Source organism: Lepisma saccharinum, unplaced genomic scaffold, assembly GCF_977018435.1.
Source record: "Lepisma saccharinum unplaced genomic scaffold, izLepSacc3.1 HAP1_SCAFFOLD_1061, whole genome shotgun sequence".
In the NCBI taxonomy this organism is placed as follows: Eukaryota; Metazoa; Arthropoda; class Insecta; order Zygentoma; family Lepismatidae; genus Lepisma; species Lepisma saccharinum.
Genome location: NW_028143709.1, coordinates 1 through 53906, shown reverse-complemented (window position 1 = coordinate 53906; position 53906 = coordinate 1). Strand labels below are relative to the sequence as shown.

The window sequence follows — 53906 nt, the reverse complement described above, 5'->3', positions numbered from 1 at the left end:
ATCAGTGGCGTCTCCTGACCCTGAACTTAAGGCGTTGGCAAAGAAGGAATGTTAACCCCTCCCTCTCTCATTTCTGTGAACCAATATTACAAATTTTCCCCGTACCTTTTTGGTGTAAATTTATAAATATTTAGAAAAACATTAAATTACATAAATTATTTTAAATGAAGTAAATACTTCATTTAAAGTATTAATATATTTGAAGGGTAAGGAGAAAATTAATATGTTCAATACTTCGCCATACAATTAATTTTTAAAGCACGAGTTTGCAACCAGAGGGGTTGGTGGAACTCCTACCTATCACCCATAAAAACACCGTGGACATAAGAATGACCCGTCCATTGAAAAATCGCTAAAATGCACATTCCCGTTTTTCCCCTTACCCTTCATTCATCCTTCCAAAAAGTAAAATTTGAAAAATCAACTGCTCATTACTTAGTTACTTGAATTCCAGTCTATTCTTCTTTCTTCAGAGAGAAATGCGCTGATCACCGCCTCATTAAATTTGGATTTATCCCCTTCTCGCAGCTTAGAAAGTAATTCCTTCTCGATTGAGATAAGACTTAAATTCGTCATCCGGTTCTGAGTTTGAGTAGATCGGCAGAATGTGTGAATCCTCTTCAGTGACGAGAACGATCTCTCGACAGATGACATCGTGGAAGGAATTGTTGCGATCAACACTGCTAATTTATATATTTCCGTAAACCCACCCACTAGATTCGTGATAATTTACAATCTCAATTGGTGTTTTCTCTGATCTTTCAGTGGAAGCATACCAAACATAAAGTTCATTCTTCTGCAGTTTGGTTAAATTAAACACACTGCCATAAATTTCCTACAATTTATGTACGAGATGGTGAGGAAAGTTTCTCTTTTATTCAAGTTTTATTCAAGTTTTGTGGGATTTAGTAAATCAAAATATTGCAATTTTTCAATTGATGCGAATCTAATTGTTATCTGGTTGCTGATATTATCAATGATTTCAAAGTAAAGCCTCCGGCAGTGGTCTTCCTGTGGTTCGTTGTTCAGTAGCCTCCTTTTCATTTCAACAATCTCTTCCTCTTCTACTGCACCAGTTATAGAATTCCATAGTGTTTCGAAATTCTCACTTTCCTTTTTCAGCTGTTGTTGAAATTCAGTTATTTTATTACTGCAATACAAAATACCAACATTTTTAGACTGCAATATACTGAATAATACGTCTGAAAAGGCAAGCAAGTTGGATAAAGCCTTTTTTTAAAATATATTTTCGAAGTCCTTCAAGAAGCTAGAAAATCCTCTGGAGTCATTGCAGTCAAATGATCGAAGTCTCCACTTTCACTAACATGTTCAAAAAACATAAGCAGTGCTTCTCTCTTGTCATTGACTGTCCACACTAGCCTAGAGGTAAAATTTCATCTGGTAGGAGCTAATGACGGGAGCTTTCTGGACATGAAAGCAGAAAGTTCGTGTAACCTCTTTGGAGAATGAGATTTAAGTGATTTAAGACCACAAAAGAACACCTTAAGCTCTTTGTTACATTCTAACGATTGTTGCAGCACCAAGTTCATTACATGAACATAACAATGCGTATAAAAAGCTTTCGGATAATTTTCCAAAACTTTACTTTAAAGGCCATTCAAATGACCACTCATTAAAGAATACCTATCGTATGTCTGGGCAATTAATTTATCCCCACACTTATATTTATCCATTATTTCAGTCACGTAACTAAAAAGAGCTCCTGCAGTTTTATCGGCGCTCATGTCATGAAATCCAATAAATATTTCAATGACTTTTTTTCTGTGAAGCCGAGAAAAAACGTAACACTGTTGACACCTGAGATTTTTTTCTAATGTCTGATATTTCATCGACCATGATAGCCACAAAGTCTGTGTTTTGAATTTCATTGTAGATTTCATCTCTCAGAACATCCGAAACTGAATTTATTAAATCATTTTTATTTCCTGCTGAAGTACCTATAACTATAACTATAGTTAACTATAAAGTAACTATAGAATTTAATAAATGTTATTTTAATGAGGGATCGAACTCGGCACTTGCAATGAGGAATTCCATGTAATTGCCCTTATTTAGAGATGATGCATTTTCATCATGGCCTCGGAATGGCAGTTCTTGCTTTGCTAAATAGTAGACGGCGTTAATCAACCTCTTTAATATTTCCCTGTTCTTTTTTACTTTTTCATTGTGTAGCTCTATTTCAGCTTTTCGTTGAGTATCCAAAAGAACGTCAATTCTAGTAGGGGTGTCAACAAAACTACTAAATTTAAAGAAACTTTATTATAAAGATGCAATTCAGACTCGCTGTGTTTTCTCACTGTATTGAGATGATTCAAATCCGCAATCAATCGTGAGATTCGAACATGGTCGACTATTGTCAATCACTTGTTTCTTCTCTGAATACGAAAGCGAAGAAAATGAATTATTTAAATACTTTTGCACAACACATTCACTGTTCTCCATCTTAAAATAATCACATCACTTCACACCACACGTTTAAAAAATAATGCACAACAATCACGAGCAAAACAACGCGGAACGCGGGGCGAATGAAAGCCAAAGCGTTGGGACCAAATACAACGCCTTGAGAAGGTAACCATGCTGGTGGGTGGCAGGGTGCGCATGCGCGGTCATCGTATGTTTTAGCAGTGGTAAGACGTTGGATTTCCTCGCAACGCCCTGACGTCACGGACCGATCTGCCTGCCCATGTGCCTGCCTGACAACCACTGCGCGCTGCTCCGCGTTCGAAAACTACCGGGCGCTCGTGACTGACAATTGAAGAAAAACGTTCAAAATCGTAATTTATAAAAGTACAGATACTTTCTTCTTTATTTCATTTTCCTTTGGCCGTTGACACACGACTTACACACCCAGAGAAATCGCCACTGCTAACCATAACTAAAAATCAATAACAAATCAATCAAATGAAACGAGCCTCCCATTTCTGTGTGAAGATATGTAGAAGTGGCAGCTAAAACTATAAAATTTTGTGCCCCCAAAAAATTCACATGACGCAGGTGCGTCATGAATCCCCCCCCCCCCCGGGCACCTCTGTTTCTATCTAGTAAGGCAAGGACGTTTCACTGTGTTTGTTTGAATTTTTAAATTTGAATTTAAAATTTTGGGAGCGTCAGCACTTTGGCTATTTTGCTCCCGTCACATTATACGGGGGCCAGCCCCTTATGATTACAAATAACAACTCTAACGTTGCATAACTAAAAATCTTAAAATCTTCTGACTTCTGTTAAAAGCTGAGGCTGTAAATGGGCACTCAACACACACAAGAACAAAGCTAACCAAAGCAGACTTTTAACAACATTACGCACGTAACGTTTCCATCCTCTAACAGGGTTTTTGTTGGAGTAAGATTCACATGGCGTAATAGGATTATCATTCACTACAAAGCAATAGCTATAAACATGAGATAAACCTGAAATGAGGGGTTAGAATTCACCATACGAGAAGTGCGGCAGGTAAAACAAAACACATATGTAAGGAAGAGGTGTGTAAGTGTAAGTTTCTATGTGAAAATTGACTGAGTGGTAGCACTAGACGATTTTACGTCAGGGATCCTAGGTTCGAATACCGGTCTGGGCATTGGTGGTGTTTCTATTTATTTTATCTTCACTCATCTTCGTCGTCGCGATTGCCCAAAAGTTGAAGAAAAGCGACGCTAAATAAAAATAAAAAATATATGTGAAAATTAGAAGGTTAATTAAGAGTTGATAGGTAAAATATACTCTATGAGCGATGTTCTATAGAAGTTCTGTTAAGATGTCAAACCTGTAAGAAGCAAATAGCGAAGTTGTGTGAAGGATTGAAGATAAGCTTCGATAACATGGTCACCTGGATTGTCTTGAGCTGAACCAGTAAATGGGCGATGTTTAATCCCCAAGGCCATTCTGCAAAACGAATGCCAAAATAGGTTCGTGTGTGGATTTGGTCAGCATGAAATTGTTGGGTGATGATAAGTGAATGGTATTTTTTCTGTTTTCGTTATTTTACGTTGCTTTTCTACCTCTGGATCTTGAATGGCGAATAAATTAATTTGTTGAACTGGTAAACACAAAAAAGCCAACCCCGTGGCTACTTGGTTAGCGCACGCGCTTCGAAGTAAGGTGAGGATGTGTCATTGTCTGCATCCCACTTCCATCTATCACATCTTCAACCTTCATCATTGCGATTATCCGAGACTGGTAGAACAGTGACGTGAAATGACAAAAAAATCACCCTCGGTGTCGATTTCAAAGTTTGAAGTATTGCTGTTTCTGCATTCAATAGCGGCTCTAGATTGTGACAGTGATGTGAAATGCTTCTGATTTTATAAGAAATAGTAAAACGAGAAGAGCGATAGATATTCCTCTATTTTCAATTTTCTCTAAAACTATTTTCCCCGACTGTGGTGATAATGAATTCTATGTAGTATGAGGAATATACTTTAAATTAATTTATACTAATTTATGCATATGCAACTGATTAAGAGAGCCTCCACGATGGCGCAAGGAAATCGTCGCCGCATTGTAATCAAGGAGTTCTCGGTTCGGTGCCTGGTGGAGGCACATAGTGATTCGGATTCTAGTTTAAACTGTAGATCTCGTCCCGGTTTGCCTATTTGTGCATAAAACTCAGACTCAGAATGATTAAGGACTTTTCGAAATATTCTGTCTGTATCGGAATGGCAACTTTCTTCAGAACGAAAATGAATTCGTAAAGCAATAATACGCACAGCACCTCTAATTACCCACTGCCATTCAACACGCTACTATTCGTAAATTCAGGATTATTATTTTAGGGTTCATATTCTGCCACCTGAAAGAGGGACACTTGGCCTCAAAAGTTTCAGGGTTGTTAACATTTAGGCTACTAGTTAAGGATATTTTTGTTAAGCTCCTGGGACCTGAGGAACAAAAATATAGATCTTTTAAAATGATTTCTCAAATTAAATGTAGAAATTATGCAGCACACTAGCCCAGGGACGCTATAGGCTTATTCATGGGATGGAAAAATTGTCATTTCCGCCCCCCCCCCCTCACCAAGCTGTATATTCGATTGACTTAGATTCGAGTGTTAATATTGGTTATGATTATTGGTAAGGTGATAAGGGGTTACATCATTCATTGAAACTTACGTAACTATGCTATTGGTTATACAGCATAAACAATAATAATGACAATTATCGTGCCTAGCACTCTGATTACTCTACTGGGAAGATAATTTACACCTGTAAGTTTTCCGAAACACATTTCACTTCGAATGACAAGAATCGGCGATGAAATTTCGTAAGTAGAAATTCAGTAGCATTAGTTTACCTTAACTTTCGCAAGATATGAAAAATTCCGTTTTTGAATTGTTGGATCGTAATGTCGTGACCATCGCTGATATTTTCCTTGCATATCAACGATATTTTTTTTGCAAATAGGGTTAGCAACCCTCAATTGAAGACCAAGTGAATGACTTGCGATGTGGTAGTCGGAAACCTGGCCAGTACGAGCAATCGTTCATTGGAGCTACGGAGTCAAGATGCCATACACGTCTGAAGCTACTCGTGGCCGTATACTTGGCATGTTCGAATGTGGCCGCACATTTTCCGATATCGCAATAGCCATGGAAGGCATGAAAATGTTGTTCGTCATTGGATAGAACGTTTTCAACATGAAGGAGAAGAGGGCCTGAAAACAAGAAGGAAAACAGGGCGCCGCAGAGTGACATCGGGAGAGTAAGATGATGCTATTGTGGAACACATTGCAAATCATCCATTTTCTCCAGCCAGTATTGTTGCCAGACATTTACAACTGCAGTGTTCAAGTGATACAATACGAAGGCGTCTACCAGCTGCGGAGATACGGCACAGAACACCAGCGAAGAAAGTGCAACTCACAGCGCAACACGTAAATTCTCGTCTTGGGTTCGCTTTATAATATCTACCCATGACAAATGACTTTTGGGAAACAGTAATTTGGACTGACGAGAAAGTGTTTTGTTCGGATGAAGATGGCCAAATTAATTTGTGGCGACCGGACAGAACTCGTTATGATCCAAGATATGTTCGTAGCAATCGAAAAGAAGTGGAAGAATTTCAGTGGCATTTTGGGCGTGGATCAGTGCAGCTGGTGCAGGAGATGTCGTAGAAATATCCTCGAGGATGGATTCCGAAGAATATATTAAAGTGCTTGAAGAACATATGCTACCGACAGTTCGCGTTATTCATCCTTGGGAGGAAACTCCCATCATCAACTTCGTTCATGATAATTGCAGTATCCATACGTCCAAAAGAACGAAGCAATGGCTTGAACATCACCCTGACATTCAGCCATTCGAATGGCCAGCAAAATCACCAGACCTCAATCCAATTGAAAACGTATGGTTCATTATGGTGAGAGAATGGGAACCTGGCTATGAAAGAACAAGAGAACAATTACGTGGCCATGTGTACGACGTACGGAGAACTATACAGAACAGGCCACGTATTTGTCGCAGACTTGTTGAATCTATGCCCAGAAGATTACGTGAAGTAATCGACAACAATGGCTGGTGGACTCATTACTGAACACACGTCAACATTATTTGAAACATTGAAAATCAAGTTTATTTTTTGTTTGTTTGAATGAGTGTGTCCTTTCTTTCTTTCCGTTTTCCCTAGAGACAATATATTTATTTTCTTTGAAACATTTGGAACTCTGATTTTTACAAGGCTGCATTAATTTAGCATGTGACACAATGGTCTCAAAATATGGCATTTAAGTTTGGAACAGGCAAACTAAAGTCGAGTTTGCAAAAACAAATACATTTTTTTCGCCCTTGTAACTCATTGTTTCTTCCAATTATCGAGTGCTTTCTTTGCTTTGCGTTGCTCTAGGTCACTCAGTCGCCATTTTTGTTTGTGAGCATTTACTAAGTTGGATTGAAGCTTATCCTCTATCCGATCGAAATTTCCATCTCGATCATTGCATATCGAATAAGTGTGGGTCTTCGTGATCTTCCCTGTAATGCAGATCCATAATTTGCTCTAGAGCATGTGAGGATAACTGAAAGCAATACTTGTATATATAATTTCAATTTTGAACTTTTTGTTCATCTATTTACTTCTTTCATTGTGGGAGGGAGACTGGCAGCCGGGAGATAGGCCAAGGCCCTTCCAGGGGTGTATAGCCAAGTTGTTGTTTTTTTATTTACTTCTTTCGGTCCGGGGTTCCATACCCGGTGGAAGCACATAGTGGTTCGGATCTCACTTTACAACGTATGTCAAGTCCCGGTTAGCTTTTCTATGCAAAACGTGGATTGAAAAAACTACTTAGTCAAAATTTGTGACAGTTAGTTACTGATCGCAAGTTGCATTGTTGCAGAATATGCGGATACTAGACGCGTTGAAAGCAGAGGTGTTAGAGATCGTAGTCGCCCCACCCTCCACCACCCTCACCCTCACAAGTCTTCCGGAGGGTGAGGGTGAGGTCTGTCCTCACGAGGGTGAACACATCTGATTAAAGAATCACGACGATGACGATGAGTCATGATATGATAAAAACACACAAAAAACAATGCCCAGGCCGGTATTTTTTTTAAAAAAAGGAATGCACCTATTCGGTAGTATCCCCCGTCATTCACACATTTCTTAAACTTTCACTGTCAATTTTTACTCTAATTGTTTCTCGGATATGAACGAGATGTGCCTCCCCAAACTCCGCGTCAAACAAAAGCGGATTCTCCCCAACGAACACATTTTGGATCTAATACCACTCATAAGTTAAGTGTCCAGAAACAGATATTAGGTATGAATATACGATGAAATACTCCTTAGCAATTACAAATAATTATAAGCTAACTCGTGGCCGAGAGTTAGAACGATGTGACTAAACTTCCCCGTTCTTGCTTCCGAGTTCAAGGCCTGGTCTCAGCATGGAGTTCTATCTCTGCAGTGTTTCCTTATCAATTTAATGTAATTATCATCCATCCTCATAGTATCGACAAATTATAAATGTGTCATGGTAAAAACAAAGCAAAATAAGAAACAAAATATTGTAACATTACTGCAATGTCAGAACTACGTTGGCAAAAAAAAGAAGTGAACACCAGATCATTTTCAAACAGGCATTTGGGGAGAACTGTGTAGAGGTAGACAGACAACATGCTCCCGAAAGTTGCCAATCGAAATGACCTTCGGTACTGAAGTTGTGCGTTGATAAAACTTTGCTTGAGGCTCCTCAAGCGTCTTATCACAAATGCCTCGGTGTTCGCAGCATTGCCAACTCATTTTTCGTCGAGAAAATATTTTTTCTCCTAATTCATTTGCTGTTGATTGTACCATGATGAATATTTACAGAAAATATTCCAAACCAACAATAGAATACGGGAATATAGTCTTTAATACAGTTTCGGAACGTGTATTTCTACCTGGTATACAGACCTTCTACCGAGTTTGAAGAAAAATTTGAAGGAAAACTGGAAGGAATGGTGCAAAGTTGAATTTCAAAATGCAGGCAGCATTTATCAGAGGATAGCTAATTTTAATAGCATCAGGCCTTGGTTTACAAAAGTTCAAGGTACGTACAAGGAATGTGATAGTATTACTAAATCGTATTAGGTCAGGACATACAACTACTAAAAGTCATTTACAAAAGATCCGGATTGTACAAAACCCAAACTGTATATGTGGGAACAAGGAAGATATACCACAGATTAATATACACCATATCATATTTGAGTGTAATAGATACACACAAGAAAGAGAGACATTCTATAAAACTCTTATAAACTGTGAAATTCCTCTTCCTCAGTGTTTGGAATCTTTGATTTGTGAACCTAACCTTACAGTAAAGAAAAAAAGTGCTCCCCTGTGCATAGCACGACGCCATGAAGGCGTATAGGGGGTGTGGGTGTAACGCCCCACACTTTCTTGATCCGGTCGTGAGTGGGGGTGATGTGATCAGCATCACGCCCCTGACCGCCTTTACCCCCCAGGGTTTCCCCCAGGTACCCATGTTATTCGACGCTGGGTGGGCGCCAGAGCCGCTTCCATCGTTAGAAAAGTTCCCGGATTTGAACTGGCCGGGGATCGAACCCGGGAACCTTACAGTTGGATATATATTGTTATATTTTTTTTAGAAAATGTGGCTTAACTATTTCGTGGAAAAAACTTTTATTGATAGTGTCTTTTAATAATAACGTACTAAAAAATGTAAGCTTATTTACAGTACATGTATATATATGGGGAAAACTGCTTAGCGGTAATCCCAAGCAAAATGTAAATAAATTAAATCTGTAATTGTTATTTCTATGAAACGTTCAAGGACATTTTGGATTCGCCCGAGTCTGAAAATTCGAAGTATAGCAAAACCTTAAATGTATACATAAGCGAATGGTATGAATCTCTAAACAAGTGATTTCTAGAACTGTTCAGATTTTTATAGTCCTGCAAGTAAATCTGCAGTCTCATAGCAGAGGACAACCACGGCACATTTCTATTAAGACGATATCGGAAATTTGTTATCGCGATATATCGTCTAGAAAAAATCGTCACAGACGATACGATATAATATTTTTTCTGTATCGTTATAATGGCGATATATTGTCTCCACGATATATATCGCCAAAATATCGTGACGATATATCGCCGACATGATATAATATCGCTAAAATATTAATATGGTGCCTATATATCGCCGACAAGATATATATCGTGACAATATATCGCCAAAATATCGTGACGATATTCGCCGACACGATATATATTGCTAAATGATAGTGACGATATATCGTCACGTTGATATCGCTTGATCGATATTTTTTCAATATCGCAATACATTGTCTAGACCAAGGTTATTAGAAGTATAGGTTGGGCCAATCCGTTGTTTACTCGTGATGACGAAACGACGGTAAGAAGTGAATTTATCCATGAAATGAATTCCAAATCTATGAACTAGTGTTGCACTATGCAGATAGGAAACCATGCCAGAAACTGAACACACGAAATGGAGTACACAAATAAATATCGATGAGTACTTATTGTTATGCGGGACAGAATATTATTGATCGGAACGGTAATTTTTTTAAATCCCGACATTCGGGACTGGAAATATTCATAATTTCTCGAATATTCGGCAAATTTTCGGGAGGGGAAATTTCCGAAATTTCCCGAGGCTCTGGAAATCTCAAAATCTACACGTCGTTTTCACCTTAAGTGATTGTCTTTGCATTTCTGGAATGAAAACTAACAATTTCCGATAAGTTCCAGACACTTTCAAATAGAAAACGTCAAGAATCAATATAGTTTTAAAATGACCATTCGGTATTTCCCGATTGCTCGGGATCCAGAAAAGTAGGGAAGTCATTTGCTGAAGTCTGGATTGGGACGGAAATTTTCTTTCCGATCCCGGTCCCGACTTTTCGAGATACCGCACACCACTTGTTATTATTTATTTTAGTTCAGCACAAGATACATCTTCCAAGTACGTTGAACATAATATATTGTGCATACCAGAAAAGAAAAGTTCAAATGAGCATTTATGTACGCTATATTTACACTAGGCTATGCACTTGTGTACAACATGCTTCCGCGAATATATCAAAGTCTGCCTAACATGAAATGTAATACTGTTCAACTTTGCTTTCACGCAAACTTGGCATGAAGAAATATTTCAAAAATAGTGTACGTAACCCCTCCCTTTCGAAAATCCTGTGCACGCCACTACAGTCTCAGGTTAACATACAAGGGCACATTTTTTCCACCTTTTGATTTGTAGTCTTTAATTTCTGCAGTAGAAACCAAGTGCGGCTTCTTTCCGATGTGTAAAATGATTAATACAACAACTTCCGTGTCGAAATTTTATAAGCACAAAATATACACAATTTTTTTGTTCAAAGCTAAGTTGCGTTACTGCGAAGCCGTAATTAGATTTTGATCAGATGTAGGAGTTTAGCTTAATGGTTTAATTTTTGCTTTGTAACTTGGCCATAAGGTAGAATTCAGTTTCAGAAGTATTGTATTTTTTAATATTGCTTAACGTTCTATGAAATAAATATTACTGTGTCTGTAATGATCTTACATAGTAGTATACATTTTTAAGAATACTTCAGTGAATTGAATACGTTGCCACAAATATTTAAAATACTATTACTAATTTGTATAATACATTTTAGTAGACCTAGTGCCCCGGTTCTAAAACCTTAATTGCGGCTCGAATCATCATTTGTGGCTCGCAGTGTTGCCAACTTCTCACTCGAAAAAATCACCAAGATTTTTTTTGTCTAACCTAACCTAAAGCAAGGAGTTGGCAACACTGCTTGAGAGTTCTGCAACCGAAAGTGGGGCTCGCAGTGTTGCTAATACCTACTCGAAAAAAAATCGCCAAGGTTTTTGTCTTGGTCTAACCTAGCCTAAAGCAAGGAGCTGGCAACACTGCTTGAGGCTTGCCTTACAGTGCATAAAGCAAGGTTGCCAACCTACTGGTACTTTTGCCATAGCCTTTTACAAAAGAGAGAGGAGAGAGAGAGAAGGGGAATTAAACAACCGACAGCTGCCAACACCTACCTACAGCTTTTTTGTCTTGGTCTAACCTAGCCTAAAGCAAGGAGCTGGCAACTTTGCTTGAGGCTTGCCTTACAGTGCATAAAGCAAGGTTGCCAACCTACTGGTACTGGTACTGTGGGCTCTTACTGTAGCTTTTTATGAGGGGGGTCTATTGCTCTCTGTTTACATCTGGCAACACTACCGTAGATTTTTTGACAGTGTTGTTAACCTACTGGGTTTTTTACTGTAAATTTTCATCAAAGGGCCTGAGGGGCCCATGTACTTTTTATGTCTGGCAATACTGTTGGGGGCCTAGTGTTGGCGACCTGTGGGCTTTTACTGTAGCTTTTATGAGGGGGACCCATTGTCCTCTTTTTATATTTGGCAATTTTATTGGATGTTTTTTTTGAGGCTTGGGTTTTGCCAACCCATCCGAAGAAAATTCCACTATATGATCTTTCACTGGCTAAGCTAACCTACAAATAGGAGTTGGCAACACTGACGAGCATTAAATAATAATTTCGAGCCTCAAATGATGATTCGAGCCTCGTCGGTGTTGCCTACCTACTCTACAAAAATTCTACTATATGATTTTTCACTGGCTAAGCTAACCTACAAATAGGAGTTGGCAGCACTGACTTATAAACCCATTGGGTCCTCTTGGCATGTTTTTTCATGATGTGTTGCTAGGCTATTGAGCATCTTGGCGTATACAATGTATATATTTTGAGAGGGGGGTTATGGCTTTTTATGCTGTACGAATACTGGAAGCTTGACAGTGACAACCAGCAGAGTAGGTAAACCTACATCCAGGAACTGGCAACACTAGTTTCTGACAGTGAATTTGAAATAAAATATTAAACAAAATACATGAGTAAGCACTGTGATTACAAATAGTACCAGTGTTATGCCCCCAACTCCAACTGGACAACTGGGGAAAATAATTGTACAACAATTTGTACCTAATTGTACAATACTTGTACCTAATTGTACAACATATACACAGACATAAAAGAAAGAGTCTTTTTGTAACTTACTTCATGTACAATTTATATGATTTTACAACTGTGAAAAGAAAGCATATGTGTTCTGTATGCACATATTCATTCTTATTTTTCGAAGTTGAATGAAAGCACATGTTTTTACGTTCTCGTAATACTAACCTTGCTCCACTGATTTTAAATTGCTTCCATCCGCTTTTTTTTTCTGTGTTATTTCCGTATGCACGCAACATTCGCTTTCAATAGTATAATGAAACACAGAAGGAGTGTTAGTATAGCAGGCTTTGAGTTTACAATTTATTAAATTAAACAATAATTTATGTAAGAATATACTTGTACTTACCGAACACAAAATAATAAAAGCACATGTGAATGTTTGCGTGTGTTCATGTTATATGACGACTGAGTAAAAAAATAATGTTGACTCCCCGAAAGATAAAAGTTCCTAGTTCGACATCAGATGCATGCAAATTTTATGTTTTGCTCTCCAAAATCTTGATTTTATGTTTGTGCTATTTGTCATACAGCAGAGGAGAAGAGGGGAGAGGGAGGGGAGGGGGTACTATTAGCGCCATCTATTAGCAAACAATAGAAATAAAAAGTAGGGTCAAACTTTTTCAACACCCAAACATTTTAAACGTCCTCGCGTAGTAATACGATCTAGCTGAAGACGTTTAAAAGAGTACTCTTAGTCGACGAAGCTAATTGCTAGGGCCCTTATATTACTAAAATATTCTTTAATTTGCATATTTCTCATACCGCCATATGTTGTTCTATTTGACTTCTTCCAAAAAAATGCTAATTAGCGAGAGTTAATTAAGCAAGGCAAGTAAAAGAAGCAAAATAGAACAACATATGGCGGCGTGAAAATATGTAAAAAAATTCGATTCAGAGGTGGATCGAATTAAAGTTGGGGGATATTTTGCATTTTTTCCCTATAATGTACAAAACATTTACCGTACATAATCTTTTCCATTTACAACAGTATAAAATAAGAGGAATGTGTGACAATATCCATATTAATTAGGAAGGTATGTTGTATGCTAGGTTAGCTAATTGTGTCTTCTACAGCTTCACTGTATAGAGGAAAGATGGAAAAAGAGAGCTCTACAAAAACTGGTGCTCTTAACAATATTGTACGTCCGTGAAAATTACATATAAATAAGACTTAAGCGTATTATCTGCTTTCATGTCAGATTTTACCAACCTGTGAGCTGTAGTGTTTAGGTGACAAACGACCTGCTCAAATATGATACTGTTGACAATATTGTACGCCCGTGAAAATTACATATAAATAAGACTTAAGCGTATTATCTGCTTTCATGTCAGATTTTACCAACCTGTGAGCTGTAGTGTTTAGGTGACAAACGACCTGCTCAAATATGATACTGTTGACAATATTGTACGCCCGTGAAAATTATATATAAATAAGACTTAAGCGTATTATCTGCTTTCATGTCAGATTTTACCAACCTGTGAGCTGTAGTGTTTAGGTGACAAGCGACCTGCTCAAATATGATACTGTTGACAATATTGTACGCCCGTGAAAATTACATATAAATAAGACTTAAGCGTATTATCTGCTTTCATGTCAGATTTTACCAACCTGTGAGCTGTAGTGTTTAGGTGACAAGCGACCTGCTCAAATATGATACTGTTGACAATATTGTACGCCCGTGAAAATTATATATATATAAGACTTAAGCGTATTATCTGCTTTCATGTCAGATTTTGCCAACCTGTAAGCTGTAGTGTTTAGGTGACAAGCGACCTGCTCAAATATGATACTGTTGACAATATTGTACGTCCGTGAAAATTACATATAAATAAGACTTAAGCGTATTATCTGCTTTCATGTCAGATTTTACCAACCTGTAAGCTGTAGTGTTTAGGTGACAAGCGACCTGCTCAAATATGATACTGTTGACAATATTGTACGCCCGTGAAAATTACATATAAATAACACTTAAGCGTATTATCTGCTTTCATGTCAGATTTTACCAACCTGTGAGCTGTAGTGTTTAGGTGACAAGCGACCTGCTCAAATATGATACTGTTGACAATATTGTACGCCCGTGAAAATTATATATAAATAAGACTTAAGCGTATTATCTGCTTTCATGTCAGATTTTACCAACCTGTGAGCTGTAGTGTTTAGGTGACAAGCGACCTGCTCAAATATGATACTGTTGACAATATTGTACGCCCGTGAAAATTACATATAAATAAGACTTAAGCGTATTATCTGCTTTCATGTCAGATTTTACCAACCTGTGAGCTGTAGTGTTTAGGTGACAAGCGACCTGCTCAAATATGATACTGTTGACAATATTGTACGCCCGTGAAAATTATATATAAATAAGACTTAAGCGTATTATCTGCTTTCATGTCAGATTTTGCCAACCTGTAAGCTGTAGTGTTTAGGTGACAAGCGACCTGCTCAAATATGATACTGTTGACAATATTGTACGTCCGTGAAAATTACATATAAATAAGACTTAAGCGTATTATCTGCTTTCATGTCAGATTTTACCAACCTGTAAGCTGTAGTGTTTAGGTGACAAGCGACCTGCTCAAATATGATACTGTTGACAATATTGTACGCCCGTGAAAATTACATATAAATAAGACTTAAGCGTATTATCTGCTTTCATGTCAGATTTTACCAACCTGTGAGCTGTAGTGTTTAGGTGACAAGCGACCTGCTCAAATATGATACTGTTGACAATATTGTACGCCCGTGAAAATTATATATAAATAAGACTTAAGCGTATTATCTGCTTTCATGTCAGATTTTACCAACCTGTGAGCTGTAGTGTTTAGGTGACAAGCGACCTGCTCAAATATGATACTGTTGACAATATTGTACGCCCGTGAAAATTACATATAAATAAGACTTAAGCGTATTATCTGCTTTCATGTCAGATTTTACCAACCTGTGAGCTGTAGTGTTTAGGTGACAAACGACCTGCTCAAATATGATACTGTTGACAATATTGTACGCCCGTGAAAATTATATATAAATAAGACTTAAGCGTATTATCTGCTTTCATGTCAGATTTTGCCAACCTGTAAGCTGTAGTGTTTAGGTGACAAGCGACCTGCTCAAATATGATACTGTTGACAATATTGTACGCCCGTGAAAATTATATATAAATAAGACTTAAGCGTATTGTCTGCTTTCATGTCAGATTTTGCCAACCTGTAAGCTGTAGTGTTTAGGTGACAAGCGACCTGCTCAAATATGATACTGTTGACAATATTGTACGCCCGTGAAAATTACATATAAATAAGACTTAAGCGTATTATCTGCTTTCATGTCAGATTTTACCAACCTGTGAGCTGTAGTGTTTAGGTGACAAACGACCTGCTCAAATATGATACTGTTGACAATATTGTACGTATATTGTATTGTATAGGAGACTAGAAGCATATAATTTGGCGAAAAAAAAAACCCCAAATAAGGTCATAGAAAATAGTTAAAAAAAAAGTGAACAATTATATTTTGCATTGCACAGCATTAGGTATTAAATAACATACCCCAAAAAACCTCTGCATTATGCGTTCTGTAAAAAATTGCCCTACGTGCCAAATTGGTGTGTCAAGTAAAACTTTTCAAAGGCACTGTCGTATTTGTGTGCCGGGAAAGCGAATATGTGCAACCAAACTGTGCTCTAAGTGTGGAAAAAATTTTTCTATTGCCAACTTCAAGCGACACCAGCTTACTTGCAAGAGCACTGGAACATCTCTACCGCAACCTTCCAAGCGAAAGGTAGAAGTAACCTCCCTCGATGCATCGCCACCTGCCAAACGCGTCAAGCTGGCGAAGAAAGCAGACCGATTTGCGTTTGAGCATTTATTAGAAGACTTTAACATAACATCAGACAGCTTCTGCGATGTGCGTAGTTTTCTGGAGAGCGAGCGAGCTAAGATAATATCCATCCTCAACGATGCATTGGCTACACACTCCACTAAATTCTATGCTGTGCTATGCTGCAAGTATAAGAAACCGTCTGATGAAATATATAAATTCTTCCATGCCACAAAAGCAAAAACACTGCATCAGGCAGATGTCACTGACCTCGACAGCATCTACGACAAGTTTGTCGAGGAGTTTGTGGCAAAGCACGAGGAGCATCAGGCTAAAGGCTCGGGCGGTTCGCTGTGTGGCGACCCCCACAAACTTCGTCTGAAACTTAGCAAGTCCCTGCCACTGGCAGGGTCTAGCTATATTGCCCTGCCACCCGAGGTTGAAGCAAGGAAAGCTGTTCTCAATATTCAAAACAAAGACACCAAATGCTTCCTCTGGTCGGTGCTGGCAGCATTGCACCCTATACCTTGGGAAAACGGTCCACGCCGTGTTGCACACTACAAGCAGTATGAGTCGGAACTGGAGGATGCAATGGCCGGGATTGCCTACCCTGTAGAAGTCTCGCATATTCGCAAGTTTGAGGTTTGTGCTCGTGACTTGTTGGGCCTGCAATTAGCCATCAATGTTTACGGTCTCACCGAGAACAAACATGAGGTCCACCCCATCCGGGTGAGCAACGTGAGCAACAACAACGAGGTACGAGAAATCAACCTCCTGCTCATCAAGGACGAGACCCATCACCATTACACCCTTATCCGTTCCCTCTCTCGGCTTGTTTCGAGCCAACGGAGCAGTGATAGTCACCACGTCGAGGTGTGTCGCAGGTGCTTGTCTACATTTCATAATCGAGAACAGCAGAATTACCGGCGCATCAGAGGACCCAACATTGCTGCTGAGAAGCTAGCTCGCCACATGCTCTACTGTGGTACCAACAAGCCTGCACGAACTATCCTGCCCGAACCTGGTGCAGTAGAGTGCTTTCGCATGCACAGTGCTATGGTGAAGCATCCTGCCTATATTGTAGCAGACTTCGAGGCCTTTCTTCAACCTCTGTCTAACTGCGAGCCCAACCCCGAAACATCCTCTACCATTCCTTTCCAAATCCACGAGGCCTCGAGTTACTCCTATGTTGTGGTGTGGCGAGACCAACATATTGCCTCCGAGCCCTATGTGTATCGCGGTCCCGACCCGGTCAAACACTTCCTGGAGAGAATGCAACAGGAAGCCATCAAGATAGGGAAGGTGCTGTTGGCCCCCAAGCCCATGCTGCCTCTGTCTCCCAAAGACAAGCATCAGCACGAAATGGCTCTAAATTGTCCTGTTTGCAACTCGGTCTTCACCGACGATAACAAAAAGGTCCACCACCATGACCATTATGGGACCGGAAGCTACATTGGCCCGTGGTGCAACAGGTGTAACTTGAGAGCCAGGGACCCGCGCTTCATACCGGTCTTTTTTCACAATGGCTCGGGATATGATTTCCATCACTTGGTCACACATCTAGGGTACGACAATGCGAGAATCAATGTCCTGGCACAGAACGAGGAGCGTTATATTAGCATCAGCAAGTGGGTGCCGATCCCCGACTCAAGCAGCAGCATCGAGCTTCGGTTCCTCGACTCTCTGAGGTTCCTCCAGGCAAGCCTCGATGCTCTTGCTGGGAAGCTCAGAGACGACCAACTAGCCATTACCACATCAAGTTTCCCGAACTTAGATGTCGCACTCATCAGACGTAAAGGTGTCTACCCCTACGAATACGTCACAGACCCTTCCAAGTTCGAAGATGAGTTGCTGCCTCCCCAGGATAAGTTCTACAGCCAGCTGAGAGGTTCAGGTATTACCGACGAGGAGTACAAGCATGCTCAGTCTATGTGGGTCGAGTTGGGTTGCCGAACTTTCGGTGATTACCACGATGCATACCTGAAGCTTGATGTGACGCTTCTTGCCGATGTGTTCCAGGCGTTTCGGGCGACTGCGATAAAAATTTACAACCTGGACCCTGTATATTTTTACAGCCTTCCTGGACTGGCATGGTCGGCCATGCTCCTGCTGACTAAAGTTAAACTTTCACTTATCTCCGATGTTGATATCATGCTTTTCATCGAGAGAGCTATCCGGGGCGGCATGGTCCAAGTGTCGCAACGCTTCGCACACGCCAACAATCACCACATGGCCACTGGTTACGACCCCTCCCAACCATCAAGCTACATCATGTACACTGACGTGAATAATCTTTACGGGCACTCCATGATGCAGTCACTCCCAACAGGACAGTTTGAGTGGGTTGATCCTTTATACCACGACATCGAAAAAGAGTGCGACGAGTTTGGGTTTTTTGCCGAGGTGGACCTCGACTTCCCCGAGAAGCTGCAGGATACATTCTGTGACCTTTCGCCTGCTCCGGAATTCAAGTGTCCACCTGGCTCGGATCAACCGAAGCTCGTCATGGACTTGGAGCCCAAAAAGCGTTATGTGCTACACTACCGGAACCTCCAGTGGTTAATGCAGCAAGGGGTCTCGGTCAAAGCAGTTTACGACGTGCTCTTGTTCAGGCAGTCTCCATGGTTGAAGCCGTACATCGAACTGAACACCAACCATCGCACTGCTGCCACTTCGGAACTTGATCGCGATTTTTTCAAATTAATGAACAATGCGGTATTTGGGAAGACCATGGAGAATGTGCGAAATCGCGTTGATGTGAGGTTGGTGACGAAGAAAACACAGTGTCGTCGACTTGTTGCAAGCCCGCTGTTCAGGTCTCGAACAATTTACAACGAACAGATGTCTCTGATTCACATGAACCGGGGCAAGGTGCTACTCAACAAGCCCATCTATGTGGGAGCTGCAGTTTTGGATCTGAGCAAGTTGTGCATGTTCGAGACATATTACGACATACTACGTGCACACTACAACCACAATATCTCGCTCCTCTACACAGACACAGATAGCTTGGTGTACCATGTTCGCACGGCCGATGCGTATGGTGATATAGCCAAAGTTCCAGCTCTTGTCAAGCTCTTCGACACATCGGGCTATCCCCAGCTAAACCGGTATGGAATTCTGCCCCGGAACAAAAAAATACCCGGCAAACTCAAGGACGAGAAAGACGGGGATGTGATTAAGGAGTTTGTTGGACTTCGTGCCAAAGCCTATGCGATCCGGGCTGAGGGTTCTGTAACAAAAAAGGCAAAGGGTGTAAGCAGGCAAGTGGTTCGGGAGCACCTCAAGTTTGAGGATTACCTCGAGTGCCTCAGAACAAAATCGCCCATTCTACAAAAAGAGCATCGTATCCAAAGCGTTGATCATGTGCTTACAACTAATATTGTTAGGAAAGTTGCTCTGGATGCACACGACAACAAAAGGTGTATTCTTGAATGTGGGGTCCATACACTTCCGTGGGACCACTATCGCCTCCAAACTAGTAAGGCCTGCCCAGAGTGCAACAAAAAGTAATAGGCAATGCGAAAAAAAATAATTTTAATTTACTTCCACTTCCTCGATTACATGCATGCATGGCACAGCAAAATTAAACTTCTGGAAACTGCTAATTGCAATTTGTACTTATATATATAAAATTCCACATTTCTTATTGTGTGCTATTTTTTTATTTATTTAAAACTGTTCAGTCACTCTTTCATTCTTGACGTCATACACAAATGTTTTCTCTGCAATAAGAATGACACTGCACAGAGTATCTGCAGGCAAGGCATCGTGGAACTCGCATACAATCTTGATGTTGGTACGATCGTTGACCACCACTTGCTTTCTTTTCGTGGTGTTGATGACGGTCATGGGTCTCCGTGCTTTGAATTCGCTGGGCGCGTAGTACACGTCCACGCTTCCCTCGGTCACGCGTTTGTAAGCCGTGTAAGCTTCGTAAAGTTTGAGGTAATCGTCTTTGGTCATGTCGAGGTTGTAATTCTCGCGCGGGAACACTTCGTTTCTACCGTTCTTCAGATAAACGTTCTTGATCTTGCAGTCGTCGAACTTGCTGGAATCTTTTTCCTGATCGTTATCGCGTCCGGTCTGAAAAAGCACTACGACGAAATCTGGCATGTCGAACTGTATGTTGTTGAACTGTGTCGTCACGTCGAATTCCATGTGACTTCCCGACGCCATCTTCTGCACGCACTGGTAACCGTGAAAGTGAATCGGCACCTGCGGACTTTTCAAGATCTCCGCTTTGTACTTGAGGGCGTAGTTCGTTTCGTAATCCACCACCGGCATTCTCAATTCCATGCTTCGGATGACGCATTTCGCTGCTTCGGGTAAAGTGTTGGCTATCGGCGTGGTGCCGTCCGGACCCAAAGTAGCGTATCGCATTAGTGCGTCGTTGTCGTTGGCCGCTCTTCGAAACGTGATCCTCAGTCCTCCCTTCCACATGATCTCCTTGTAGTCCGAGAAGAAACCAGGCAGCAGACGCATGGGAAAGAGCACCGTGTGACTTCTCGTCGATATTTTGGTCCCGGCTTCGAATCCCCCGGCCTGGTAGTACGTTGCGTCCGTTTTGGATAATTTCAACGTTCCCACTGCCGTCGACGTGATGCCTGGATAATCTATTCTGTCGATGACGGTGTTGTGTTTCCTCACCTCCACCTGCGAGAACAGGTGAGGCACGAAGTTGTCCACGAGTATCAAGTTTGCTGCTGCAGGAAACGCGTCTCCGCTTTCCTTCTTCACCACGTCGAATTGAAGATAAAGGTCCGCTCTGTGAGGATGAATGAACCCGTCGCCTACGTCCACGTCGTATTCGATCTCCCTGTTCGCTTCGTTCAGATTGGCGAACGTGCGACGGTTGGGAGGGAAAGACTGCAATTCGTAACTTTCGATTTGCTCCATTTTACATGTATGGTTATTTATTATACGTTGATCTCCACGATGGCCGTCGTAGTGGCACCTGCGAAATCCACCACGTCTCCTTTCTCGTTCGTCACCACCAACTCTATGTCGTCTATGCGGTTGCGACATACTGGAAAATAGATCGGCGAAGAGGGCGTGTAGATGATCGGTTCCATGAACTCGGAACTTGGTTTGAAAGTGGCTATGATTCCCGTCTGCTTGTGACTTCCTAATAATCCGTCCGAAGATTTCGTGATCATGCCTTCCGCCACGTTGCAGTGTACGTTCAGAGTCTCTATGGCCAAGAATTTAGGAATGTTGGTTGCTGCGTGCTTGATGCCAGCTTCGAGTTTTGGGTGGTTGTTCTCGAAACCTAAAAGTTCTCCCATGGTGCCCAGGTCCACGGTCTCCGTCGCGGATAGGATTTCCACTCTGTGCGTGACCGAATTTTGAGAAAGGTATGTGCCTTTGGGTAATTGAGCTTGCAAAGTGGAAAGATTGTATTGTCCTGGCGTGACGACGATGTGTTCGCTTCCGACGCTAATTTTGTTGTTGTGCTGCGTGACGTTAGGTATGAGGTACATGCTGTAGAATGAACGCAGAGCCACGGATTTAGGATAGACAATGTCGTCGTGCAGCGTGAGTTTCAAGATTGAAGATTCGCTCGTGAGATGGAACACGCCCATCCTAGTGATGCTGTTTGAGGTTCCACAATGCTTTCTGGAAATCCTCGATCGTAGGGTTATTTATTTTAGAGAGAAACGCGAGCACGGAGAGGCAGAGATGACCGCAGTTCACGTCTCCGAAATTTTGAATGCGTTCGTCGTTGTAATATATAGAGGTTTTGTTCGTTTTCAGATAATAAATTAAATTTGTAGGTGGAACACCTCCGAAAGAATCGAAAACGAATGCTTTATCATCATTTTTGTGGTAACATATCCAATGCGTGCCTGGATTTTCTTGACCGTCCAAGTTGACTACTCCGCATTCTCTTCTTTTAACGCTTGAAGGTAACGAGTCGGACATGAAAACTCCTCTGAAGTGTTTGATTTGTAACGGTTCGATCAGAGATTCAATGTCTCGGTTGGTGAGTGCTGTTGTTTCTTTTTTTTAAACTTCTTCATCATGCCCTTCCCCCCTTTCTTCTCCATGGCCAGGTTGTGACGTTTCTGTTCTTCCAATTCCGCCTTGTTCTTCTTCGAGTCGATGACGGTTTTCGCGATGGCGGCACTTCCGCCAGCCAAACTTCCAACAGCCCCCAATGCTGCTAGGATGGCCGGGATGCTGAATATGAAACCTCCGATCTTTTGCTGTTTCCGCGAACGCTGCAATCTTTTCAATTGAGGTGTGCTGAGCAGCAATTTCATTCCGTGTCCTTTCGACAAGCAAGAACGTTTCTTCTCACGTTGTTTCTTGGTGAGTAACCCATCGAGGGCACCTAGATTTTTTAGATTCGAATATGGTATCTGGTACACGACACCCTTGGGCTTCATGTTGATGCTTTATGTGTTATTTTCACGGTATGTTATTTATATATATATTCTGAGATTTTTTCTTGTGTAGTTTTTTTACGGTATGTTATTTATATACCCCACCCCAATTTTTGTTTTGTGTTCATGGCGATGGTGGTACCCAGTGCGGCAACCCGTTCACCCAGCGATGCGTCTCTGCTCACGAACCTTTCGAAAGCTGCATGTTCCAATTTTTTGTCTGCTTCGTGACGTGCGTCCAGATCCGTCTGCATGGTGTTGTAGGCGATGTCGTGATCTTTGCATGCCGCGTCCAACGGATTCACACCCTTGTCTCCTCTCTCCAATCTTTTCTCGAGTTTGGTACCCGGTCCGCAGTACTGGTAGCCAGGTAGATGCATCTCGAAAGGTAACTTGTTGATGATGTCGTTCACGAGTCCCTTTCCTTCGGCCACGTTCCAAAATTTCGGAGGCAGCGTGTTGATGATTTTGATCAGGTAACCTATGCCCTTGTCGTCGTTCACGATGAAGTTGGAAAGTTTCGTGCTGATCATGTCCACGATGCCAACCTTCTCGTTGTAGAAATTACGGTTGCCTGCATTCTCTTCGCCGGCTATCACCAACAATCGGTCCACGAGTTTCCTAACGTCGTCCACCCAAACGAATTCTTTGGGTAACGTGTTGTAGCGTTTGACGCCGCTGCCTGTTTTTACCTGGTTCCAAATCGGTTTGATGAGATTCCTGTACTTCTCGCCGCTGCTCGATTTTACCCTATTCTGCGAGGCGTCGTTGTTCTGGTACAAGGCATCCGTCATGATGAGAATTTCCTTGTAACTTTGGTAATCTTCGTCGGTGTAATCTTTCGGCTGCTTTTTGGCGACGAGTTCCCACAGTCCCACCGTACCCGGATACCTGTTCCAACTATCCTTGTCGCCTAAATTGACTTTAATGTCGTTGCCTTCGAAGGTCACCTTCGATTTCCCAATCTTCCACACCACACCGCCGCCTTCGTTGGTTTCCATGCTGGGATACAATCCGAACACTTCATCCTTGTCGAATTTCCCCGTGCTCAGGTAGTCTCGTGCCAAAGGTCCCAACTCGATTTTATCCGAAGACGTGCTGCCTATGGCTCGACGTCGTGCCGGTGCATCCTTCAGTTCGAACGGCGTCGAAGGAATGCTCGAAATGGGTGTGGGTACGGCGTAACTTTTAGCTGCGAGCGGTACGAGTTCGTTGATCAAATTTTTATTTTGTTCCGTGACACTTTTAATTTCTTTACCTAGACCGCTGATGGCATCGATCACGGGTTGATCCTGACGTTTCTTCTCTTCGTAGAATCCGCGATTCTCGGATTTCCAACCTTTGAAGCGTTTCGCGAGGTAATCGCGAAGCTTGAGATTTTCGTCTTCGATTTTTCGTTTCGTCATGACGTTATTTATACACGTCGTTTCTCACAACGTTGCAACGTTTAGAAAGTCGTTGATTTTGTTTCTGTATTTTCCGTCGTTGGGTTTCCTCGTCATGTCGATCGTCGCGAATCCGAAATCGTCACTGTTCCAGCAAGAAGAGCAGCGTTCCGAAAATTGATTGTAGTTCATGTCTCCGCCTACGTAGTCATCGTACGCGTGCTTGAGGTTGGTGTGATCTTGACGAAACAAACATATGAAATTAGCGTTGTCGCGTAGTAACTGTTTTGGAATTTTGGAAAACGTTTGAGCTAGGTAGAAGCAATCCATTCCTTTGTGACGACCTTGCGTGAAAAAGTTGCGAATTTCATTTTGATTTTCCAGGATGGCGTCGTCGAACACAACGACTGAATTTTCACGACAATCGTCGAGTGGTTTTATTTCCGAGGCGAACGTTGCAATGTCCAGACCATCGTACAGTTTCATCAGTTGCTGGTATTTGGATTGCTCCAAACTTTTCGAGAACACGTACAGGTGCCTGTTCATCCAATCTAACCAATTCGGTGCGAGGAGAAAATTGTCCACGAGCAGTGTCGTTTTCCCACACCCCGAAGGACCTACGATCAGACAGCGGATGCTGTCGGGAAGCAACTTGCCGTTCTTTTTTTTTCTCGTTTGACTTTCCGGATCCGGTAGACGCTTCACCACGTTCCACGTACTCACAAGATCACTTCGTTCGCGTCGATCCAACTCTTTTCCGGAAGTCCCAGCCATTTGACAAACAGTTTGTCACCTTTCCTACGCAATACTTTCTCGATGAGGTACGTGTCGGGGTGTTTTGTTTTAGAGAGTTCCTCTTCGTAAAATCTTCCTTTCAAAATCTCGCCGCTACTATCTTTTATTATATACGTGTGTCGGTTTCCAGGTAAAACTCGAACCACCGTAAAGAGTTCCGTGCTCCAATTTTTTGTGAATCCCTTCTCGAAGGTGCGTTTGAATTTGCTGATCCTCACCTGGTCTCCAATTTTGTATTTAGCTTTTTTTGTCGTGGGTGTGTACTTTGGACAGTAAACTGTAGAAATTAAACGCTGCTCGTCGGACTTGGTAACGTCGGCTGGCTTCATGCCTATCGTTCTGTGTACCGTATCATTATAGGTGTCGACGAGTTCCGGCAGGATGTCGACCCATTTGTAATTTCCCCGAAGCGTGAATCGTTTCCACATGTGTGTTTTCAAGGTTCGATTGAATCTTTCCACGATGCTGGCTTTGATGTGACTGAAGGTCGAATAATGTTGAATCTTGTGTTTTTGAATAAACTTTTGGAATACGGCGTTGTAAAATTCTTTACCGTTGTCCGTTTGCAGAAACCGTGGTTGTCTGCCGCCGCTTTCGCGAAAAATTAATTTGAATGCTTCCGTGACGCATGTTCCCGTTTTCGCCTTCAAAGGTAGAGCCCATGCGAATTTCGAAAATGTGTCTATGAAGGTGAGGAGGTACTTGTTGCCCTTGTTCAATTTATGTACGTTTTTAGTAGTAGTATTGATGATATAACCAGCGCCGGAAAGTATGAACCCCCCTCAAGCAGATTTAGCTACACTTAAAACAAGCTCAACATGCCCATATGAGCTTTTTGCTCAAGTGTGGAACCTTGTCTAATCCAAGATTTTTGTAAAAAATGCCCTCGGGAATTTCTCGGAAAGTATGAACCCCCTCAGATTGATTTGCCTATACTTATAAATGGCACTTCTGTGAGATTGTTGTCCATAAATTTGTTAAAAATTTGCCCCTCTTGTTGGCCACACTTAAAACTAAGCCAAGCTGCTTATAAGAGCCACCTACACACACACCCATACATATTTACTTCCGGTTTAAGTTCAATTGGATACCAGGTTCAATTTGTTTATCTAATATTAAAACAATGTAATATACAGAGACCCTCTAGAATTGCTCCGTGACTCTCTCATTTCTTACATCATAAACATATGATTTTTCTCCTATGAGAATAACACTACATATGGTGTCATCAGGTAATGCCTCATGGAATTCACAGATAATTTTAATGTTTGTCCTGTCATTCACCACAACTTGTTTCCTTTTTGAAGTGTTGATGACAAACATGGGTCTCTGTGCTTTGAATTCATCTGGTGTGTAATACATGTCAGTATTGCCAGTAGTAGAAAACAGTAAACAAAATTTGCCTGTTTTAGAGATATTCCAAATATATTTGATAAGCAACAACAACAGGGCCATCTATGTGCAAATATCTGAACTCGGTGAACACTTGGGAACAAGTCAATTTTTTTCAATATGTCAATATTTTTAACTCTTTTTGCCAGTAATAGGGAATGGTAGTAAGCATTAGACAAAGTACTTTGGAGCCGAATATGCCTTTCTTAAGACGTCGTATATTGCTAAAATATCTTTAATTCACATATTTCTCATACCGCCGTATCTTGTTCTATTAGGCCTCTTCAAGAAAATTGCCAATTAGTGAAAATTAATTGAGCACAACAGCAAAAGAGGTGCTAATAGGGCAAGCATACAATGATATGGGGATATGTGAATTGTTGGTTTCTTCGATTCAGATAAATGGATTGAATTGAAACTGGGATATTTTGCATTTTTTTATACAAAATCTGATATTTGTTACATCCAGCTTGTTTGTTGTAATCTATTCATATTTAGAGTCGGGCCTATATCTGTCCAAGTTGTTATATAAAATCAATATACATGGCATTAGGTCAGTGCCTTCTGGGACATGCATTTCTGTGCAAGTATTTGTGCTAGGTCAGTGCCTCTGAAGGCCGCGGAGTTGTGGGATCAATATTCGGGGCAGTTCCTCAGATTCCCGCGGTGTGGCGCTAGTGGCGGCAAGCACCGAGGTGTGTGGGATCAATATTTTGTGCAGGCAGTTCTATTTACCTTCAGCAGTTCTTATTAGCAAAGCTCCTGCAGTTCTATTGACTGATCGATTAGTTCCAGACAATTCCACCGCCGCGCTGGGTATAGCGGCGCTGCGGTATGGATTGCATGTACGCTCAGCAGAAAAACGGGATGTACGCTCAGAAGAAAATACTTCGGCAAAAAATATTAGAGAAGAGCTCATGTTTCTGAATGCACCCCCAACCCACCCATACACACCCACCCACACCCATACACACCCACCTATACACCTATACACACCTACCACTACCAAATGACACTTGTTTAATGGCCGCGGTATTTTGACCGTGCGAAGGTAGCATAATCATTAGTCTTTTAATTGGGGGCTAGAATGAATGGTTGGACGAGGAATAAACTGTCTTTAATTAATTAATATATAATTTTACTTTAAAGTGAAAAGGCTTTATTTTTTTAAGGGGACGATAAGACCCTATAGATCTTTATACTATTTTAATGATGATTTGATTAGCAGTACAATTATATACATTATTAAATAGTATTTCGTTGGGGTGATGGGAAGATAATAAGTAGCTCTTTTTATTTAATATTCAATAATTTTTGTTATTTGGGATCCATTTTTAGTGATTTAAAGAATAAGTTACCTTAGGGATAACAGCGTAATCTTTCTTGAGAGATCCTATCGACAGGAGGGGTTGCGACCTCGATGTTGGATTAAGATATCATTTGGGTGTAGCATTTCAAATTTGATGGTCTGTTCGACCTTTAATTTCTTACATGATCTGAGTTCAAACCGGCGTGAGCCAGGTTGGTTTCTATCTCTTAATATTAAAAGTGTTTTAGTACGAAAGGACCAAATACTTATATTATATATAATATATTGATTGATAATAATTACTATTATGGCAGAAAAGTGCATTGAATTTAGAATTCAATAATAAAGATAAATTTCTTTTTATAGTAGATGACATTAGATTTATTTATTGGGGTTATTTCTTTTATTATTTTGGTTGTGTGTATTTTAATTAGAGTTGCTTTTTTTACTTTATTTGAACGCAGGGTATTAGGTTATATCCAAATTCGTAGGGGACCTAATCGGGTTGGAATTTGTGGTATTTTTCAGCCTTTTGCTGATGCAGTTAAATTATTTACTAAGGAGCAAACATTACCTACTTTGAGAAATTATTATCCATATTATATATCTCCAGTTTTTAGTTTATTTTTATCTTTGGTTGTTTGGGTTGTTTTTCCATATCATACCTTATTATTTAACTTTTATTTGGGGGTGTTTTTCTTTTTATGCTGTATAAGAATGGGAGTATATAGAGTGATGTCTGCTGGATGATCATCTAATTCTAATTATGCGTTACTCGGTGGTCTTCGAGCAGTTGCTCAAACTATTTCTTATGAGGTTAGATTAGTATTAATTTTATTATCTTTTATTTTTTTAATTGGTGGTTATAATTTACTTTTATTTAATGTTTTTCAGGATTATTTATGATTTATTTTTATTGCTATGCCGTTGGCGTTAGCCTGATTGAGTTCTTGCTTGGCTGAAACTAACCGAACTCCTTTTGATTTTGCTGAGGGGGAGTCTGAACTTGTTTCTGGATTTAATGTTGAGTATAGTGCTGGGGGATTTGCTTTAATTTTTATATCTGAATATGCTAGTATTTTATTTATAAGTGTTTTATTTAGAATTTTATTGTTGGGAGGATATCATTTTACTTATTTTTTTTATTTAAGGGTTATTTTTTTAGGATTTATTTATATTTGGGTTCGAGGTACACTACCACGATTTCGTTATGATAAACTTATATATTTAGCTTGGAGGAGCTTTCTTCCGGTTTCTTTGAATTATTTATTTTTTTTTGTTGGTTTTAGGAGCTTGGTTGTATCAATTTATATTTAGTTGCATAATAATTAGAATGTGAAGACTTCTAGAATATTTACATTCTATTTTATGTTTTCAAGACATACACTTAAAATTTCAGTCAAGAAGTCATTTTTTTAAAATTTTATCTCATAATAGTAGGGTTGCCGGGGATATAATGAAATATCTAAAATATATAATTGTTAATATTTGCCCAGTAGTAATATATGGAGTTTCTACGGGTCGGGCCCCAATTCAGGTTAACAAAATAAAGGTTGCAAATATTAATCAAAATAATACTTGATTTAAGGGATAAAATTGTAGTCCACGAAAATTTCTTTTATGATGTATTGGTATAATAAATAGAATTATAATAGATAATACTAGTGCTATCACTCCTCCAAGTTTATTTGGGATTGACCGGAGAATGGCATATGCAAATAGAAAGTATCATTCTGGTTGAATGTGTACAGGGGTTACTAGTGGATTTGCAGGGGTAAAGTTTTCAGGATCACCCAGGGTTGTTGGAAATATTAATGAGAATTGTATTAATCTTAAAATTATAAATATAAACCCTAACATGTCTTTTATGGAGAAATATGGATGGAATGGAATTTTATCTATATTACTATTAATAGATAGTGGATTATTAGATCCAGTTTGATGCAAGAAAAGTAGATGAACTATGGATATTGCTATTAAAATAAATGGTAATAAAAAATGGAAGGCGAAGAATCGAGTCAGTGTGGCACTATCTACTGCGAATCCACCCCAAATTCATTGAACTAGTATAGTTCCTAAGTATGGAATTGCCGAAAGTAAATTAGTAATTACTGTAGCACCTCAAAATGATATTTGACCTCATGGTAGTACATATCCAACAAATGCTGTTGCTATTGTTGCTAATATAATTATGACTCCAATAGATCATGTGTGAAAATATAAATAGGATCCATAATATATTCCTCGTCCAACATGTATATATATACAAATAAAGAATATGGAGGCTCCGTTAGCATGAATAGTTCGTAGTATTCATCCATAATTTACATCTCGGCAGATGTGCATGACTCTAGAAAAGGCTAAATCTGTTCTTGAAATATAATGTATCGCTAAAAAAAGACCTGTTAAGATTTGAATTGAAAGGCACATTCCTATAAGTGAACCAAAATTTCATCAGTAAGAGATGTTTAATGGGGCTGGTAAGTCCACTAGTGCATTATTTGCCAGTTTAAGTAGGGGATGATAAATTCGTGCTGGTTTTGTCATTTGTAATTATTTAATTATTTTTAGAGGTCCCTGTGAAAGTCTAGTAATTTTTACAATTGCAACTAATGTAATAAATAAATATACTACTGTTATAATAGTTATTATTATAATGGATTCATTATATAATTTTATTCCTGGTAGGGGGGGTGTTCTTCTTCAGGTTGTATAGGTATCTATATTTTGTAGTGTTGAGGGAATTAATAATGGATCTATTGTTATTAATATAAATAAACATAATAACATTAGAGTTACGCCCAAAATTATTATTTTTGTTCTTATTTTGAATATTTCATTTGGTGTAAGTCTTGTTGTGTAAATAAATAGAACTAATATTCCTCCTAGAAATACTAGGAATAATACATAGGAAAGTCATGTGGATTTTAGGAATGTTGCTATTGTTAGACATGCAGTAATAGTTTGTATAATTAGTATAACTCCCATAGATAGTGGGTGTTTTATATATAATATTGTTAGTGCTAACAATAATATAAGGGTAATTAGTATTAATTGTATTTTAATATCAAGGAGTAGTTTAATAAAAATATTGGCTTTGGGAGCTAATGATGATGTAATTAGGTCTTCCTTGATGTTTTTAGAATTATTAATTCATTTATGATTTACAAGACCATTGTTTTTATTAAACTATAAAAACTTATGTTAAGAATATTATTTATATTAATTATTTTATTTATTAGATTTTTATGTTTTATTTCTCAACGTAGGCACTTATTAGTAACTCTATTAAGACTTGAGTTTATTGTATTATCCTTATATTTATATATAACTTATTATTTTATTAATAATCAGGAAGAAGCTTATTTTTGTTTATTATTTATTTCATTTTGTGTATGTGAGGGGGCCCTTGGTTTATCTGTTATAGTATCAGTTACACGTACTCATGGTAATGATTATTTTAATTCTTTTGTATTATTAAAATGTTAAAATATATTTTTTATTTTATATTTTTAATCCTTTTGAGATTTAATAGTTCTTTATGAATGGTGGTTCAAATTTCTATTATTTTTGGTTGTTTTTTGTTTTTATTAATAGTGAGATTTGGTATTGGAGTATGGGGGGCTGGTTATTTTATTGGGTTAGATGTTATGTCTTATTCTTTAATTTTACTTAGTATTTGAATTATTTTATTAATAATAGTGGCTAGAAATAGTATTATATCTATTTATTTTTATCCTTGTAGATTTATATTTTTGTTAATTATTTTATTATTATTATTAATATTAACTTTTATAAGAATAAATTTTTTTTTATTTTATTTGTTTTTTGAGGGATCATTAGTACCTACTTTATTTTTAATTTTAGGGTGAGGATATCAACCAGAGCGAGTACAGGCGGGGGTATATCTACTTTTTTATACATTACTTGCTTCTTTACCTCTTTTGGTTGGTATTTTTATGTTAAATTATAAGATGGGTGGTTTATATATATATATATTTAAATATATTAATATTGATATAAATTATTTTGTTTGATATGTTAGAATGGTGTTTGCTTTTTTAGTAAAAATACCTATGTTTTTGGTTCATTTATGATTACCTAGGGCTCATGTTGAAGCTCCAGTTAGTGGGTCTATAATTTTGGCTGGAATTTTATTAAAGCTTGGGGGATATGGTATTTTGCGAATTATTTCTTGTATTGAGAGATTAGCTATTAAATATAATATTTTTTGATTTGGTATTAGAGTTGTTGGAATTTGAATAATTAGTCTTGTTTGTATACGTCAAATTGATTTAAGGGCCTTGGTTGCGTATTCATCTGTAGCACACATAGGTCTTGTTTTAATAGGGATTATAACTATAGGAGCATGAGGGATAAATGGTAGTCTTATTTTAATAGTAGCACATGGTCTTTGTTCTTCTGGAATATTTTGTTTAGTAAATATTACTTATGAACGATTAGGTAGTCGTAGTATACTAATTAATAGGGGAATAATTAATTATATTCCTAGATTATCTTTATGATGATTTATATTAAGAATTACTAATATGGCTGCACCTCCTTCTATTAACCTGCTGGGTGAAATTAGTTTATTGAATAGAATTATCGGGTGATCCTACTTTAGTTTTGTAGGTGTTGCATTACTTTCTTTTTTAAGTGCTGGTTATACTTTATATTTATATTCTTATACTCAGCATGGAATATACTATTCTGGTGTATTTTCTTGTTGAAGAAGTAATATTCGTGAATATTTATTATTATTTTGTCATTTGTTTCCATTAAATTTTTTAATTATTTTTTGTTCTCCAATATTTCATTGAATTTAAAGTATTTAAGTAGTTTAAGTAGAATAGTAAGTTGTGGACTTAGTGGTAACTAAAAGTTCTTAAATCAATGGTTTTTAATTTTTTTATTACAAGTATGGCATCAATTATTTTATTAATTAGTAGAATAATTTTATTATTATTAGGGGTGATATTTTTAATTAAAGATGTTACAATTTTTATTGAATGAAATATTGTTAATTTGAATAGTTCTAGTGTTATTATAACAATATTATTTGATTGAATATCTTTAATTTTTATAGGCTTAGTTATATATATCTCTTCTATGGTTATTAATTATAGAGGTTCCTATATAGAGGGGGACTATAATATGAATCGATTTATTATTTTAGTTTTATTATTTGTTGGGTCTATAATGTTTTTAATTATTTCTCCTAATATTATTAGAATTATTTTAGGATGGGATGGGCTTGGATTAGTTTCTTACTGTTTAGTAATTTACTATCAGAATGTTCGTTCCTATTCTGCTGGAATATTAACTGCTCTGTCTAATCGAATTGGTGATGTATTTATTTTATTATCTATTGCTTGAATATTAAATTATGGTAGATGAAATTATATTTATTATTTATGATTAGTTTCTGATTTTGATATAATATTAATTACTAGATTTATTATTATTGCTGGAATAACAAAGAGTGCACAAATTCCATTTTCTGCATGGTTGCCGGCAGCTATAGCTGCACCAACCCCCGTTTCTGCATTAGTTCATTCTTCTACTTTGGTTACTGCTGGGGTTTATTTATTAATTCGTTTTGGTGATATATTAATATACACTGTTCTTGGTAGGATACTTTTATTATTATCTGGACTAACTATATTTATAGCTGGAGTTGGTGCTAATTTTGAATATGACTTAAGGAAAATTATTGCTTTATCTACATTAAGACAACTTGGGTTAATAATATTAACATTATCTATGGGATTAAGGGAGTTATCATTTTTTCATTTGCTGACGCATGCTATATTTAAGTCTTTATTGTTTTTATGTGCTGGTGTAGTAATTCATGTTATAGGGGATGTTCAGGATATTCGTTGTATGGGGGGTTTAATTAATAAAATACCAATAACTATTTCTTGTATAATAATTTCTAGTCTTGCCTTATGTGGAATACCATTTTTGTCTGGATTTTATTCTAAGGATTTAATTTTGGAGATATTAAGTATATCTTCTTTTAATTTAGTAATATTTGTTTTATTATGAGTCTCTACGGGTATAACTATAGCTTATAGTTTTCGATTAAATTATTATTTAGCTGGTAAATTTTATAGAGGTACATCATTTCAATTCTTTTCTGATGATGGGGGATGAGGTATATTCAAGGGGATATTGGGTTTATTGTTGTTATCTGTTGTGGGTGGTTCTGGATTAATATGGTTAATTTTTCCCTCTATTTTTGTTGTTATTATTCCCCTTAATTTGAAGATAGGGGCAGTTATATGTATTTTATTAGGTGGTTGAATTGGATATAATATTACATCTTTTTTATTTGAAGTTTCTCCATTTTTTAATAATAAAATAATATATTATTTATTAGGAGGAATATGATTTTTACCTTATTTGTCTTCTGGGGGATTAATTGGTAGTTCATTTATCACTGGAGGTCTATATATCAGGGTTATTGATTATGGATGAAGTGAACTTATGGGGGGACAAGGGGTGTATAAATATATAAGGAGTGGTTCTTTAAATATTCAACTAATACATTCTAATTATTTTAATATTTATTTTATATTTTCATTTTTAATAGTAATTTTATTAATAATTTATGTGTGTTTATATAGCTTATAATAAAGCATAATATTGAAGTTATTAGGAAGAATAAAATAATTCTGTAAACACTTCTTGAACTTATGTAAAAGTCCAGCTTTATCATGAAAAGATAATGTAATTTTATACTAAAGAAATAAGGTGAGGGTATTAATGGAATTTCACCACTAAAGATAGAAGTTAGCAGCCCCCACTTAATTGTTATACCCCTTAACTGAGGAAATATCCTAATTTTATTATTAACATTAATATGCCGCCCTTTGGCTTCAGTCAAGTAAGCAAGGGTAATATATACCAATTTATTCAGGTCGAAGCTGATTGCTTTTGCTTCTTGCCTAGTAAAGTAAATTGAATTATTCAATCAATACCTTTTGAATGCAACTCAAATGTTATTATTAACTATTACTCTAGTACGCTCATTCTAGTGATCCTTGGGTTCATTCATGATACAACCCTAAAAGTAAGATTAGTAGGAATAGGAGTCTAACACATATTCAATATCTTAATTTTGAATTAGTAATAATAACTGTTATTGGTAATAGTAATACAATTTCTACATCAAAAATTAGAAAAATTACTGCAATTAGGAAAAATTTTATAGAGAATGGAATTCGTGCTGAGGATTTTGGGTCAAACCCACATTCAAATGGTGATCTTTTTTCTCGGTCTGTAATTATTTTTTTTGATAGTAGTGTGGATAATATTATTACAATTGATGTAATTATTATAATTAATAATGAAGTACTTATGATTACATTAATTATTTACTTTATTTTACTATAATCTTTTTAATTGGAAGTTAAGTGTACTTTGAATATACTAAGTAAATAAAAATAATTATCTACCTCATCAATAAATTGAAATATAAAGGAATAATCATACTACATCTACGAAATGTCAATATCATGCTGCTGCTTCAAATCCAAAGTGGTGTGTTGGTGAAAAATGACATAAGATATGTCGAGCTAGGCATACTCCTAGAAATGTTGATCCAATAATAACATGTAGTCCGTGAAATCCTGTTGCTATAAAGAATGTGGATCCATATACTGCATCAGCAATAGTAAATGGAGATTCATAATATTCATATGCTTGAAGAATAGTAAAATATACTCCTAATATTAGTGTTAATGTAAGTGCTTGTATTGTATGTGAATAATTTTTTTCTAATAACCCATGATGGGCTCATGTTACTGTTACTCCTGAGGCTAGTAGAATCGCTGTATTTAATAAAGGTACTTGTATAGGATTAAATGGAGTAATTCCCTTTGGTGGTCATAATATTCCTAATTCAATTGTTGGGGATAGACTTCTATGGAAAAATGCTCAAAAAAATGATACGAAAAATAGTACTTCTGAAATAATAAATAAAATTATGCCTCATCGTAGCCCTATTATAACTTGATTTGTATGTAATCCTTGATATGTTCCTTCTCGTGAAATATCTCGTCATCATTGAATTATTGTAAGAAGTATTGCTGTTATTCCCATTAATAATAGTACTATATTTTGTTGGTGGAACCATCTAATTATTCCTGTTGTTAATATTATTGCTCTAATAGCTCCTGTTGCTGGTCATGGGCTTTGATCTACTAAGTGATATGGGTGATTTTGGTTTGTTGACATTAGTTATTTTGATTCTCTAGAATAAATAGCAATTAATAGGGCAAATACGTAAGACTGAATAAATGCTACGGCTGTTTCTATAATAATGAGTATAATTTGTGCTAAAATTAGTATTGAAAGTCCAATAATTTCTAATATTGTTCCCGTATTTCCAATTATTGATATTATTAGATGTCCAACTATTATGTTGGCTGCTAATCGTACTGATAGGGTTATTGGACGAATTAAATTTCTAATTATTTCAATACCTACTATGATTGGTATTAATAGTGCTGGCACACCTTCCGGTACTAGATGTGCTAATATATGTTTTGTATTATTGATTCATCCGAATAGTATAAATGATAATCATATTGGTAGGGCTAGGGTTAGAGTAAATACTAAGTGACTTGATCTAGTAAACACATAGGGTAATAATCCTATTGAATTATTAAATAAGATTATTGAAAATATACTAATAAATATTAGAGTTCTTCCTTGGTGATTAATTATTCCTAAAAATGTTTTAAATTCTTCATGTAATTTTACTATTATCATATTATATATTATAGAGATTCGTGATTGTATTAATCAAAATGGGGCTGGAATTATTAATAGTCCTAAGAATGTTCTTGTTCAATTTAGTGATATATTTATAATTGATGATGTTGGATCAAATGATGAGAATAATCTTGTTATCATTTTCAGTATTTAATTTTTGGTTTATTTTTTATTTTAAAATTGTTATTATTTAATAATTTATTATAATTATAATAGTTGATAATTAAAAATAAAAAATAAGTTAATATAAATATTGTGAATAGAATAATTCAGTTTAATGGATATATTTGTGGGATAAAAAAGTATCCATAGGGATAATTTAGGTTTGACATTCCTATGTTATATATATTAACTAACTTTTTCATTAGAAGTAGTTGTTATATTACTATTTTGTGGTTTAAGAGACCATTACTTACTTTTCAGTCATCTAATGATTCTTGTATAATTTTTATTAATCAATTAATAAAAGATTTGTGAGTTGTAGTTTCAACAATAATTGGTATAAATCTATGATTAGATCCACAAATTTCTGAACATTGTCCAAAAAATAGGCCAATTCGACTAATATTTACCCCCGCCTGGTTAAGTCGTCCTGGAGTGGCATCTATCTTAATTCCTATGGATGGTATGGCTCATGAATGTAATACATCTGCAGATGTAGTTAGTACTCGGATATCTATATTAATTGGTAGTACTGTTCGATTATCTACATCTAATAATCGAAATGAGTCTAAAGATATTTCATTTGTTGGGGCTATGTATGAATCAAATTCTACTTTTATAAAATCGGAATATTCATAACTTCAGTATCATTGATGCCCAATAGTTTTAAGAGTTAATGAGGGTTGATTAATTTCATCTAATAAGTATAATAAACGTAGAGAGGGTAGGGCAATAAAAATTAGGGTAATTGCTGGTATAATTGTTCATATTGTTTCTAAGGTTTGTCCTTCTAAAAGTATTCGATTTGTTAATTTGTTATTAAATAATGATGCTATTAAATATCCTACTAATACTGTAATTATAATTAAAATTAATATTGTGTGGTCATGGAAAAATATCATTTGTTCTATTAGTGGAGAGGATCTATCTTGTAATCCTATTTGATTTCAGGTTGCCACTTTTAAGTAAGGGATATCCCTTATATTTGAAGCTTAAATTCAATGCACTTCTCTGCCACCTTAAAAATTAGTTGTTAATAAGTAGTATTGGAAGTTCTGAATATGTATGTTCAGAAGGAGGTGACATTTGATATCATTCGATTGATGATGCTTGTTGTAGATTAAATAATGTTGGTCGGGCACTTGTTATACCTTCTCAGGTAATAAAAATTATAATAATTACTGCTGTAAATGATAAGATTGATCCTAATCTTGAAACAATATTTCATATTGTATATGCATCTGGATAATCCGAATATCGTCGTGGTATTCCTCTTAGTCCTAGAAAATGTTGTGGAAAGAATGTTAAGTTGACTCCAACAAATATTGAGATGAATTGAATTTTTAATCAATCTGGATTTATTATTACTCCTGTAAATAGTGGAAATCAATGTACTAGTCCTGCTATAATAGCAAATACTGCTCCTATAGATAGTACATAATGAAAATGTGCTACAACATAATATGTATCATGTAGTACAATATCTAGTGATGAATTTGCTAATACTACTCCTGTTAATCCTCCTATTGTAAATAAGAAAATAAATCCTAATGCTCATAATATTGATGGGGAGTAGTTAATTTGTGTTCCATGTAATGTTGCAATTCATCTGAATACCTTAATTCCTGTTGGTACAGCAATAATTATTGTAGCTGCAGTAAAATATGCTCGTGTATCAACATCTATTCCTACAGTAAATATATGATGTGCTCATACGATAAATCCTAGGAATCCAATTGCTATTATTGCGTAAATTATTCCAAGCACTCCAAAAGTTTCTTTTTTACCTCTTTCTTGAGTTACAATATGTGAAATTATTCCAAATCCTGGTAGAATTAGGATATATACTTCTGGGTGTCCAAAGAATCAGAATAGATGTTGATATAAAATTGGATCTCCACCACCGGATGGATCAAAAAATGAGGTATTTAAATTTCGATCTGTTAATAATATAGTGATTGCTCCTGCTAGAACTGGTAGGGATAATAATAGTAGAACTGCAGTAATTACTACTGATCATACAAATAATGGTACTCGTTCTATAGATATTCCTATAGTTCGTATATTAATTACTGTTGTAATAAAATTTACTGCTCCTAGAATGGAGGATACTCCTGCTAAATGTAATGAAAAAATTGATAAATCAACAGAAGCTCCAGCATGTGCAATTCCTGCAGATAGGGGAGGATATACTGTTCAACCAGTTCCTGCACCACTTTCTACAATTCTTCCTGATAATAGTAGAGTTAATGATGGTGGTAGTAATCAAAATCTTATATTGTTTAAACGTGGGAAGGCTATATCCGGGGCTCCAATTATTAGAGGTACTAATCAGTTTCCAAACCCACCAATTATGATGGGTATTACTATAAAAAAAATTATAATAAATGCGTGTGCAGTTACAATTACATTGTAGATTTGATCATCTCCAATTAAACTTCCTGGTTGGCCTAGTTCTATACGGATTAAGATACTTAATGATGTTCCAACTATTCCTGATCATACTCCGAAAATTAAATATATTGTACCAATATCTTTATGGTTAGTAGAAAATAATCATCGTTGCAAGAATGAGATGACTGAAGTTGTATAGGTGATAAACTGTAAATTTATTTATGAGTTTTAAACTCTCTCATTAAATTTTGGCTTTATAGTTAAGAATAATAATTTTGAACTGCAATTTCAGGGTGATACATCGTATGTATTAAGGCCTAAAAGAATACCCTTTATTTATGACTTTGAAGGTCATTAGTTTAAAATTAACTTAAGACCTTATAAAGATCTTATAAAGATATATAAATTGGTTGAATTATAGGTAATCCACACACTGCAATAAAAATTGTAATTACTGATAATACTTGTTCTTTTAAATTTAATGGTTTGTTGTTAATAATATTTCATATATTAGTTTTATAATTTATTAAAATTGATGTAAGTGAGGTTCGTAAGTAATAGTATAGGGTTAATAGTGATATACTAATTAGGATTATAATTATAATTAATTGTTTAAGGTTGGTTGTTTGGATAATAACTATTCATTTTGGTAAAAACCCTAATAGGGGTGGTAATCCACCAAGAGATAGTATTGATATGAATAAAGATATTTTTTTGGTGGGGGGAAGGTTTAATATAAACAATTGATGAACGTAGTATGTTTTGTTTATTGAAAATAGTATAATGGTGGAGGTGGTTATAAGGAGGTATAGTAGTAAGTATATCAACCAGGTGTTATCTTCTGATGTTATTCTTAGGATAATTCATGATATGTGGTTAATTGATGAAAAGGCTATAATTGTTCGTAATGATGTTTGATTTAATCCTCCAATTGCTCCAATAATTGCTGATGTTCTAATTGTTAAAATTAGAATTATATTTAAATTGTCAATTACATAACTAAGTAATGTTGATGGAGCAATTTTTTGAATAGTTGTTATTACTAAACAGTTAATTCATGTTATTCCTTCTATAACTTCTGGTATTCAAATGTGAAATGGAGCAGCTCCTATTTTTATTAATAGAGCTATAGTCAGAAGTTGAGTCTGTATATTGAAATTTGCGGCATTAACTATAATTAATGCTGCGGCCAAAATTATTGATGATGCTAATGCTTGAATTAGAAAGTATTTAAGTGATGCTTCTGTATTTCGTTGATTATTTGGTGTGGAAATTAATGGAATAAAAGATATTAAATTAATTTCTAAGCCTATTCAGGCTCCATATCATGAGGTGGAAGAGATGGAAAGGAGGGTTCCTATTGTGAGGGTCAATAGGAATATTATTTTTTTGGGAGTTGTGAGCATTAAAAAGGGAAGGATTAATTATAGACCTTCATATGTGGGGTATGAGCCCTCTAGCTTAATTAGCTTACCTTTTTATTATATTTTGGTGTATGACGCACTATGGGGTTTGATACCATTGGAGAAAGTTTAATTCTTTCAGTTATAAAAATTCAATTTTTATAAAAATTGAATTAATAAGAACATGTTAAATTTCATGTATACTTTACCCTATCATGGTAATCCTTTTTCAGACATCTTATTTATAAAAAAATTATAATAGTGGGCTAATAATATTGTTTATTAGACTTTTATTCTTATGATCAATAAGTAGAACCTATTTATTAAATAATATAAAATACTTCAGAATAGTTTTTAATTTTATCCAATTTCTTTTAAGCTTTTGTAGTCTAACTTAAAGTAATTGACTTAATTAACATGTCATTTTAACACTTATTGAGCCTAGAGAAAGAAGAAGTTAATATATCTATATAGAACACAATTTTGAGGGAAAAAAAAAATTGTGTTCTATATAGTACGGGAAAATGAGTAAAAATAAAATAGGGAGGAAATTTTCGTGAGATAATTCCTAATTATAGTTTAATTTAATATAATACATATTATATAATAATAAAGAACCTCTCTTTATATTTAAAGTTAAAGTTTTATTCTAGCTTAAATCTCCCTAGTTAAATTTTACATATGTATTTATTAAAGAGAGGGAAAAGTTCCGCCAATTTTTTAATGGATTGAGACGGTATATTTGGTTTTAGCTCGCAGTGTGTGGGTTTGTTAAATTTTAATGTAAATTAGATTACAGTATTTTAAGTTTTAATATTTATTGTCCGGCTAAATTCGTGCCAGCTGCCGCGGTTAGACGTGGGGACATAAGTGGAGGGTTGTTGGCTTAATTGTAGTAATAATTGATTTTTGGTTGTTTATATTTTATTTATTAGGTGAAATTTTTAATATAATTTGTTCTTTATTTTTATTAATTCTATAAAGGTGATATATTAAACTAGGATTAGATACCCTATTATTATCATTGTGAATTTGGTTTGAGTAGTATTAGTTATGATCTTGAAACTCAAAGAATTTGGCGGTGCTTTATTCTATTTAGAGGAACCTGTTCCGTAATCGATATTCCGCGTTTTATTTGACCTATTATTGTAAAATGTCAGTTTGTATACCGCCGTAATTTGAATATTTAGATATATATGTTCTTTTTTTTTATTAAAATATATTTCAGGTCAAGGTGCAGCTTATTAGTGGGTGGAGATGGGTTACATTATGTTGATTTGGATAATGTGTTGGAATTATATTTGAAATTGGATTTAACTGTAATTTTGTTTTAGAATAACATTTTGATTTATCAGCTCTAGGGCATGCACACATCGCCCGTCACTCTCATTTATATAGGTGAGATAAGTCGTAACATAGTAGGCGTACCGGAAGGTGTGCCTAGTTTGAATAGCATCAAAATATTTCTGTTAGTTAGAATATTCATTTACATTGAGTAGTTAGTCGTGCAATTCGATATATTTTGATAGAAATTTTATTACTATTTGAATTTTGTTTGTGAATTGTTTATATGTGAAAAGGAATTTTATTGGGGTTGGTTATATATTTAGTATATATAAATTAGTTTGTTATAGATTATTAGTACAGTGTTGGGATTTATTAAATATATGAAATATTAATTTTTATTATAGGAGATGTTAATAATCGTACCTTTTGTATCAGGGAGGATTAAATTTTAATTGAATATTCTGTTTTCTCGAAGGGTGAGGAGCTAGTAGGTTAATTTTAAGGTAAAAGTGTTATATTTTTCTGTTAAAATTGTTACTTGTAATAAAATGTTATTCGACTTATCTTATATCTAGTTATTAGGGAATTATATTTAATATAGCTTTACATTTTAATATTTTTTATATTAAAATATATTATAATATTAATGTTTAGTTATGACTAGGGGGATGTGCTTCTAGTTAATATGTTGGTTATAATCTTATAATAAATTATTATATTTATTGGTTTGGAGATTGCCAATTTTTGTAATTTTGTTATAATTTATTTGAAATTTTATTAAAAATTTAGTTTGGTTTTACTTTCTTACTTAATTATATGTTTTAATTGATTTTATTTTGAAATTATGATTCTATTAGTATATTTACTTAATTAATTAAAGGAATTAGGCAAAATTTATTCTCGCCTGTTTATCAAAAACATCTTTTCATGGTTTTTATATGAAGTATAACCTGCCCAATGACACTTGTTTAATGGCCGCGGTATTTTGACCGTGCGAAGGTAGCATAATCATTAGTCTTTTAATTGGGGGCTAGAATGAATGGTTGGACGAGGAATAAACTGTCTTTAATTAATTAATATATAATTTTACTTTAAAGTGAAAAGGCTTTATTTTTTTAAGGGGACGATAAGACCCTATAGATCTTTATACTATTTTAATGATGATTTGATTAGCAGTACAATTATATACATTATTAAATAGTATTTCGTTGGGGTGATGGGAAGATAATAAGTAGCTCTTTTTATTTAATATTCAATAATTTTTGTTATTTGGGATCCATTTTTAGTGATTTAAAGAATAAGTTACCTTAGGGATAACAGCGTAATCTTTCTTGAGAGATCCTATCGACAGGAGGGGTTGCGACCTCGATGTTGGATTAAGATATCATTTGGGTGTAGCATTTCAAATTTGATGGTCTGTTCGACCTTTAATTTCTTACATGATCTGAGTTCAAACCGGCGTGAGCCAGGTTGGTTTCTATCTCTTAATATTAAAAGTGTTTTAGTACGAAAGGACCAAATACTTATATTATATATAATATATTGATTGATAATAATTACTATTATGGCAGAAAAGTGCATTGAATTTAGAATTCAATAATAAAGATAAATTTCTTTTTATAGTAGATGACATTAGATTTATTTATTGGGGTTATTTCTTTTATTATTTTGGTTGTGTGTATTTTAATTAGAGTTGCTTTTTTTACTTTATTTGAACGCAGGGTATTAGGTTATATCCAAATTCGTAGGGGACCTAATCGGGTTGGAATTTGTGGTATTTTTCAGCCTTTTGCTGATGCAGTTAAATTATTTACTAAGGAGCAAACATTACCTACTTTGAGAAATTATTATCCATATTATATATCTCCAGTTTTTAGTTTATTTTTATCTTTGGTTGTTTGGGTTGTTTTTCCATATCATACCTTATTATTTAACTTTTATTTGGGGGTGTTTTTCTTTTTATGCTGTATAAGAATGGGAGTATATAGAGTGATGTCTGCTGGATGATCATCTAATTCTAATTATGCGTTACTCGGTGGTCTTCGAGCAGTTGCTCAAACTATTTCTTATGAGGTTAGATTAGTATTAATTTTATTATCTTTTATTTTTTTAATTGGTGGTTATAATTTACTTTTATTTAATGTTTTTCAGGATTATTTATGATTTATTTTTATTGCTATGCCGTTGGCGTTAGCCTGATTGAGTTCTTGCTTGGCTGAAACTAACCGAACTCCTTTTGATTTTGCTGAGGGGGAGTCTGAACTTGTTTCTGGATTTAATGTTGAGTATAGTGCTGGGGGATTTGCTTTAATTTTTATATCTGAATATGCTAGTATTTTATTTATAAGTGTTTTATTTAGAATTTTATTGTTGGGAGGATATCATTTTACTTATTTTTTTTATTTAAGGGTTATTTTTTTAGGATTTATTTATATTTGGGTTCGAGGTACACTACCACGATTTCGTTATGATAAACTTATATATTTAGCTTGGAGGAGCTTTCTTCCGGTTTCTTTGAATTATTTATTTTTTTTTGTTGGTTTTAGGAGCTTGGTTGTATCAATTTATATTTAGTTGCATAATAATTAGAATGTGAAGACTTCTAGAATATTTACATTCTATTTTATGTTTTCAAGACATACACTTAAAATTTCAGTCAAGAAGTCATTTTTTTAAAATTTTATCTCATAATAGTAGGGTTGCCGGGGATATAATGAAATATCTAAAATATATAATTGTTAATATTTGCCCAGTAGTAATATATGGAGTTTCTACGGGTCGGGCCCCAATTCAGGTTAACAAAATAAAGGTTGCAAATATTAATCAAAATAATACTTGATTTAAGGGATAAAATTGTAGTCCACGAAAATTTCTTTTATGATGTATTGGTATAATAAATAGAATTATAATAGATAATACTAGTGCTATCACTCCTCCAAGTTTATTTGGGATTGACCGGAGAATGGCATATGCAAATAGAAAGTATCATTCTGGTTGAATGTGTACAGGGGTTACTAGTGGATTTGCAGGGGTAAAGTTTTCAGGATCACCCAGGGTTGTTGGAAATATTAATGAGAATTGTATTAATCTTAAAATTATAAATATAAACCCTAACATGTCTTTTATGGAGAAATATGGATGGAATGGAATTTTATCTATATTACTATTAATAGATAGTGGATTATTAGATCCAGTTTGATGCAAGAAAAGTAGATGAACTATGGATATTGCTATTAAAATAAATGGTAATAAAAAATGGAAGGCGAAGAATCGAGTCAGTGTGGCACTATCTACTGCGAATCCACCCCAAATTCATTGAACTAGTATAGTTCCTAAGTATGGAATTGCCGAAAGTAAATTAGTAATTACTGTAGCACCTCAAAATGATATTTGACCTCATGGTAGTACATATCCAACAAATGCTGTTGCTATTGTTGCTAATATAATTATGACTCCAATAGATCATGTGTGAAAATATAAGTAGGATCCATAATATATTCCTCGTCCAACATGTATATATATACAAATAAAGAATATGGAGGCTCCGTTAGCATGAATAGTTCGTAGTATTCATCCATAATTTACATCTCGGCAGATGTGCATGACTCTAGAAAAGGCTAAATCTGTTCTTGAAATATAATGTATCGCTAAAAAAAGACCTGTTAAGATTTGAATTGAAAGGCACATTCCTATAAGTGAACCAAAATTTCATCAGTAAGAGATGTTTAATGGGGCTGGTAAGTCCACTAGTGCATTATTTGCCAGTTTAAGTAGGGGATGATAAATTCGTGCTGGTTTTGTCATTTGTAATTATTTAATTATTTTTAGAGGTCCCTGTGAAAGTCTAGTAATTTTTACAATTGCAACTAATGTAATAAATAAATATACTACTGTTATAATAGTTATTATTATAATGGATTCATTATATAATTTTATTCCTGGTAGGGGGGGTGTTCTTCTTCAGGTTGTATAGGTATCTATATTTTGTAGTGTTGAGGGAATTAATAATGGATCTATTGTTATTAATATAAATAAACATAATAACATTAGAGTTACGCCCAAAATTATTATTTTTGTTCTTATTTTGAATATTTCATTTGGTGTAAGTCTTGTTGTGTAAATAAATAGAACTAATATTCCTCCTAGAAATACTAGGAATAATACATAGGAAAGTCATGTGGATTTTAGGAATGTTGCTATTGTTAGACATGCAGTAATAGTTTGTATAATTAGTATAACTCCCATAGATAGTGGGTGTTTTATATATAATATTGTTAGTGCTAACAATAATATAAGGGTAATTAGTATTAATTGTATTTTAATATCAAGGAGTAGTTTAATAAAAATATTGGCTTTGGGAGCTAATGATGATGTAATTAGGTCTTCCTTGATGTTTTTAGAATTATTAATTCATTTATGATTTACAAGACCATTGTTTTTATTAAACTATAAAAACTTATGTTAAGAATATTATTTATATTAATTATTTTATTTATTAGATTTTTATGTTTTATTTCTCAACGTAGGCACTTATTAGTAACTCTATTAAGACTTGAGTTTATTGTATTATCCTTATATTTATATATAACTTATTATTTTATTAATAATCAGGAAGAAGCTTATTTTTGTTTATTATTTATTTCATTTTGTGTATGTGAGGGGGCCCTTGGTTTATCTGTTATAGTATCAGTTACACGTACTCATGGTAATGATTATTTTAATTCTTTTGTATTATTAAAATGTTAAAATATATTTTTTATTTTATATTTTTAATCCTTTTGAGATTTAATAGTTCTTTATGAATGGTGGTTCAAATTTCTATTATTTTTGGTTGTTTTTTGTTTTTATTAATAGTGAGATTTGGTATTGGAGTATGGGGGGCTGGTTATTTTATTGGGTTAGATGTTATGTCTTATTCTTTAATTTTACTTAGTATTTGAATTATTTTATTAATAATAGTGGCTAGAAATAGTATTATATCTATTTATTTTTATCCTTGTAGATTTATATTTTTGTTAATTATTTTATTATTATTATTAATATTAACTTTTATAAGAATAAATTTTTTTTTATTTTATTTGTTTTTTGAGGGATCATTAGTACCTACTTTATTTTTAATTTTAGGGTGAGGATATCAACCAGAGCGAGTACAGGCGGGGGTATATCTACTTTTTTATACATTACTTGCTTCTTTACCTCTTTTGGTTGGTATTTTTATGTTAAATTATAAGATGGGTGGTTTATATATATATATATTTAAATATATTAATATTGATATAAATTATTTTGTTTGATATGTTAGAATGGTGTTTGCTTTTTTAGTAAAAATACCTATGTTTTTGGTTCATTTATGATTACCTAGGGCTCATGTTGAAGCTCCAGTTAGTGGGTCTATAATTTTGGCTGGAATTTTATTAAAGCTTGGGGGATATGGTATTTTGCGAATTATTTCTTGTATTGAGAGATTAGCTATTAAATATAATATTTTTTGATTTGGTATTAGAGTTGTTGGAATTTGAATAATTAGTCTTGTTTGTATACGTCAAATTGATTTAAGGGCCTTGGTTGCGTATTCATCTGTAGCACACATAGGTCTTGTTTTAATAGGGATTATAACTATAGGAGCATGAGGGATAAATGGTAGTCTTATTTTAATAGTAGCACATGGTCTTTGTTCTTCTGGAATATTTTGTTTAGTAAATATTACTTATGAACGATTAGGTAGTCGTAGTATACTAATTAATAGGGGAATAATTAATTATATTCCTAGATTATCTTTATGATGATTTATATTAAGAATTACTAATATGGCTGCACCTCCTTCTATTAACCTGCTGGGTGAAATTAGTTTATTGAATAGAATTATCGGGTGATCCTACTTTAGTTTTGTAGGTGTTGCATTACTTTCTTTTTTAAGTGCTGGTTATACTTTATATTTATATTCTTATACTCAGCATGGAATATACTATTCTGGTGTATTTTCTTGTTGAAGAAGTAATATTCGTGAATATTTATTATTATTTTGTCATTTGTTTCCATTAAATTTTTTAATTATTTTTTGTTCTCCAATATTTCATTGAATTTAAAGTATTTAAGTAGTTTAAGTAGAATAGTAAGTTGTGGACTTAGTGGTAACTAAAAGTTCTTAAATCAATGGTTTTTAATTTTTTTATTACAAGTATGGCATCAATTATTTTATTAATTAGTAGAATAATTTTATTATTATTAGGGGTGATATTTTTAATTAAAGATGTTACAATTTTTATTGAATGAAATATTGTTAATTTGAATAGTTCTAGTGTTATTATAACAATATTATTTGATTGAATATCTTTAATTTTTATAGGCTTAGTTATATATATCTCTTCTATGGTTATTAATTATAGAGGTTCCTATATAGAGGGGGACTATAATATGAATCGATTTATTATTTTAGTTTTATTATTTGTTGGGTCTATAATGTTTTTAATTATTTCTCCTAATATTATTAGAATTATTTTAGGATGGGATGGGCTTGGATTAGTTTCTTACTGTTTAGTAATTTACTATCAGAATGTTCGTTCCTATTCTGCTGGAATATTAACTGCTCTGTCTAATCGAATTGGTGATGTATTTATTTTATTATCTATTGCTTGAATATTAAATTATGGTAGATGAAATTATATTTATTATTTATGATTAGTTTCTGATTTTGATATAATATTAATTACTAGATTTATTATTATTGCTGGAATAACAAAGAGTGCACAAATTCCATTTTCTGCATGGTTGCCGGCAGCTATAGCTGCACCAACCCCCGTTTCTGCATTAGTTCATTCTTCTACTTTGGTTACTGCTGGGGTTTATTTATTAATTCGTTTTGGTGATATATTAATATACACTGTTCTTGGTAGGATACTTTTATTATTATCTGGACTAACTATATTTATAGCTGGAGTTGGTGCTAATTTTGAATATGACTTAAGGAAAATTATTGCTTTATCTACATTAAGACAACTTGGGTTAATAATATTAACATTATCTATGGGATTAAGGGAGTTATCATTTTTTCATTTGCTGACGCATGCTATATTTAAGTCTTTATTGTTTTTATGTGCTGGTGTAGTAATTCATGTTATAGGGGATGTTCAGGATATTCGTTGTATGGGGGGTTTAATTAATAAAATACCAATAACTATTTCTTGTATAATAATTTCTAGTCTTGCCTTATGTGGAATACCATTTTTGTCTGGATTTTATTCTAAGGATTTAATTTTGGAGATATTAAGTATATCTTCTTTTAATTTAGTAATATTTGTTTTATTATGAGTCTCTACGGGTATAACTATAGCTTATAGTTTTCGATTAAATTATTATTTAGCTGGTAAATTTTATAGAGGTACATCATTTCAATTCTTTTCTGATGATGGGGGATGAGGTATATTCAAGGGGATATTGGGTTTATTGTTGTTATCTGTTGTGGGTGGTTCTGGATTAATATGGTTAATTTTTCCCTCTATTTTTGTTGTTATTATTCCCCTTAATTTGAAGATAGGGGCAGTTATATGTATTTTATTAGGTGGTTGAATTGGATATAATATTACATCTTTTTTATTTGAAGTTTCTCCATTTTTTAATAATAAAATAATATATTATTTATTAGGAGGAATATGATTTTTACCTTATTTGTCTTCTGGGGGATTAATTGGTAGTTCATTTATCACTGGAGGTCTATATATCAGGGTTATTGATTATGGATGAAGTGAACTTATGGGGGGACAAGGGGTGTATAAATATATAAGGAGTGGTTCTTTAAATATTCAACTAATACATTCTAATTATTTTAATATTTATTTTATATTTTCATTTTTAATAGTAATTTTATTAATAATTTATGTGTGTTTATATAGCTTATAATAAAGCATAATATTGAAGTTATTAGGAAGAATAAAATAATTCTGTAAACACTTCTTGAACTTATGTAAAAGTCCAGCTTTATCATGAAAAGATAATGTAATTTTATACTAAAGAAATAAGGTGAGGGTATTAATGGAATTTCACCACTAAAGATAGAAGTTAGCAGCCCCCACTTAATTGTTATACCCCTTAACTGAGGAAATATCCTAATTTTATTATTAACATTAATATGCCGCCCTTTGGCTTCAGTCAAGTAAGCAAGGGTAATATATACCAATTTATTCAGGTCGAAGCTGATTGCTTTTGCTTCTTGCCTAGTAAAGTAAATTGAATTATTCAATCAATACCTTTTGAATGCAACTCAAATGTTATTATTAACTATTACTCTAGTACGCTCATTCTAGTGATCCTTGGGTTCATTCATGATACAACCCTAAAAGTAAGATTAGTAGGAATAGGAGTCTAACACATATTCAATATCTTAATTTTGAATTAGTAATAATAACTGTTATTGGTAATAGTAATACAATTTCTACATCAAAAATTAGAAAAATTACTGCAATTAGGAAAAATTTTATAGAGAATGGAATTCGTGCTGAGGATTTTGGGTCAAACCCACATTCAAATGGTGATCTTTTTTCTCGGTCTGTAATTATTTTTTTTGATAGTAGTGTGGATAATATTATTACAATTGATGTAATTATTATAATTAATAATGAAGTACTTATGATTACATTAATTATTTACTTTATTTTACTATAATCTTTTTAATTGGAAGTTAAGTGTACTTTGAATATACTAAGTAAATAAAAATAATTATCTACCTCATCAATAAATTGAAATATAAAGGAATAATCATACTACATCTACGAAATGTCAATATCATGCTGCTGCTTCAAATCCAAAGTGGTGTGTTGGTGAAAAATGACATAAGATATGTCGAGCTAGGCATACTCCTAGAAATGTTGATCCAATAATAACATGTAGTCCGTGAAATCCTGTTGCTATAAAGAATGTGGATCCATATACTGCATCAGCAATAGTAAATGGAGATTCATAATATTCATATGCTTGAAGAATAGTAAAATATACTCCTAATATTAGTGTTAATGTAAGTGCTTGTATTGTATGTGAATAATTTTTTTCTAATAACCCATGATGGGCTCATGTTACTGTTACTCCTGAGGCTAGTAGAATCGCTGTATTTAATAAAGGTACTTGTATAGGATTAAATGGAGTAATTCCCTTTGGTGGTCATAATATTCCTAATTCAATTGTTGGGGATAGACTTCTATGGAAAAATGCTCAAAAAAATGATACGAAAAATAGTACTTCTGAAATAATAAATAAAATTATGCCTCATCGTAGCCCTATTATAACTTGATTTGTATGTAATCCTTGATATGTTCCTTCTCGTGAAATATCTCGTCATCATTGAATTATTGTAAGAAGTATTGCTGTTATTCCCATTAATAATAGTACTATATTTTGTTGGTGGAACCATCTAATTATTCCTGTTGTTAATATTATTGCTCTAATAGCTCCTGTTGCTGGTCATGGGCTTTGATCTACTAAGTGATATGGGTGATTTTGGTTTGTTGACATTAGTTATTTTGATTCTCTAGAATAAATAGCAATTAATAGGGCAAATACGTAAGACTGAATAAATGCTACGGCTGTTTCTATAATAATGAGTATAATTTGTGCTAAAATTAGTATTGAAAGTCCAATAATTTCTAATATTGTTCCCGTATTTCCAATTATTGATATTATTAGATGTCCAACTATTATGTTGGCTGCTAATCGTACTGATAGGGTTATTGGACGAATTAAATTTCTAATTATTTCAATACCTACTATGATTGGTATTAATAGTGCTGGCACACCTTCCGGTACTAGATGTGCTAATATATGTTTTGTATTATTGATTCATCCGAATAGTATAAATGATAATCATATTGGTAGGGCTAGGGTTAGAGTAAATACTAAGTGACTTGATCTAGTAAACACATAGGGTAATAATCCTATTGAATTATTAAATAAGATTATTGAAAATATACTAATAAATATTAGAGTTCTTCCTTGGTGATTAATTATTCCTAAAAATGTTTTAAATTCTTCATGTAATTTTACTATTATCATATTATATATTATAGAGATTCGTGATTGTATTAATCAAAATGGGGCTGGAATTATTAATAGTCCTAAGAATGTTCTTGTTCAATTTAGTGATATATTTATAATTGATGATGTTGGATCAAATGATGAGAATAATCTTGTTATCATTTTCAGTATTTAATTTTTGGTTTATTTTTTATTTTAAAATTGTTATTATTTAATAATTTATTATAATTATAATAGTTGATAATTAAAAATAAAAAATAAGTTAATATAAATATTGTGAATAGAATAATTCAGTTTAATGGATATATTTGTGGGATAAAAAAGTATCCATAGGGATAATTTAGGTTTGACATTCCTATGTTATATATATTAACTAACTTTTTCATTAGAAGTAGTTGTTATATTACTATTTTGTGGTTTAAGAGACCATTACTTACTTTTCAGTCATCTAATGATTCTTGTATAATTTTTATTAATCAATTAATAAAAGATTTGTGAGTTGTAGTTTCAACAATAATTGGTATAAATCTATGATTAGATCCACAAATTTCTGAACATTGTCCAAAAAATAGGCCAATTCGACTAATATTTACCCCCGCCTGGTTAAGTCGTCCTGGAGTGGCATCTATCTTAATTCCTATGGATGGTATGGCTCATGAATGTAATACATCTGCAGATGTAGTTAGTACTCGGATATCTATATTAATTGGTAGTACTGTTCGATTATCTACATCTAATAATCGAAATGAGTCTAAAGATATTTCATTTGTTGGGGCTATGTATGAATCAAATTCTACTTTTATAAAATCGGAATATTCATAACTTCAGTATCATTGATGCCCAATAGTTTTAAGAGTTAATGAGGGTTGATTAATTTCATCTAATAAGTATAATAAACGTAGAGAGGGTAGGGCAATAAAAATTAGGGTAATTGCTGGTATAATTGTTCATATTGTTTCTAAGGTTTGTCCTTCTAAAAGTATTCGATTTGTTAATTTGTTATTAAATAATGATGCTATTAAATATCCTACTAATACTGTAATTATAATTAAAATTAATATTGTGTGGTCATGGAAAAATATCATTTGTTCTATTAGTGGAGAGGATCTATCTTGTAATCCTATTTGATTTCAGGTTGCCACTTTTAAGTAAGGGATATCCCTTATATTTGAAGCTTAAATTCAATGCACTTCTCTGCCACCTTAAAAATTAGTTGTTAATAAGTAGTATTGGAAGTTCTGAATATGTATGTTCAGAAGGAGGTGACATTTGATATCATTCGATTGATGATGCTTGTTGTAGATTAAATAATGTTGGTCGGGCACTTGTTATACCTTCTCAGGTAATAAAAATTATAATAATTACTGCTGTAAATGATAAGATTGATCCTAATCTTGAAACAATATTTCATATTGTATATGCATCTGGATAATCCGAATATCGTCGTGGTATTCCTCTTAGTCCTAGAAAATGTTGTGGAAAGAATGTTAAGTTGACTCCAACAAATATTGAGATGAATTGAATTTTTAATCAATCTGGATTTATTATTACTCCTGTAAATAGTGGAAATCAATGTACTAGTCCTGCTATAATAGCAAATACTGCTCCTATAGATAGTACATAATGAAAATGTGCTACAACATAATATGTATCATGTAGTACAATATCTAGTGATGAATTTGCTAATACTACTCCTGTTAATCCTCCTATTGTAAATAAGAAAATAAATCCTAATGCTCATAATATTGATGGGGAGTAGTTAATTTGTGTTCCATGTAATGTTGCAATTCATCTGAATACCTTAATTCCTGTTGGTACAGCAATAATTATTGTAGCTGCAGTAAAATATGCTCGTGTATCAACATCTATTCCTACAGTAAATATATGATGTGCTCATACGATAAATCCTAGGAATCCAATTGCTATTATTGCGTAAATTATTCCAAGCACTCCAAAAGTTTCTTTTTTACCTCTTTCTTGAGTTACAATATGTGAAATTATTCCAAATCCTGGTAGAATTAGGATATATACTTCTGGGTGTCCAAAGAATCAGAATAGATGTTGATATAAAATTGGATCTCCACCACCGGATGGATCAAAAAATGAGGTATTTAAATATGACACACCTATCCACATGGATGGAGCCTATGTGGCTCACCACACAAGTTATATGTTAATATTTCTGAATTCAGCCCATTACAAGGATCTACATATCTGCCATTACCTGCCAATATCAAAAACAAAACAGCCGTGGTTAATATAAAAAATAA

At 34.6% G+C, this 53906-nt stretch overlaps 12 pseudogenes; 6 read left to right on the top strand and 6 right to left on the bottom strand.

Moving 5' to 3' along the window:
* Positions 1 to 26248: 26248 nt before the first annotated feature.
* Positions 26249 to 35830, bottom strand: LOC145983483 (cytochrome c oxidase subunit 3 pseudogene; annotated as a pseudogene).
* LOC145983473 (NADH-ubiquinone oxidoreductase chain 1 pseudogene) lies at positions 27956 to 28903 on the top strand (annotated as a pseudogene).
* On the top strand, positions 30538 to 32349 carry LOC145983475 (NADH-ubiquinone oxidoreductase chain 4 pseudogene; annotated as a pseudogene).
* Positions 32510 to 34069, top strand: LOC145983484 (NADH-ubiquinone oxidoreductase chain 5 pseudogene; annotated as a pseudogene).
* Positions 35831 to 35833: 3 nt separating the features above from the next.
* On the bottom strand, positions 35834 to 36511 carry LOC145983482 (ATP synthase subunit a pseudogene; annotated as a pseudogene).
* A 314-nt stretch (positions 36512 to 36825) lies between these two features.
* LOC145983481 (cytochrome c oxidase subunit 2 pseudogene) lies at positions 36826 to 38246 on the bottom strand (annotated as a pseudogene).
* A 4996-nt stretch (positions 38247 to 43242) lies between these two features.
* Positions 43243 to 44190, top strand: LOC145983474 (NADH-ubiquinone oxidoreductase chain 1 pseudogene; annotated as a pseudogene).
* A 1634-nt stretch (positions 44191 to 45824) lies between these two features.
* Positions 45825 to 47636, top strand: LOC145983480 (NADH-ubiquinone oxidoreductase chain 4 pseudogene; annotated as a pseudogene).
* Positions 47637 to 47796: 160 nt separating this feature from the next.
* LOC145983479 (NADH-ubiquinone oxidoreductase chain 5 pseudogene) lies at positions 47797 to 49356 on the top strand (annotated as a pseudogene).
* A 984-nt stretch (positions 49357 to 50340) lies between these two features.
* LOC145983486 (cytochrome c oxidase subunit 3 pseudogene) lies at positions 50341 to 51117 on the bottom strand (annotated as a pseudogene).
* A 3-nt stretch (positions 51118 to 51120) lies between these two features.
* LOC145983478 (ATP synthase subunit a pseudogene) lies at positions 51121 to 51798 on the bottom strand (annotated as a pseudogene).
* Positions 51799 to 52112: 314 nt separating this feature from the next.
* Positions 52113 to 52777, bottom strand: LOC145983476 (cytochrome c oxidase subunit 2 pseudogene; annotated as a pseudogene).
* Between the last annotated feature and the right edge of the window lie 1129 nt (positions 52778 to 53906).